The 72,089-nt window shown below is 38.9% G+C and overlaps 1 protein-coding gene across 1 annotated transcript; it reads right to left on the bottom strand.

Annotated features, from left to right (window-relative positions):
- Positions 1–32,403: 32,403 nt before the first annotated feature.
- Positions 32,404–62,019, bottom strand: LPL (lipoprotein lipase). The gene is made up of 10 exons (XM_030832551.2): positions 61,711–62,019; positions 55,350–55,519; positions 51,284–51,463; positions 49,868–49,979; positions 48,863–49,096; positions 47,421–47,663; positions 45,342–45,462; positions 44,435–44,617; positions 36,500–36,604; positions 32,404–34,378 (listed from the first exon to the last, which is right to left on the bottom strand). Coding segments are annotated over exons 1-10 (1,437 nt in total). The 5' UTR covers positions 61,799–62,019; the 3' UTR covers positions 32,404–34,377.
- Between the last annotated feature and the right edge of the window lie 10,070 nt (positions 62,020–72,089).

Genomic DNA, 72,089 nt, shown 5'->3' with positions numbered 1-72,089 from the left:
TACTTTCTTTCCCTTAACAAAATGTATTTCCATTCCTTATACATTTCTTCATACAAAAATGTTTTTCTTATTAATTTTAGTAGTTTTAATTACTTATGTTAATTAAATTCTTAACTTTTAAAACCTTAATTTCTAGTGAAAACTAAGAAGTAAGCAATTATGAACTTTTACATTAGCATTCTATAGACTGGCAATATTGTAGCCACTATTTATAATTTCTAAAACACATGCTTTTTTACAGAAAATTTTTCCTTATAAATTTTCAAACATTTTTATTAATAGACCTAAATATTTTTAGTTTCTCTGTTTACTAAAAGGAAGCCTATGTTTAGTAGTTTCAGTACCTTATTTTATTTGGGAATGACCTAGATATTTAATGTTTCCATCATTCAACTTAATTTAGCAAGTCTCTAAAGTTTCAAGTTACCAAAAATTTGGAGAAACTATTTTTAAGTAGACATACCATAAAACATAATTCTTTCTTTCTTTCTTTCTTTTTTTTTTTTTGCGGTACGCGGGCCTCTCACTGTTGTGGCCTCTCCCGTTGCAGAGCACAGGCTCCGGACGCACAGGCTCAGCGGCTGTGGCTCACGGGCCCAGCCGCTCCGCGGCATGTGGGATCTTCCCAGACCGGGGCACGAACCTGCGTCCTCTACATCGGCAGGCGGACTCTCAACCACTGCGCCACCAGGGAAGCCCAAACATAATTATTTCTAAAGAATTCACTTAAAAGCTTTTACCCCATTTATATCTATTGAATTCATCTGTTCCCAATAATTATGTTTAGATTAGCTATGAAAACTTTATGAGACATTAGACCAACACAGCCATCATCCCAAGCTATTTTTCTTGCTGATAAATTTTATAACAGAGATAATAGGACCTTATTTGACTTTTAGTAAACCTAGGTGCAATAAATGTAAGGCATGCCTGTATTAATTAAACCAAAAACTTAAATTTTAATACTGAATATTAATTTAATATTAAATATTTTCCAGATAGCATGAACTTGAAAGTAATTTGGGCTAGTTTCTATTACATTTAGAAATATTTAATTTGTTAAGGCTTACTTTCAAGTCAATTAAATAGAGCTCTTTTATAAATTAATTTTGAAAATACTATCTGGAGGTAGAGACATATCATATGTATAATGTACACACAGACATATAAACAGACATAACTAGAGATCTCATAGCTTCATTTTAAAACTTAGTCATAAATCAGGTATTACAATGTATTTTAAACTAACTAGTTTATAAATAACAGTTGGAATAAGTTAAATCATTTGCTCAGATGACTAAGGCTTTTTAATATTTGCAGAAAAGACTTGTAAGATTTGTATTTGTCCTTGATAAATTCTTAAGGAGGCTATGAATTAGATTTTGGGTGAGGGGCCTTTCCAGCAGTTTAAGCTTTAAAAGTCCTCTTTTTCCCTTTTTTTTTTTTCTTTTGGTTTCAGTTTTTACCTGATTGAGCTAATTAGGCTGAGTCTCAGGTTACTGTATTTACATTTCTGATTTGCATAGATTTGCAAGACAAAGACAGTTGGTTTTAATTCCCTGAAGAGCTGGTCTGTTGCCTAAATGATATCAAAAGATTGATTTGCCCAACTACATTTTCTTTAATTTGCTTTTTTTAAAAAATTAATATACCAGCAAGAAGATTGCCAACTAAACTGGAACTTGAGTTCTATGTTCTAGAACTTTAGGGTTTAATTTATCATGCCTTCAAAAGTTTGCACAAGGCTTTCAACAAAGGCCCTGTTTCTGAGTGTACAAGTTAAATCCAGAGCAATTTACCCTAGGGGCAAAAAAAAAAATCTCAATTTTTGCTTTTATTAACCCCTGAATATTAGCTCCTAATTTTTATTTCATACTGTGTGGGCTCAGGTAACCCTATTGGTTTCCCGAAGTATTTTTAATTAATATTGCCTGAGGGGCAGATTTATATATACTGTCTTATAACACCAGGCAGGGGAAGCATTCCCCAGTGAGATATAATGTCTATCCCACAATATAATTAGGCAAAAGAGATATAACCAACTTATATAAAGCCCATTTAAATATATCTATTTTTATAAACTTTCATTTCAATTCTATCAACTCTTATACCTAACTTTAGCCTCCATTAAGACTCCATCAACAAGTCTTGGTCATACAAGGAGTCCCAGAAACTTTCCTTTTTGTCCCCTGGCCATTTTATCTATTTTTGTATAAAAGGCTTTGGAGCTCCCAATGAGGAGTTGAGACAAGGCACTCAGGTCCTTTTATCCATCAATCTTTTAATTGATTAATTGGCCTAACTGTTGCTCCAAGCAATTGTTCAGGTATCTCAGTGTAATTTTCTTCCAGCCTTAATTTTTTTTAAACTGTGGCAAATAGAGCAGACTTGTTTGGGGCCCTTTAATGCTGGGCGGGGGCACCAATAGGAGATCCCTTTGGCTCATTCAACCTTAGGTAGTGTTGTGTCAAAACCTTTGTTTTAATCTCACAAATGTATGCTTTATTTATCCTCATTTCTTAATTACACTCTAAAGATTTCCATCCTGTTGGGACAAGTCTCTTTAACATTTTCACCTTATTAGGAAGACGTCTCTAGACTTTCACCTCAGCTTCTTCTTATTCCCCTGTGAAGCTAATTAATATTAATTAATCTAATGTTTTTGTCAGCATCTATAAGACCCATTGAGGGGAAGCCAAAACCACAAATAAGGCTTCCCAAGCCATTGTTTTTGTTTGTTTTAAACTAAGAGAGTTCTTAAGGTTAGTCATTATATTTTTTGTACCCACCTTCTAATTTGATCTTTTCATAGGTACCGATAAAACAGTTTATAATGAGAGCTCTCTAAAAATTTACCAGTTTAGAAGTTTCTCCAACTTAAAGGATCCATCATCTGGCCATTGACCAGTAGTATCTTAATAGTGATTCAAACCAATAAAATGCAAGAAGCATACCCACAAGAAAGTGCAAAGAATGTTACCTTCACAAGATCTAGCAAGTTTAGTCCCAAAAATAGTTTAAGAAAGTAAAGACTTTCATTGTACAGGGGCACACAACTAAGGTTAAGATAACAAATGCTCCTTAAGGGCTGGGACCACTTATGACAAATTTCCCTGAGAGCTGGCATAGTCAGACAAAAGGACTGCTTGGAATCCCATTCTATTTGAGTGCCTGCCAAATGTACACCATGTTCGTACTTTCAGGATGGCAGAGATCAAGCTCTCAAAACACAGAACAAAATGCCTAAGAAGATCAGATAGAAAATTTACATCTCAAAGACGCAGGGAGAGAAATACAAGTTCCTCTTAGAAGGGCTTTTGTTTCTTTAGGTTTAAGGTCAGAATTCTGAAAAGATGTTTTATCAAGCCAGGTTTTCTGTTTGTTGGTTTGTTTGTTTGTTTTTTAGCTGTGCACACAATTAAGTTAAAAAGTAATTTTGGAATGCCAAAAAAACAACAACAGCAACAATTTGACAAGTTTTAGGGCAAGATTTCCTTTAATTTCCAATTAAGTAAGTACTTGTAAGTATAAACACTGTACATACATAGTAAAATCTTCCCAGTGTCTCTCAACTGGGATAACGTACTCAAGTGTCTTTAAACTGAGGAAAATCTTCCCAGCATTTTTCAACTGGACTCCCCTAGTACCTTTCAACTGGGGGGTGGGATTCTTCAGTATATTCCAACTGGGGGGCCACGTACCTTTTATACACCACCAAATAAAACTCAGGATCATCAACCAATAATCAGGATATCTGAGAACCAGGAGAGATTTACCCAAATTTGTCTGCCTTCACCAAGGAGGTGAATGGACACAAGAGACCCTTGCTGGTACCAAGGTTCTGGATCCTCATAGAGTTCAGATGAAGGAAAGAAGTCTGCTCTGGATCCCTTCATGGTTGTCAAAACTGTCAACTGAAGAAAAATGCACAACCTAAAATTTGTGAGTTAAGTTTTCTTCAGGAATCTTACTGACTATAACCTGGGAGACAACCTCTCAGATACCTCTGAGAAAGTGCTCCAGACAGGTAAAGGGGGAGCCAGGATATACCGGAGTTTTTGCTGGGAAAAAAAATTAGCAGAGCATCAAAAGATTACTGCTAATCACAAAGAACAAGCATCTCAAGTTAATGATTTTAGTGCTTTCCTAAAGCACTAAATCAGTTTGGTCTCATTGAAATTATTCCTTAGATGTGCATCTTAACTATCTAAGGACCAGTATTCAAAACACAAAATGCTTCCTGTTTTAATCCATCATGAATTTCTCTCAGTGCACCATCAAGGGGTAGCTACAGACTGATGGCTTGATCTTTTTGTAGAACTGGAATTGAGGGCAACATTCTTTGTTTACTGGAAAGGCAGGGAACATTCCCTGTCCACAAGACAAAAGAAGAAGTTGGGGTGGGGAGTGGGGTGAGGGAAGTAGCTAGTTATGGGAGGTTATCAGACAAAGCATAGTAAAGGAGAGTATGGTTGCAATGCAGATTTAAGTTGGTGCTTAAATGGTCCTCTTCATTGATAAGAGTTTCTAGAAATTTTGTCATCCTTCTCTTCAGGGTACAGAGAGGGAAACACCCTTACAAATATATTTCCCTTATAAATGTAAATTTCCTTTACAAAAGGGTAATTTCTACTCAGTTTTCAGAGCTTTTCCTGTGTCTGCTGTTCCTTAAAATTAACCAGCTCAAAATAATCCATATGCCAAATAGGCATATTTTGGGATGGCATATAATATAAGCTTATATTTCTTATAATAATTCATGTATTTCTTATAACAATTCTACATGTGTGATTTCATTTGAAGAAAGAGTCCTGCTAAAGCTAAAATTTTCAAAAATGCTGTGATATTGTGACTTATACTAGGAAATATATATTTGATCTTTGATCCTGTTCCTGGCACAGAGCTCCTAAAACCCTTGGAATTTCTTAAGTGAAGGTAGGGGAGATGTTTTTGTTATGTTAATCAGGTGACTGTTGGAAAGCCCCAGAGGATGAGGGCTGGTTTCCAGTGAAGCTAACCAGGTGGCTTGAGTGTTGAAATGTTGAATCCTCCCCCAAAGCCCCCCAACCTCTTGAGGGGAGAGAGGGACTAGAGATTGAATTCAATTGCCAATGGCCAATAATTTAATCAATCATATCTAAGTAATGAAGCTTCCATACAATCCCAAAAGGACGAGGTTCAAGAACTTTTGGGATCGTGAACAGGTAGAGATTTGGGGAGAGTGGTGTGCTCAGAGAAGGCATGGAAGCTCCAAGCCCTTTCCCCACACTTTGCCCTATGCATTTCTTCCATCTACCTATTCCTGAGTTATATCCTTTTATAGTAAACCAGTAATCTAGTCAGTAAAATGTCTCTCTGAGTTCTGTGAGCACTCTAGCAAGTTAGTTGAACACAAGGAGGATGTCATGGAAACTTCCTATCCGTAACCAGTCAGTCAGAAACACAGGTAACAACCTGGCCTTGTGATTGGCATCTGAAGCTGAGGGCAGTCTTATAGGACTGAACGCTTAACTCGTGGGATCTGACTCTGTTGCCAGGTAGATAGTGTCAGGATTGAGCTGAATTGTAGGACACCCAGCTGGTGCTGGAGAATTGCTTGGATGTGGGGAAACAATGCCCTCCCCACCACCACAGTGGAATTGAGGCAAGAGATAGATGGGCCCCAGGCTGAGCAGCTGGAGTTTGTCCCCTGTGGGGGAACAGGAGAGAGGAGGAGCTGAGCCCCATCCAGATAAAAGATAAAGAGACGACATATTTCTCATTCTTGAGGTCAAGGAGACCTTACTGACTACACATGAAGAGAAGGGCTCCTCGGGGGTCAAAAGGAGATGGGGTGCCACCCTATAGTAGGTGATATCAACCTACACATGGGCCTCTTCACTAGAATCCATCTTGCCTAAGAGATGCGTGCGCACACAGGGGAGGACCCTAAGATAAACCAGGCAAAGCAAGATGATTGGACAGAGGAAACCCAGAAGAAATGCCGCATATAAGAGATTCAAGCTACCATGAGGGCACGACTCTCTCTGAGCTCACCTGTGTGAGTCTATTCACACGTACTCTTTTTCCTCCTAATAAACACCTTAGTTGTTTCACTACTTTCCCTCTCTTTGTGGAAATTCATTTCTACAAAGTCAACAGGCCAAGTTCTTGTCACTGGCCACTGGTCCCTGGTGGTCTAGTGGCTAGGATTCAGTGCTCTTACTGCCACGGCCTGACTTCAGTCTCTGGCCGGGGAACCGAAATCCTGCTTCAAGCCGTTGCAGGCCAAGGTCACCCAAGGTCAGACCCAGCCAGCTTAAGTGACTTGCTCAAGGTCACACAGTCAGTGAAGTAAATAGATGAGAACCTAGATCTCCTGAGGCTGGATATCTAATGTGTGTCCTCCCTATTTGATCCCCATAACCTAAGAAGTAGGTCCCATATCTGCTTAGATGTGAAAATGGGATTCAGAGAAGTTAAATGATTAGGCCTAAGGCATAAAGGGTAGAGTTGGATTTTAGAATACAGGTTGTTTAAAATACTTTTCCTGCCAGTGTGGTGCACCATATGTTACACCACTGATTTGCTCATTTTTTGGTTTATTATATTCTTTCAGAATCTGATGAATGCTATGGACCACCTCCCAGAAAAGTATACTATGTGCTTGCTGAGTGTTAAATATAATGGGCATTCTGAAATTCATCCATGGGCAAAGGTCTAGGAAGAGGTTGTAGAGCCTAGGTTAGAAATAGTATCATGCTTGTAAATACTTAGCAATCTACTCTCCTCATGTACTTCTGCCATAAATATTTGTTGATATTTTCATTTATTCTAACGAGTAAGATGAAAGTGAAATAATAATGTATTGTTTTTCTAATGACATAAGGACCTTTTTGCCAAATCAGATAACAGTTTTCAAATACTGGAAAAATATTTCTCAATTCTTTATGCTATTCACAATATAATGGCAACACTCACAACTTACTTTTAAGTTTAATCTGCATTATTAACGCTTCTCCTTCACTGTCTTGAGTCCAGACAATCAACAAAACAATAAATAAAGACCTGATTTGTAGCATTTGCCAATTTCTGTGGTACAAATACTCCCACCAGGGCAGATTTCAAGCTACCAATGTATTGAATACGGAGTTGGGATGATATGTGTAGCAGCACGTTATTATATAGAATTTATATACAATATATTATATAGTATTATATACAAGAGACATAAATTCAAGAACAGATATTGTTAAAAAATAGTAATTAGAAATTGAGAGGTTTTTGTGTTTATTACCTTTGCTTTAAAATATAATTTATTTAATAAGTTAATATAACTTTTAATTATGGCTACATTTGACAACTTGCTTATAAAATTCCTGACAATATAACAATGGGCTCTTTCATGCCAGGTGTGAGCTTGCACACAACTGGTGAGAACCCACGGTACTGTACTATTTTGCCTCCTATCTACTCTGCTTATCGTGACTTGCTTAGCTTCCTTAGCACTTGGAAGCCTCCTCCTGCAATTTTCAAGCCTACATTTTTCTTTTTTTGCTATCAAAATTACCAAACTAAAAAGAAAGGCAATATTGTTGAGCCACTTCTCTCCACCTATGATGTCCTTGGGAGGGTTAAATTCTCCATGTTCTTCAGTCTTTTTCCCCCACTTTCTGCTAATCACTTTATAATTAAATTTCACTGGGTTTCTGGCAAGTATAATTTATGCTTTTCCCATTGACCTGCTACCTAAGGCCAGATTGAGAATACTCTGTGTGGGCCTATATAGACCTGAACTTTATATAATTTGGGGGAATATTTTAAGAAAATAGAACACAAAATACAAATTCAAATAATGTACAGGTCTTTGGAAATTCCTCTGCCTAAATTCACTTGGTTTCATAATAAATTCTCCTCTCTAGCTCCTAAATTCTGTCTTGAAAATGCATGGGTAGTTGGAGGGTTGTGTGTGTGTGTGTGTGTGTGTGTGTGTGTGTGCGCGCGCACATGTACATTCATATCAACACGATGAGGAACATCCAGAGGAGAATATGAGCTCGAGGGTGTGTTTTGGCAGGGTTGGGTCCAAGGTAACTTCACTTTCATCTGGAATCTCCCTGTTAATTTACTGGGTGATCCTCAGCAAGTTATTTGACTCCTGGAAGTCTCAGCTTTCTCAATTGTAAAATGAAGGGATTGTACTGAGTCCCTGTCAGTTTTTAATGGCACTTTAAATGTATTTTAAATTGTTAAGATATACGTGTTGGGGGGACAAGTATCTCAAAATAAGTATTTGTAGAATAAAAGTAGGATCTGTTCATGCTTATCACAATGAAGAGTGGTACACCGGTGAGCAAACCATTATTTCCCATTTTAATTATTGTTGGAAAGAGTGACCTCTTGGAAGAGGGAGAACTGAATAAGAGATTGAGACTTATTTGTGTAATTTGTGTTTAAGTTCAGGCAATAGTCTCCTTTTAAACCTTTACTGCAGCTCTCCAGCTGTTTAACCCTTTATGACAGCTACCCAGCATCAGTAGCATTGTTACACTAAATTATTTCTCCAGAAAAGGGGGTATGTCCTTCTCAGAAGAAATTTTCCAGTGGTAATCCCCTGAATTAAGTTCTGCCTCCCTCTGCTGGGCCTTTGTGTTCAACCCCAAGACTATTTTTTTCTTGCTCCCTTTGATACGCTAAGTAAGGGTTTCATAGACTTCCCTACCTTACCCTCATTGGCTATTTCTCATTCCACCTTCTTACTTTTTGCCACAATTCTCTAAGTTCCTTCAGCTGCTGACACCTTTCCCAGCCCATCTCTCTCTTCCATGTTAGAGTCCACCCACACCTTCAGTAATGACCCTATTGCCTCCATCCATGGGCTTCACCTGTGTGGAGGGCACAAGAGTGAGCTTGGGATTGTGAAGGAAGATCAAAGTGGAGCGGGTATTGCTAAGAGAGCTCTCTAAAATGGAGCTGAGAGGCCAATGAGGAAGTGCAGTTTATGCATGTCTCAGCCCAGATGGAATCTGAACTTTCACCACTTACTCTCTCAACATAGGCATCCAGAGCATCTGCCCAATGTTCCAGGAACTCATTGGACCCTTACCCTAAATAACTTGTGACAGCCTACCCCTTAAAGATAAAATGTGTCCTTTTTGTATCAGTCATAATTCTTGTAACTTTAACAGCTGTATAGCTTTTGCCTTTATAAGCCCCTGACTCTATTTCTTCCCTGAATACTCTTTTGGTTTTACCCAAATCTGTGTCTCCCAAATTACAATTCCTAATACCCCACATAAAACTCTTTGTTCTTTGTAGCTTTGATATTGCTTATTGTTTTACAGAATCCCAACTCACAATTTACCAAACATGTCACCTCAGCCTAATTATTTAATTTCTCTTTGTCTTGATTTCCTCATTCATCAAATACAGAGAGTAAGGGTACTTAATCCATATGTTTCTTGTAAAGATTAAATCAGTAGTCAATGTGCATTAAAGACTTAGCAGAGCACTTGCAGACAGTAAAGACTAAGTAGATGTGAGATGTTATATGTTTATACTATTATATGTCATATTATGTTATATATTTCTGTGCATACTCCAAAGGCAGTGTTTGTAGGCAATACAAACACTCTTATTCCAACAGCCCGGCTGACAAACTTTACTGAAAAGTTGAAATTTTTGGTAAAGTCAATTATTTTGCATCGTGTAAAAACCCCTCTCCTATCTATCTCCCTTCAAAAATCAGTTTTCTGAATTTATACCTATATTTCTATAACACTTTATAATTGAACTTATTCTTGGTTATTACTAAACATTGTCAGTTTTACCTCTTCCTTTCCTATCTGGATGCCTTTTATTTTCTTTTTTCTTGCCTTATTGCACGGAATGGGACCTTCAGTACAATGTTGAGTAGGAGTGATGAGGTGACCATTCTTGCTTTGTTCCTGATCTTAGGGAAAAACTTTAATATTTCATCCAATCTATTGAGTGTGTGAATTGAACAAAAAGGCGGCCTGCTTACTTGACCTGAGACATGCATCTTCTGCCCTCATATATTGTCACTCCTGGTTTGTGGGCTTTTGGATTCAGACCAGAACTTATTTACACCATTGGCTCCCAATTTTCAGGACTTTGAACTTGGAAAGAATTACACCATTTTCTGGGTTCATAAGCTTGCAGACAGCAGATTGTGGAACTTCTTAGCCTCCATAATTTTTTGAGCCAATTCCTATGAATAAATCTCTTCTTATATCTATCTATATCTATATCTAATCTATCTATCTATATACTATTGGTTCTTTTTTTCTCAGAGAACTCTAAGCCAATGCCCTTCATCAAATTGAGGATGTACCCTTATACTCCTAATTTTCTGAGAGTTGTTTTTGTCATGAATGGATTTCAAATTTTGACAAATGTTTTTTCATCCTCAGTTTTTTATAGTTACAAAATAATCCTAATTAATGGACATATACGTTGTTCACAAATTTGCTGTTACAAAAAAAATTGTGGTAAGCAGCACCATATCAATATCTTTAAGATAAATTTCCAGGAGCAGGAATATGGAAAGGGTGTTTATTTATAATTTTGATAAGTATAAACAATTGCCCTACATAGGGATTGTACAAATGTACATTCCCTCCACCAATGTAAAAGAGTTCTCATTTCCTTTCAGGGTTGCTAACAGAGGATAATTTTATTTTATTTATTTATTTATTTATTTATTTTGCAGTATGCGGGCCTCTCACCGCTGTGGCCTCTCCCGCTGCGGAGCACAGGCTCCGGATGCGCAGGCTCAGTGGCCATGGCCCACGGGCCCAGCCGCTCCGCGACACGTGGGATCCTCCTGGACCGGGGCACGAACCCGCGTCCCCTGCATCGGCAGGCGGACTCTCAATCACTGCGCCACCAGAGAAGCCCCTATTTTTATTTATTTTATTATATTTCATTTTTGGCCTCACTGGGTCTTTTTTGCTGCTTGCGGGCTTTCTCTAGTTGCCGCAAGTGGGGGCTACTCTCCGTTGTGGTGTGCAGGCTTCTCATTGCGGTGGCTTTAATAGAGGGTAATTTTATTTTTAATTAATTTATTTTTTAAGATTTATTTATTCAATTTATTTTTGGCTGCGTCAGGTCTTAGTTGCGGCACGCGGGATCTTCATTGAGGCATGCGGGAACTTTCGTTGTGGTGTGCGGGCTCTTCATTGTGGTGTGCGGGCTCTTCATTGTGGTGTGCGGCTTCTCTCCAGTTGTGGTGTGTGGGTTTTCTCTTCTCTAGTTGTGTTGCACAGGCTCAAGGACACATGGGCACTGTAGTTGTGGCACGCGGGTTTCAGAGCGCGTGGGCTCTGTAGTTTGCGGCACACGGGCTCTAGTTGAGGCTCAGTAGTTGTGGCACACAGGCTTAGTTGCCCTGCGGCATGTGGGATCTCAGTTACCTGGCCAGGGATTGAATCCACATCCCCTGCATTGTAAGGCAGATTCTTTACCACTGGCACCAGGGAAGTCCCAACAGAGGGTAATTTTAAACTTTAGGATTTTCCCAATCTAAATTGGTAAAAAGTGGCTTTTCAGTAAATTTATAAATTGCATCTCTTCTTATGAGTGACAGTAACTATCTTCTATTTAAGGGCCTTTTTATATTTACTCTTCCCACCTTTTGCCCTTTTCTTTTTTTACTGTGTGTGTGTGTGTGTGTGTGTGTATTTATGATTTTCTTATTGATTTTTAGGAAATTGTTTATTATGTATCAATGTTTTTTAGCCAATTTATTCTCTTTTGACTTTGCTTTTGGTATGTGTGTAAAGGCTATATTTTAGCTTAAGTGAGTCACATTATTTCCATTATTTTTTTCTGATGAGCCTTTAGAAATGGGCCTTATGAGAAAATCTGGGAAACACTGTAATTTTATCAATTCTTTTGACAAATCATCTTGTGGAAAGATGTCCACAGTAGTAAATCTTACAATAATAGTGTGCTGATTCCTGCTAATTTTTTTTTCACAGAAAGTACTCAATATAACTTGTTTCTTCTTTCATTGGTGTGGATAGAAGGTACAATCCTCACTCACTCACAGCATACCTTTAGTATTAGAGGAGCAGTAAAGGTGAAGAAACAGAGTCACACTATTTGATGCATATGGAGTTATGATGTCCCCTTGGACTCATGGTCACCTTGAAATGATTAGTGGCTTGGTTTCAAATAGAATGTTCCATACTTCTGAGGGTATACTTGTCATTGGTATCTTAGCCCAAATCACATGTGGTAGAAGGAGAGTCCCAGGGCCTCATTTTACAACCCAGACTCTCCAACTTGGGGATTTCTGAGAGCCTAATATTTTAGCCCTTACTTGGATATCAAAGTGCTGAGTTCACAGTGATAAACTCAACCAACTCTTTATTTAACTTTTATTGTCATTGCCTTCAACATATGACACTATCTCATATGATGCTGGCACATACAATGGAAACAAAAGTTATTTTTTCTTTTAAAATTAATAGTAAAAATATAGTGTTATGACATTAATATCTTCCTTCCTTCTCTCTAACTTCCGTTTTCTATAGCTTTTTTTAACCTCAACTCAACTGACCCACTTTTTCCTTAGTTTTTTTTGGATCAGTGTCTCAGTTCCTTTTTTCTTCTTCTTAGGACATACAGGAAAATCTCTTCCTAGAGCTAATTATGTTCATGTTTGTTACACTATTGAGAAATTTATTTTAATACATCAAAAAATATATTTTTAGAACATCCCAGGAAGAATGAGTATACTGGTCAATTTCAATTACACCCGCTGCTTGAGGAAATCTACAGAGGTGGAGATACGGAGAGTAAAGTGAAGAATTTTATTCATTTATGTTTTTTGTCAAAGTTTTAAAAGTACTTAATCATAATAGTCATGATTCATTTATTGATGTTTCTATTTAACAAAGAATTCTTAAAATAAATGCATGCAAAATTATTTTCATACTCCTAGTTTTTAAAAAAGTAGATGGTTGATATAATCATTATCATCAAAGACAACTGGTGTACATCTAAGAAGGCAAGACAAACAATAATGTAAATCAATTTCTGGAAAAATAGAATGGTGGAGGCAATACAGAGCCAAAGCACAATATACCATAGCAGTATTTTTCCAGCCCCCTACTTCATATTTAGGTGCTTACAGCATCTTTAAACCTTTTCTAACTAATTTTAGTGAGGAGCAGGGCAATAAGTAAAGTCAGTGTTTGCATGTATAGTGTCTTTGCATGAATTACCCAAAGATGCCCACTTTGGTAAATAAATTACAAAAAGGCATTCACTTCTGAGTACGTAAAACATATAAAGATCCATGTCACGCAGAGATTTTCCTATCTACTGCCATATGCCTGCTCAAACAGGCCGTAAGTACCTTGACCCTAGCATATTACAAAATGCCTGCATGTAGTAGATGCCTAATAAAACTTGTTGATTTGAATTGACCCTATACTTTTCTTCCTCTGTCCCTCCAGCTGTTAATAATATTACTTGTCACAACCTACTGCCAATGCATTAAGTGCCAGAGATGTCAAGGTTTTCTGACTGAGTCCCCAGTGAAGCCAGAGCAGCTTACAAAAACCACAAGAGACCCAATGCATTAATACATTGCTGGGAAAATGATGGATCAAAGCTGCCACCAGGATCAAAGCTGCCACCAGACCCCAGGCCATGGATGTTAAATCTAGCCATCCACAGATTGGTCCCTTCTCCCTAAGTCTCAGGCATTTCTCCATAGAAGCTGTGACAATAAGAGAAACAGGCACAGGGGAGAACTCAAAGTTTTCTCTCTTCTCCATCCTGGCCCCTTGTGCGCGGATTGTTCTTTTGTACTTAGAAGAAGATTTAGAAGAATATTTTCCTGCCAACAAATTTCTGGTGAGCCATCTACAAGTGCTCCTGATATGTACAGGCTTAAAACTTAGAGGAAAAATGACTTTGAAGTTAGATATGGGTTTGAATGCCCACTCTTCTACTTACTAGCTATGAGTCTTTAATTTCCAAGCTACTTAATTTCTCTGCACCTCAATTCATTCATCAATAAAGAGAAGATAAAAATACCATTCCTAGTGGGCTGTGGGGAGAATATAGCAAATGTAAATATAAACAAATGCCTAACACAGTGCCTGGCACAGAGTTGATGCAGAGAAAATGACAGCTATTATTTATTAAAGCAACATCTGAGCAAATACATGCTACTACTGTGCTGACATATCCTACTGGTCATACAGCAGTGAAAGAAGAGGGGTGGAGGAAGGGAGTTCAGAACAGTGAATATAGTCATTAAAGGTATAGAGAAGATAGGGTGGTTATTCTAGGCAGGGAAGACCACATGAGCAAAAATGTAGAGGTCAGCGTAAAAATCTTTATTTGGGGAAAGAGTAGAGGCCATGCTGTCTGAGGCAGAGCTTCCATTTTAGATGAATGAAGAATAAATTGGTTGAATTGGAGAAGTATAGGGAGTATGATGATTTATTGTTGCTCTACTTATCCCACTCCCATTGACTTGCAATTTAGATCACTAGATCACCATCAATGGGCTTAAAGGACTCTCAGTTTTAATTTAGCTCAGTCTGACTCAGGAGATGGTCTTGGGATTGCATCTCAAGGCAGTCACATTCTGGTGATATAAGCCTGGACTTTGCACATAACTTTTGTTCATCTATAATGAAACAATGATGCCAAACCCATAGAATTATTACAAGGATTAGAAAAGAAGATGCATGTGAGGGCCTGGAACCACAGCCTCGATCTCAGGTGTCAACCCTCAGTGACTCATCCATGACATAATCTCTGCTGCTATGGTCGTCCCTTCTGGGAACACAAAGACTTTAAGGAAAGTTTCACCATCTTTGGCTTATATGGCCAAATTTTGCAGATCTTATTATTGATCTTTCCCCTTTAGAAATTTCTTCTGTTGTGTCCTAAGAGTGAGTTTCATTTGGATTGTGAAATCTTTGTGTTTCACCTTTGGATAAAGAGGAATTGTCTCAGGTTAGCAACTGAGAGATTTCTAAGACTGAAAAACACTCTAGACGTGTTGGGACCCTGTCAGAGGAATGAGGGAGTCAGAGCAGTAACTTAGTCTAAGTATTTCTTTAATCTCGTTTCTCATGTAGATTTCCATTTTAGGTCTGGAAGCCTGGATGAGAAGGTAAAGGATGTGAGCCAGGATAAAATAGGAAGCTCCCCTTACTAGAACTTTAGAGCAGGCTTTCTGAGTTGTCTGTTCAGAGACCAAATTTGCTAAAAAGTCAATCATTATGAGTAACTGATCTATGAGGATCAGAGAATAGAGTTGCCAATGTGATTCAATGGAAAAACGATAGTTTTTTTGTTTGTTTGTTTGTTTGTTTGTTTTGTGGCTGTGCTGTGGGTCATTGCGGGATAGATCCCTGACCAGGGACCCGTGCCCACTGCAGTGGAAGCGCAGAGTCTTAACCAATGGACCACCAGGGAAGTCCCAGAAAAGGGATAGTCTTTTTAACAAATAGTGCTGAAACAATTTGACTATGGTAAAAAGAAGCAAACAATTGTTATCACAACTACGACCACCACCATATCAACAAAAGAAAAAACAGCTCTATCCCTAGCTTGCACTATATATAAAAATTAACTAGAAATGGACTAAATGCAAGACAGAGTGGACAACACCAATGTGCATACACATTCATATACACCCCTGCATCCATATACTCACACACACACAAGCTTACATATGAAAGTAGTAACTTACAGTTTTGTTGTTAGCCAGAGAGATTAAGTTTTGAGTAGAGGAATGGGATGTTATGTTGTATCTTAGAAATTTTACCTGGCTGTTATATTATTAGTAGACTAATGGGTAAAAAGGGAAATAGAGAGAGGAAGGGAAGATTATTGTAATAATCCATGTAAGACTTGATGATGGTAGCATCAAAGAGAGTAAAAAAATGGTCGGATTCTGCATATATTTTGAAGCAGAGCTTTTAGGATTTCTTGATTGATTGACTATGCCTGGTGGAAGAAAGGAAGGATTGAAAGATAAATTCCAGAGAAAATGGAAAAAGTTGACATCAACTGGGTGGAGAAAATTGGGGAAATACTAGGTTTTAAGATCAATAGTTGTTTTTTTGTTTATTTATTTATTTATTTATTTTTCGGTACGCGGGCCTCTCACTGCTGTAGCCTCTCCCGTTGTGGAGCACAGGCTCCCAATAGTTGTTTTTCACATGTTAGATTCTAAATGCCTATTAGAAAGCCAAGTGGAGATATTTACTTATTTTTTAACTTTATTGAGAAATAATTGACAAATTGTATGTATTTAAAGTGTACAATATGATGATTTGATATACATATACATTGTAGAATGATTACCAAGATCAAGATAATTAACACATCCATCACCACACACAGGCAACATAGTTAACTAGTGTGTGTGTGTGCGCATGTGTGTGCATGTTTTGAGACTGCCTAAGATCTACTCTCAGCAACTTTCAATTATAAAATACCATGTTATTAACTATGGTCAACATGCTGTATATTAGATCTTTCGAATGTTTTTTTTTTGCGGGAGGGCACACCAGGCTGCTTGCGGGATCTAGTTCCCTGATAAGGGATTGAACACGAGCCCAAGAGGTGAAAGAGCTGAGTCCTAACAACTGGACCACCAGGGAATTCCCTAGAACTTCTTTTTTTAAAACATTTTTATTGGAGTATAATTGCTTAGCAATGGTGTGTTAGTTTCTGCTTCATAACAAATTGAATCAGCTATACATATACATATATCCCCATATCTCTTCCCTCTTGAGTCTCCCTCCCTCCCACCCTCCTTATCCCACCCCTCTAGGTAGTCACAAAGCACCGAGCTGATCTCCCTGTGCTATGTGGCTGCTTCCCACTAGCTATCTATTTTACACTTGGTAGTGTATATATGTCTATGCCACTCTCTCACTTCATCCAATCTTACCCTTCCCACTCCCCGTGTCCTCAAGTCCATTCTCTAGGTCTGCGTCTTTATTCCTGTCCTGCCCCTAGGTTGTTCAGAACCATTTTTCTCTTGTTTTTAGATTCCATATATATGTGTTAGCATACAGTATTTGTTTTTCTCTTTCTGACTTACTTCACTCTATATGACAGACTCTAGGTCCATCCACCTCACTACAAATAACTCAATTTCGTTTCCTTTTATGGCTGAGTCATATTCCATTGTATATATGTGCCACATGTTCTTTATCCATTCATCTGTCGATGGACACTTAGGTTGCTTCCATATCCTGGCTATCGTAAACAGAGCTGCAATGAACATTGTGGTACATGACTGTTTTTGAGTTACGGTTTTCTCAGGGTATATGCCAAGAAGTGGGATTGCTGGGTCCTATGGTAGTTCTATTTTTAGTTTTTTGAGGAACCTCTATACTGTTCTCCATAGTGGCTGTATCAATTTACATTCCCACCAACAGTAGAAGAGGGTTCCCGTTTCTCCACACCCTCTCCAGCATTTATTGTTTGTAGATTTTTTGATGATGACTATTCTGACTGGTGTGAGGTGATACCTCATTGCAGTTTTGGTTTGCATTATTCTAATGATTAGTGATGTTGAACGTCCTTTCATGTGTTTGTTGGCAATATTTTCTTTGGAGAAATGTCTATTTCGGTCTTCTGACCATTTTTGGATTGGGTTGTGTTTTTTTGATATTGAGCTTCATGAGCTGCTTGTATATTTTGGAGATTAATCCTTTGTCAGTTGCTTCATTTGCAAATATTTTCTCCCATTCTGAGGGGTGTCTTTTTGTCTTGTTTATGGTTTCCATTGCTGTGCAAAAGCTTTTAAGTTTCATTAGATCCCATTTGTTAATTTTTGTTTTTGTTTCCATTTCTTTAGGAGATGGGTCAAAAAGGATCGTGATGTGATTCATGTCATACAGTGCTCTGCCTATGTTTTCCTCTAAGAGTTTTATAGTGTCTGGACTTACATTTAGGTTTTTAATCCATTTTGAGTTTATTTTTGTATATGGTATTAGGGAGTGTTCTAATTTCATCTTTTACATGTAGCTGTCCAGTTTTCTCAGCACCACTTATTTAAGAGGCTGTCTTTCCTCCATTGTATACTCTTGCCTCCTTTATCAAAGATAAAGTGACTATTTGTGTGTGGGTTTATCGCTGGGCTTCCTATCCTGTTCCATTGATCTATATTTCTGTTTTTGTACCAGTACCATACTGCCTTGATTACTGTAGATTTGTAGTATAGTCTGAAGTCTTGGAGCCTGATTCCTCCAGCTCCGTTTTTCTCTCTCAGGATTGCTTTGGCTATTCAGGGTCTTTTGTGTTTCCATACAAATTGTGAAATTTTTTGCTCTAGTTCTGTGAAAAATGCCATTGGTACTTTGATAGGCATTACATTGAATCTATAGATTGCTTTGGGTAGTAGAGTCATTTTCACAATGTTGATTCTTCCAATCCAAGAACATGGTATATCTCTCCATCTGTTTGTATCATGTTTAATTTCTTTCATCAGTGTCTTATAGTTTTCTGCAGACAGGTCTTTTGTCTCCATTGGTAGGTATACTCCTAGGTATTTTGTTCTATTTGTTGCATTGGTAAATGGGACTGTTTCCTTAATTTCTCTTTCAGATTTTTCATCATTAGTGTATAGGAATGCAAGAGATTTCTGTGCATTAATTCTCTATCCTGCTACTTTACCAAATTCATTGATTAGCTCTAGTAGTTTTCTGGTAGCATCTTTAGGATTCTCTATGTATACTATCATGTCATGTGCAAACAGTTACAGTTTTACTTCTTCTTTTCTGATTTGGATTCCTTTTATTTCTTTTTCTTCTCTGATTCCTGTGGCTAATACTTCCAAAACTAGGTTGAATAATAGTGGTGAAAGTGGGCAACCTTGTCTTGTTCCTGATCTTAGAGGAAATGGTTTCAGTTGTTCACCATTGAGAATGATGTTGGTTATGGGTTTGTCATACATGACATTTATTATGTTGAGGTAAGTTCTCTCTATGCCTACTTTCTGGAGGATTTTCATCATAAATCGGTGTTGAATTTTGTTGAAAGCTTTTTCTGCATCTGTTGACATGGTCATATGGTTTTTCACCTTCAATTTTTTAATATTGTGTATCACATTGATTGGTTTGTATGTATTGAAGAATCCTTGCATTCCTGGGATAAACCCTACTTGATCATGGTGTATGATCTTTTCAATGTGCTGTTGGATTCTGTTTGCTAGTATTTTGTTGAGGATTTTTGCATCAATGTTGATCAGCGATATTAGACTGTAGTTTTCTTTTGTTGTCACATCTTTGTCTGGTTTTGGTATCAGGGTGATGGTGGCCTCGTAGAATATGTTTGGGAATGTTCCTCCCTCTGCTATACTTTGTAAGAGTTTGAGAAGGATAGGTGTTAGCTCTTCTCTAAATGTTTGATAGAATTCACCTGTGAAGCCATCTGGTCCTAGGATTTTCTTTGTTGGCAGATTTTTAATCACAGTTTCAATTTCAGTGCTTGTGATTGTTCTGTTTATGTTTTCTATTTCTTCCAGGTTCAGTCTTGGAATATTGTGCTTTTCTAAGACTTTGTCCATTTATTCCAGGTTGTCCATTTTATTGGCATATAGTTGCTTGTAGTAATTTCTCATGAGCCTTTGTATTTCTGCAGTTTCTGTTGTTACTTCTCCCTTTTCATTTCTACTTCTATGGATTTGAGTCTTCTCCCTTTTTTTCTTGAGAAGTCTGGCTAATGGTTCATCAATTTTGTTTATCTTCTCAAAGAACCAGCTTTTAGTTTTATTGATCTTTGCTATCGTTTCCTTCATTTCTTTTTCATTTATTTCTGATCTGATTTTTATGATTTCTTTCCTTCTGCTAACTTTGGGTTTTTTTTGTTCTTCTTTCTTTAATTGCTTTAGGTGCAAGGTTAGGTTGTTTATTCGAGATGTTTCCTGTTTCTTAAAGTAGGATTGTATTGCTATAAACTTCCCTCTTAGAACTGCTTTTGCTGCATCCCATAGGTTTTGGGTCGTCGTGTCTCCATTATCATTTGTTTCTAGGTATTTTTTGATTTCCTCCTTGATTTCCTCAGTAACCTCTTGGCTATTAAGTTGTGTATTGTTTAGCCTCCATGTATTTGTATTTTTTACAGATATTTTCCTGTAATTGATATCTAGTCTCATAGCATTGTGGTCAGAAAAGATACTTGATATGATTTCAATTTTCTTAAATTTACCAAGGCTTGATTTGTGAGCCAAGATATGATCTATCCTGGAGAATGTTTCATGAGCACTTGAGAAGAATGTGTATTGTGTTGTTTTTGGATGGAATGTCCTATAAATATCAATTAAGTCCATCTTATTTAATGTATCATTTAAAGTTTATGTTTCCTTATTTATTTTCATTTTGGATGATCTGTCCATTGGTAAAAGTGGGGTGTTAAAGTGCCCTATTGTGATTATGTTACTGTTGATTTCCCCTTTAATGGCTGTTAGCATTTGCCTTATATATTGAGGTGCTCCTATGTTGGGTGCATAAATATTTTCAATTGTTGTATCTTCTCCTTGGATTGATCCCTTGATCATTATGTAGTATCCTTCTTTGTCTCTTGTAGTAGTCTTTATTTTATAAAGTCTATTTTGTCTGATATGAGAATTGCTACTCCAGCTTTCTTTTGATTTACATTTGCATGGAATATCTTTTTCCATCCTCTCACTTTCAGTCTGTATGTGTCCCTAGGTCTGAAGTGGGTGTCTTGTAGACAGCATATAGATGGGTCTTGTTTTTGCATGCATTCAGCAGTCTAGGTCCTTTGGTTGGAGCATTTAATCCATTTACATTTAAGGTAGTTATTGATATGTATGTTCCTATTACCATTTTCTTAATTGTTTTGAGTTTGTTATTGTAGGTCTTTTCCTTCTCTTGTGTTTCCTGCCTAGAGGAGTTCCTTTAGCATTTGTGGTAAAGCTGGTTTGGTGGTGCTGAATTCTCTTAGCTTTTGCTTGTCTGTAAAGCTTTTAATTTCTCCATCAAATCTGAATGAGATCCTTGCTGCATAGAGTAATCTTGGTTGTAGAATTTTCCTGTTCATCTCTTTAAATATGTCCTGCCACTCCCTTCTGGCTTGCGGAGTTTCTGCTGAAAGATCAGATGTTAACCTTATGGGTATTCCCTTGTATGTTATTTGTTGTTTTTCCCTTGCTGCTTTTGATATTTTTTCCTTGTATTTAATTTTTGATAGTTTGATTAGTTTGTGTCTTGGCATGTTTCTCCTTGCTTTTATCCTGTATGGGACTTTCTGTGCTTCCTGGACTTGATTGACTCTCTCCTTTCCCATATTAGGGAAGTTTTCAACTATAATCTCTTCAGATATTTTCTCAGTCCCTTTCTTTTTCTCTTCTTCTCTGGGACTCCTATAATTCAAGTGTTGGTGTGTTTAATGTTGTCCCAGAGGTCTCTGAGACTGTCCTCAATTCTTTTCATTCTTTTGTCTTTATTCTGCTCTGCAGTAGTTATTTCCACTACTTTATCTTCCAGCTCACTTATCCCTTCTGCTGCCTTTATTCAGCTATTGATTCCTTCTAGGGAATTTTTAATTTCATTTATTCTGTTGTTCATCACTGTTTGTTTGCTCTTTAGTTCTTCTAGGTCCTTGTTAAATGTTTCTTGTATTTTCTCCATCTATTTCCAAAATTTTGGATCATCCTTATTATCATCACTGAATTCTTTTTCAGGGTGACTGCCTATTTCCTCTTCATCTCTTTGTTCTGGTGGGTTTTTACCTTGCTCCTTCATCTGCTGTGTTTCTCTGTCTTTTCATTTTGCTTAACTTACTGTGTTTGGGGTCTCCTTTTCACAGGCTGCAGGTTCGTAGTTCCCATTGTTTTTGTTGTCTGCCCACAGTGGCTAAGGTTGGTTCAATGGGTTGTGTAGGCTTCCTGGTGGAGGGGACTAGTGCCTGTGTTCTGGTGGATGAGGCTGGATCTTGTCTTTCTGGTGGGCAGGACCATGTCTGGTGGTGTGTTTTGGGCTGTCTGTTACATTATGATTTTAGGCAGCCTCTCTGCTAATGGGTGGGGTTGTGTTCCTGTCTTGCTAGTTGTTTGGCATAGGGTTTCCAGCACTGTAGCTTGCTGGTCGTTGAGTGGAGCTGGGTCTTAGGGTTGACATGGAGATCTCTAGGAGAGCTTTTGCTGTTTGATATTACGTGGAACCTGGAGGACTCTGGTGTCCAATGTCCTGAACTCAGCTCCCCCGCTTCAGAGGCAAAGGCTTGACACCCGGCTGCAGCACGAAGACCCTGTCCACCACACAGCTCAGAAGAAAAGGGAGAAAGAAAGAAAGAAAGAAAGAAAGAAAGAAAGAAAGAAAGAAAGAAAGAAAGAAAGAAAGAAAGAAAGAAAGAAGAAGGAAGAAAGGAAGGGAGGAAGGAAGAAAAGTTATTAAAATAAAAATTAAAAGAGTTATTAAAAAATAAAAAAGTAATTAAGAAAAACTAAAGAAGGAGAGAAGAAAGCAGCCAAACCAAAAACTAAATCCACCAATGATAACAAGCACTAAAAACTATACTTAAAAAAAAAAAAACACAGGGCTTCCCTGGTGGCACAGTGGTTGAGAGTCCTCCTGCCGATGCAGGGGACACGGGTTCATGCCCTGGTCTGGGAAGGTCCTACATGCCGCGAAGCACTAGGCCCGTGATCCATGGCCATTGAGTCTGCGCTTCCGGAACCTGTGCTCTGCAACGGGAGAGGCCACAACAGTGAGAGGCCCGTGCACCGCAAAAAAAAAAAAAACAAAAAACAAACAAACAAAGAAAAAATGGACAGACATAACCCTAGGACAAATGGTAAAAGCAAAGATATACAGACAAAATCACACAAAGAAGCATACACATACAAACTCACAAAAAGAGATAAACAAAAAAATATATGTATATCTATATAAAGGAAGAGAGCCACCAAATCAATAAACAAATCTACCAATGATTATAAACTCTAAATCCTAAACTAAGATAAACATAAAACCAGAAACAAATTAGATGCAGAAAGCAAACCCCAAGTGTACAGTTGCTCCCCATCTGGGGATGATTCATTGTCTATTCATGTATTCCAGAGAGCCAGGGTACATCAAGTTGATTGTGGGGATTTAATCCGCTGCTTCTGAGGCTGCTGGAAGAAATTTCCCTTTCTCTTTGTTTGCACAGCTCCTGGGGTTCAGCTTTGGATTCAGCCCGCCTCTGGGTGTAGGTCGCCTGAGGGCGTCTTTTCTTCGGACAGGATGGGGTTAAAGTAACAGCTAATTAGGGAGCTCTGGCTCACTCAGGCCAGGGGGAGGGAGGGGTACAGGATGCGGGACTGATCCTGCAGCGGCAGAGGCCGGTGTGACGTTGCAACAGCCTGAGGCGTGAAGAGTGTCCTCCTGGGGAAGTTGTCCCTGGATCCCGGGACCCTGGCAGTGGCGAGCTGCACAGGTTCCCGGGAGGGGAGGTGTGGAGAGTCACCTGTGCTCGCACACAGGCTTCTTGGCGGCAGCAGCAGCCTTGGCGTCTCATGCCCGTCTCTGGGGTCCGCGCTGATAGCCGCGGCTCATGGACGTCTCTGGACCTTGTTTAGGCGGTGCTCTGAATCTCCTCTCCTCACGCGCCCTGAAACAATGGTCTCTTGCCTCTTAGGCAGTTGCAGACTTTTTCCCGGACTCTCTCCTTGCTAGCTATGGCGTACTAGGCCCCTTCAGGCTGTGTTCACGTAGCCAACCCCAGTCCTTTCACTGGGATCTGACCTCCAAAGCCCGAGCCTCAGCTCCCAACCCCCGCCTGCCCCGGCGGGTGAGCAGACAAGCCTCTCAGGCTGGTGAGAGCTGGTCGTCACCGATCCACTGTGCGGGAATCTCTCCGCTTTTCCCTCTGCACCCCTATTGCTGTGCTCTCCTCTGTGGCTCCGAAGCTCCCACCCCCCCGTCCCCACCAGTGAAGGGGCTTCCTAGTGTGTGGAAACTTTTCCTCCTTCACAGCTCCCTCCCAGAGGTTCAGGTCCTGTCCCTATTCTTTTGTCTCTGTGTTTTCTTTTTTCTTTTGTGCTACCCAGGTACATGGGGAGTTTCTTGCCTTTTAGGAAGTCTGAGGTCTTCTGTCAGTGTTCAGTAGGTGTTCTGTAGGAGTTGTTCCCCATGTAGATGTATTTCTGATGTATTTGTGGGGAGGAAGGTGATCTCCATGTCTTACTCCTCTGCCATCTTGAAGATCTCTAGAACTTATTTTTATAACTCAGAATTTCTGCATGAAGTTATTTAATAGGCAATTAGATATATAAAAGTCTGGAATTTAGAAGAGAGGTTCAGACTGAAGATGTAAATTTTTGATTCAGGTAAATGGTGTTTAAAGCCATGGAACTAAATAGAATCATCTTGAAGACAGGGTCAAAGACTAAGCACTGGGGCAATTAAACTTTTACAGGTCAAGAAGATGAATAGGAACTAACAAAGGAAATTGAGAAGGAATAGCTAATCAGAGGGAAGGATAGCAAATGGTGGAGTTTTGGAGATCAATGGGAGTGTTATGAAGAAAGAGCAACCAGCTGGATCAAATTATGCCAGGAAGTCAAGTAAGAGGAGAAAGGAGAATTGACTATTGGGTTTAGCATCATGGTCGTTGCCAATAACCTTAACAAAAGTAAGTTTGGTAGAGTGAAAGTGACAGCTTCATTAGACTTTGAGATTGGAGAGGGAAAGTAGAAACAGTGAGTAGAGACACATCAGGCAATTTTGCTGTAAAGAACATATAAATGGAATGGTAGTTGGAAATGAATGTGGGATCAAGAGGCTTTTGCTTTGTTTTTAAGTAGAAACTATTACAGCATGCTTGCAGGCTGATAGAGTGATTCATTAAGAAAGTGTTGGGGAGTGGGAAATTTCCCCCTCTACCTCTCCTGAATTCTTGTGGCAGGACTAATAATAAAACTGACACAAGACAGATTAACAGGAGAAAAAGAACCAAATGTTAATTCATGCAAATGGAAGTCTCATAGAAATAGGACCTAAGAAGTGGCCACAGCTTTTATACCTTTTAGACAAAGAAACAATAAACTGGTGAAAAATTGACAGGACAAAGAAACTTAGGTTTGGAGTACTCAGTTAGTGAAGAATCTAAACAGAATTTAGGCTTAGGCTAGTAAATTTAAGAAGTAAAAGGTTTATACTGGCTTCTTGGCCTGAATTTCCTATCTCTGGTGAGAAGGGTATCCTAATACCTCCAGATGCAGGGAGAGTGCCTTTTGCATGAGTGACTTATTTCCTGCTTTTGAGGATACAGAAAAGAGTGTCAGAGTGTCACTCTTCCATTGGCCATTTCTTAAGTAACTTAATTCAAAATAAGCAATATGCTACTGAGGCACATTTTAGGGTGGTCTACCCTGGGCCCCAAAAGAAGTAAAAATTGAGAGGCAGGATTGAACAGGGACAACTTTAGAACAATGTCTGAGTAGGAAAGAAGGAATTTCTTTTCCTGTACAATCAATCTGTACAGGAATTGGCCTTAGATAGGAACAGGGAAAACATTTTTTTATCTGAAGGGAAAGCATAGTATATGGAGCAGGGAAGTTGGTACCTTTAGGAGTGGAGCACATAGACATTCTCTTTATGATTGCCTCTACATTCTCAGTAAAATCAGAAGCTAAGCCATCCTCTGAGACTAAGGAGTGATAAGGAGTTATCGGAAGTTGGAGGTGAAATAATCATCTGGGAGAGTAAAAGAATGTTTATAAATGTAGGAGGATTGCTGGGCAGTTCTAAGGTACCATCTGAACGAGGTGCTGACAGATTTAAAGTGAGAGAGTCAGCAGGATGTGTGTGTGTGCATGTGTACGCATTGGTGTGTTTCCAGTCACATTCTGTTGTTCAGATGCAGTCATTGAGAAAGTGATGATTTGGATTTGTTCAAGGTTTGTGTTTTGCCCTGGAAAGTTCAATTCAGGGAGAGAGGAGCAAGGACCTTGGGAGTTTTGGCAGTGGAGTAATAATGACCTTGGGCTTTGAAATCTAAGCTGAGTAAGGATCAAAGTGAGGATATGTAAGGAAGCAAGAGATGGATAAATCAATGAATTGGAGGTTCTAGGCCATTTGAGGAATTGTTGGATTAAATTAATTAACCAGTAGTAGTGGCAGTAGTAGTGGTCAAAGAGGAGAGAAACTGAAATGGAGTTCATGAGTTATTAGTAATGACATAATGTAGTATATAACTCAGGAAGTCTATGTAAAAGTAGATTGAGAGACAAGATTATAGGAGGAGAGGACGTAAAGAAATTATGAGCCCATAATATTGGAAACATCATCTGTATATGTCCCAGCTATCTATTTTTGTATAACACATCTCCTCAAAACTTAGATAAAACAATGTATTATTATTTTTTATTTTGGCTGTGTTGGGTCTTCATTGCTGAGCATGGGCTTTCTCTAGTTGCAGCGAGCAGGGGCTACTCTTTGCTGTGGTGTGCGGGCTTCTCATCTGTGGTGGCTTTTATTGTGGAGCAGGGGCTCTAGGCACACCAGCTTCAGTAGTTGTGGCACACGGGCTCAGTAGTTGTGGCACACGGGCTTAGTTGCTCCACAGCATGTGGGATCTTCCTGGACCAGGGCTCGAACCTGTGGTGGATTCTTAACCACTGTGCCAGCAGGGAAGTCACAACAAAGTATTATCTCTCACAGTACTGTGGTTAGTTCCAGGTAATAGCTGGGATTACAGTCTTCTAAACACTCAACTGTGTGGAAATCCAAGATGGCTCATTCACATGGCTGACAGTTGACGCTGGCTGCTTGCCAGGAGCTCAGCTAGGCTGTTGACCAGAGTGCCAACATATGGTCTCTCCATGTAACTTGGACTTCTTACATCACATGTGTTGTGTTCCAAAGGCGAGTGTCCCAAGAGTGAGTGTTCCAGGAGGCAGGAAGCAGAAACTACAAAGCCAGTGAAGGGTTACACCCAAACTGGCACAGTGTTATTTCTACCATATTGTGTTAGTAGAAGCAATCTCAGGGCCCACACAGATTCAAGGGGGTGTGGGGAATAGATTCTAACTCTTGAAAGTGGTGGCAAGGTAACATTGCAGAAGAACATGTCGAATGGAAGATATTGTTGTAGCCATCTTTGGAAAATAAAATTTGCCATAGCGTGGATACTGAAATCAATAAGAATAATAATAGGACTAGTGTTGGAGGGAGAGAGAGTGAGCCAGGTGTTAAAATGCTGATTAGGAAGAACAAAGAGCTATTTTGTTGTAGATATCTGCAACAAAGAGAAATAGAAGATAATGAGTTTGTTGGTATGAGCTTTAGCAAACTTGGGGTTTGAGGAAAAAGGAAGGGATAATGGTATAAAATTGGCAAGGAGGAACAAGTAGGATATCTACCTCACTCTCAGGTCAAGTGATAAAAGAGGAAAGAACTATCTACCCTTAAAGAAGGCTACAGGAAAGAGGTATTCTCAAGGGACAGCCAATCTCAGAGAAAGAAGGTAAAGATTATGTTCAGACAAGAACGTGTATACAATGGATTTTGCTAGTGATGAATGAAGAATTCCAGAAGATGGGGAATTCCCTGGAGGCCCAGTGGTTAGGATTCCACACTTCCACTGCACGGGTTCAATCCTTGGTCAGGGAACTGGAAATTGTGGAAGGGTGTGTGGGGTTGGAGAAGGGTGGGAGACAGAGTTAGGTTAGGGTGTATACAGAGTCACGAGGGAATGAGAGTCAGGAGATGATAAATAACCTAAGAATCTTGAGATTCATTGGTGAGCAAGGAAAACAAAATTACTGAGCATGATGGAATTAAGGCATGATGGTCTCTCTAAGGCAAGTTGTTACATTAAAGTTGCAAGAATTGGGGACAGTATCCTTGGAGCAAAGAGAGCATTGTAAGACTTCTTCAGTTAAAGACCACTTTGGCCCCAGGAGTATGGGGATCTCTATAAGAAATAAAATGACTTTTAATATGTCCATGGGTAAATATTATATAGCTTCTTTTCTCTTTTGTTTTTGACAAGAGTATTGAAGTATAAATGACGTTAATAAACTACAGTTCTAAAGTGTACAATTTAATAAGGGTTGTGATAGTGTGACCATCACCAAAGTCAAGATAATGAACATATCCACAACCCCAGATATTTACTCAGGTCCCTTTATAATCTCTCTCTCTAGTCCTCCCTCCCTTCATTCTTCAGGCGGTCACTAATCTGCTTTCTGTCATTCCAGATTAATTTTAAATTACAAGAATTTTATGTAAATGAAGTAATACACTATGCACTCTTATTTTGTGTGTCCTTTCACACAGCATAATTATTTTGAGATTCATCCATGTTGTTAGGTGTATCAGTAGTCCACACTACATTTATATATTCACACGTTGATAGTTATGTGGGTGGTTTCCAGATTATAGTGATTACAAATATATCTGTTATGAACATTCATGTACAAGTCTGTATGGACATATGCTCTCATTTATTTTTGGTCAATACCCAGGAATGTATAGGCTGAATCATATGGTAGATGTTTGTTTAACATTTTAAGAATCTGCCAAACTGTTTTCCAAAGTGAGTATACTATTTACATTCCCACTAGTAAAGTATGAGTGTTCTAGATGCTCAGTATTGTTATTATTCTCTCTGATGATGTCTGCTTTTTATTGGGGGGTGTGATTATGACATTTACAGTTAATGTTTTTCTTGACGTAGTTAAAATGTATTCTCTTGCTAATTGTTTTCTCTTTGTCCCATATGTTATTTGTATCCCTTTTCTTCATTTTCTCTCTTCTTTTGGATTAAGTTTATTACAACATTTTATCTCCCTTTTCTGGTTTATTAGCTGTTTTGTAACTTTATTCCTTGCTTTACTATTCATGGTGTAAACCTTTAACTTATGACAGTTTTTGTTCTAATGATGTTATATGATACAACTTTACTTATAGCATTATAGCCTTACAATTGAATATTTTCATTTCTCCCCTCCCAGCCTCTGGACTATTGTCAACTATTTATTTCTACATATGTGATAAACCCACAATTCTTTATTGTTACTTTGGATTTAACCAGATGATTGTTTAAATACATTTAAATAACAGGAAAAAAATCTTATTTATTTACCCAAACAGTTACAATTTCTAGTGGTCTTTATTATGTTGTGTAGATCCTTATTTCCATTTGGTACTATTTTCTTTCCACCTAAGGAATATTTAACATTTCTTTAACATTTCTTGTAGTGTGCATCTGCTGTTAATGAATTATTTTAACTTTTGTATGTCTGAAAAACTCTTTTTTCTCCACTTTTGTTTTTGAAAGGCATTTTTACTGGGTATAGAATTCTAAGCAACAGGTTTTTTTCTTTGAGTACTTAAAGACGTTGTTCACTTGTATTCTCATGCATTTTTTCCAACAAGAAATATTCTTCCATCTTTATATTTCTCCCTCTGTGCATATATAATCTTTTTGCTCTAGCTGCTTTTACATTTTTCTGGGTTCTAGGTTCCATTAAATTTCTTGGATCTATGGATCTATAGTTTTCATCAGATTTGAAAATGTTCTACCATTTTTTCATTTTATATTTTTTTCTGTTCCTTAAGAACCCCTGCTTTCATTCAAAGTCACCAATTACACATATAATAGGACACTTCTGCTTTAATTTTTCGTACTTTTTACTCTCTTTTTCATTTTGTACAGTATGTCTTCCCATCCCTTAATCTTCTCTTCTGCAATGCTTAGGCTGTCATTAATTCCATCCAGTTTATTTTTCATCTCAAACATTATAGTTTTCATCCCTAGACATTTGATTATTTAAAAGAAGCTTCCATGTTTCTATACTTAACATACTCAATCTTACCTGTAGCTCTTTGAACACATAAAATGTCATTATAACTGTTTTTTTGTTTGTTTTGTTGTTTTTTATTTTTTTGCGGTATGCATGCCTCTCACTGTTGTGGCCTTTCCCGTTGCGGAGCACAGGCTCTGGACGTGCAGGCTCAGCGGCCATGGCTCACGGGCCCAGCCGCTCCGCGGCACGTGGGATCTTCCTAGACCGGGGCACGAACCCGTGTCCCCTGCATCGGCAGGTGGACTCTCAACCACTGTGCCACCAGGGAAGCCCTATAACTGTTTTAATGTCCTAAACTATAGATTCTATCATCTGGGCTGGTTTCGATTAATTTTTTTTTTCTTTTTAGTTACGGGTCATGTTTTTCTGCCTTTTGCATTCTTGATAATTTTGATCAGGTACATTTGTGAATTTTGCCTTGGTGGATGCTTAAAATTCTTATAAATATTCTTTAGCCTTGTTCTGGGATGCAGGTTCTTAGAAACAATTTTAGCCTTTGGGTCTTGCTTTTAAGCTGTGTTGACAGGACCAGTGAAGTGTTTATTTTAGAGCTATTTTTGTTGAACTACCAAGGCAAAGTCCTTTTGTGTATTCTACTTGATACCTCACTAATTATGAGGTTTTTCTAGTCTATAAATTGGAGACAGGCACTATTTTATTTCTGTGTGAACTATATAGGTACTATTTTCTCTACTCCTTTTGGATGGTTCTTTCCTGAACCTTTGGTAGTTCATTATCTCCACTCCCACACACACATATATACACAATGACCAATACTCAGCCAAAGACTCAAGGGGAACCCTCAGCTGAACTCCAGAGTTCATTATGAAATGATAACTGTGATAAGTCTAGTAATCATCTGTTCTCATACAAAGTTACTACAATATTATTGATTGTATTCCTTAATCATTTGACACTTAAAGAGTGGAAATGAGAACAATCAGGTACAGATACTGCATTTCTGAAGTTAAGTGGGCACAGTTTGAATGCTAATAAGGTAGGTTAGAAGCTTGGGTTATCCCAGAAGTAGCTGATAAGCATACCTTATTGGATGGTGTCATTCAGATATAATAATTCTGTGTTCCAAAAGACTTTCCCTAATGAACAAAAAAGAGGCTGTGTCTAGAACATTAGTAACTAACTGTCTAAATTTCTTAAGAGATCATTACAGATTTTATAAAACCATACTTATTTTAGTTTAAGTTAACTAGAAAAACAAAATGTATAATCCATAACACTTTTTTTTTTCTTTGCGGTACGCGAACCTCTCACTGTTGTGGCCTTTCCCATTGCAGAGCACAGGCTCTGGACGCACAGGCTCAACGGCCATGGCTCACGGGCCCAGCCGCTCCGCGGCATGTGGGATCCTCCCAGACCGGGGCACGAACCTGTGTCCCCTGCATCGGCAGGTGGACTCTCAATCACTGCGCCACCAGGGAAGCCCAATCCATAACTCTTTAAATGAAGAACGTGTGGGCCAGGAAGTCAAACTAATTGCAAGCTATTCTGAGTCCCAGAAGGGCAATCCCTGCTCTAGAAATTGATGCAGGAGTACTAAGAAGTACTGATTGTTCTAAGAACCAATCCTTACTTAGTTACATGGATGGGCTATACGTTGTTCTTTTTCTTTTTAATTAATTAATTAATTTATTTATTTTTGGCTGTGTTGGGTCTTCATTGCCACACACGGGCTTTCTCTAGTTGCAGCAAGCGGGGGCTACTCTTTTTTGCAGTGTGCGGGCTTCGTACTGCGGTGGCTTCTCTTGTTGAGGAGGAAGGGCTCTAGGTACACGGGCTCAGTAGTTGTGGCTCGTGGGCGCTACAGTGCAGGCTCAGTAGTTGTGGTGCATGGGCTTAGTTGCTCCACGGCATGTGGGATTTTCCCAGACCAGGGTTCGAACCAATGTCCCCTGCGTTGGCAGGCAGATTCTTAAGCACTGAGCCACCAGGGAAGTCCCCTTCTTTTTTAAGTCTTTACTGAATTTTGTTACAATATTGCTTCTGTTTTATGTTTTGGTTTTTTGGCTGTGAGGCATGTGGGATCTTAGCTCCCTGACCAGGGATCAAATCCACATTCCCTGCATTGGAAGGTGAAGTCTTAACCACTGGACTACCAGGGAAGACCCTGTATGTTGTTCTTTCTCATTATCAAGACAATTCAAAGAAAAGGTCTAAAAATGCACCCTCTCATCCCAAATAATTCATTTTATTGCACAAATGCCACTGACTTTGTAGCTAATGGTCAGACCTCAGAAATAGAAACACTATTCCAGAAAATGGTGAAAGATATTTTTATATTAATCTAACATTTTACTTGTGAAAAAGTATCTGGCAGGCAAGGAAAGTTCTGTGTATTTTTTTAGGAAAAATTCTGTATCATTTTTCTCTATAATTTAAAGGATCTCTAAGACTTTGTACACATGTAAATATAAAAAAATAAAATATAATATGCACTGTAATTTTTAGAAGCTATATTTTTTACTAAACATAGGATTACTCAGTAAAAATTTGCTTAATGAATCTGCCCTAAGAATAAATTTCTTTTTGGAGGGGTTTAAATGATACAAAGTAATGACTTAGTATTGTAATAAAATTTAATAAATTTATTAAAAGCAGATTCCATTTCTTCACATAGTTAAGTAAGTTTTGTGTTTTGTTAAGCCCATTTTATTGTATTACTTCATAAGAGTAAGTTTGCTCAGTGAGACTGTCACTGATAAAGACATGTACAAAGTTAGCACCAAACAGCTATAAATGCAGATAGCCACAACGACCTTTCCAATATGTACAAACTCCCTTTACACATACACACATATATTTACAGCTAATAAATAACATTTAAAGCGAAAGCATTGCTGATATATATAGTGAAGTCTGTAGAAGCCAGAGTTCCCAGGGGCATACACTGATTTGATTCATATTTTCTAAAGTTGATGCACCCTTGCTCAAAACCCAAATCCAGAGAATTAATGAATTAACAATAAAGGGTGATGCCAACAACATGTCGCACAACATTTTATTTTTAGAGAGAATTCATTCCAAGCTGGCTGATGTCAATCACAACATTCATCCTATTTTGTACAGGCAAAACCATATTTCTCAGATGAAGGGCTTAAGTTTTGGCACCACTGGAACAATTTCTACTCCAATATGTTCCAATACATCTCTTGATCATTTACCTTCCAAGCCACGCTGAGGAATAATCATACATGTGGGGCTTCATATGTGAATATGTGTTCAGACACCCACACACATTCACAGTTTGGATTCCCAGCAATAGCCTCTGAGATATTTGACTTCTTTATCATTTTATAATAATATATAGAAAAGCATTCTGAAAATATGAGATCTAGTTTATAAATAATTGTTCACTCACTCTTGACTAGTTGTTAAAAACAACAACAACTCTCATGATATTCCATGTGATTATAACAATGGAGGATCCTTTTAACTGCCCACGATGGTTTTAAGCACTGCCTATGAATATATCCTGTAACTCTTCTATTTCTTTACTTAGTAAAAACAATCCTTGTCTAAAATTTGTAAGAGTTTGCATGATGCAAAATTTGACCTTGAACACATATTTTCTTATCAAAATTAGGGAAGAAAGAGACATGCTCAAAGTCTGACTGAAGCATGGCTGAAATAAGCCTAAAATTAAATAGTAACCATCATATATTACAGGACTTCAAATCAATGAATATAATTTTGAAAATCTGATAATAAAATTATTGTTTCATTTTCTTTCTCTGTAGTTAAAATTATGTGTAAGCTGATGATAACAGGCTCATTTTAAACGCCTATCCAGGGAAATTTGTTAAAATATAATCTTGAGACAAAGCAAGAAAAGGAAGGGGAAAGACTAAGCCATAAACAGTAAAGCCTATTAAGATTTAATTGATCTCAATATTATATGTCCTTTAATTTGTAACTTTTTTATGATGCAACCAACCGCAGGGAGTATTTAAAGCTTTAGTGCTTTATCAACTCTATTCTTCTTTCCTCTCTCCAAGTCACTAGTTCCTGGTTAACTCCTGGGCTACACCCCAATGGCAAGAGGATCATTCCAAGAAAGTAGGTATTTTGACTGAGAAGTAAATGGGTCCGACTCATGCCACAAAAAATCACTTTCTATATTTAGACTTGGAGAAAACTTTGAAAAGGTTATCAGTCTAGAAAATGCAGAATTCCAATTAAAATGCGAGGTTCTAATCAATTTTAGGCTATGGCTAAACTTACTATATGAAGAGGTCTGATTATTTTACCATGAGTCCAAACAATTCTTATTTCTTTCTCAAAGGACAGAAGGCAGTGCTTTTCATATCTGCTATTTTTTAATGTTGAAAGATGTGCTATTTGGCCACTCTACTTCTCAAATTGAATTAGCCAGTTTTCAGTATTTGAGACTGTCTCCTAAAATAACTAACAAGGCTATAGAGCTGGGATTAATACTCAGGAAAGTCCACCTTTAACCACCCAAAGCACTGGGCATCTTTTGTAAAAGTTACTTCATTCTTCATAGAATTCATAGGCTGTTCTTTCTTCTGTAGATTTCCCCAGTTTCTGAGAGAAAACAGAGGAAGAACGGCAATTTATTACCTGCTTAGTGTTTTATAACCCTTCCCCCCTCCCCCCACTACCTTCATGGTGAAAAAGTAGTCACCTGGAAGTTCAGAACAAAGGTTGTGAGAATAAACTGAATCAGAGGAAGTGGCAGGCTCATAGCAATAAAAGACACTCTAATATATACTTAGCCATGTCCTGATAAGCAGTATCATTTTCAGAAGACTGAACCAAATGATTTCAAAATTTAGGAAGATTGCTTACTTCTAAAACTTGTTAAATAAAATACCTATTTTTTCTTTTCTTGAGCATTCTAATGAGTTATATCAGAAAGTGAGAGAAAGAGAAGCTTTTATTTGATTGATTAGTCACAGAGGCGACAAACTGCAGAGGGTTATTAGTCTGATTCATAATTACCTCCTAGATAAAGATCAGATGTAAAACAAAAAAAAGCTCTCTAAATATATGTTGTTCCAGTAGTCTTATAATCAGATGAGGAATGTATCATAACTATCTCAGATAAAGTCTTATAACTTATATAAATAATATGACCAATATGACCAGAAATACTTTATAAACAGCTGGAGTTATTTCCTAATTTTTCGAGTTTTGTTTTTAAATTCACATTATATGTTTAGAGTTGTGGATGATTTGGAGAGAATGTATGCAGAGGTGTGTTTGTGTATGTTTATAGGTAACGTAAAAGCAATGTATAAAACTTCATATAGGAGTTCCTTTCAAAGAGTTAAAGCAAGTGTGAAATTGCCTCAGATTTCTGATGAGGAAAAACAAAGCAATGAAGCTCTTAGTAGAAGTCTCCACTTCGATAAATATTCAGTTATTCTCCCTGGCTCAATACCAGTAGCTACTCTCTATTTCAAGTTTATCTTGAGTGCTCTTACATTAATGTTTTCAATCCAGATGGCTTCATCTTGTCACTCAAAGTACGTATGTCATAATGCCATTATGTAAAAAAATATAAATATTACATGTGCATAGAGAAAGTCTGAAAGGATATAAATTAAAATGCTAGTTGGGGGTTGTCCCTGGGTGATAGTTACAATGATTTTATTATCTTTTTGCCTGTTTTCTCTAATCTATTCAAAATCCATAATTATCCATGGATAAACTATCTTATAAAATGGAAATTAAAAATAATAGAGATATTCCACATTAGGGTCTTTAATATACTTTTTTTGATTAGAAAATTCTTATTCTGTACTTTCGTCTATAAATGTAACTGGGAGAAGACAAACCGAAAGCAATTGGCTTTTCTATTTCCAGATGATGTTGTGACCAACTTTTCCCATTGTTTCTTATGTCACTGGCTTCTATGATATGATATGATATGATCTAAGCTTTCCCCCTTTATACCTATAAGCCATCAGCACTTGGCTTCTGGCAGTGGAATGAGTGGAGGAATGAAAGTGGCACACTTTGGGAATTCAGGAGGGGATGGGGAAGGTCACATGTTCAGTCTCTACTTAGTACTGACACTCTGGAATGATTCAGCTGACAGCTGCCATGTGGATTAGCCTTAAAGGTCAAGTAGAAAAGAGCCAGGCAGTTGTTTTGAGATGGAAAAGAGAACCATCTCCTAAACTCTAAGTCCACTAGCTTTCCGTCTTTGGGGGTTTTGAGATGGCTCTCTGTCCTGGAATCTGCTGGCACTTGGAGAATCAAGGAGGACTCGGGCTGCAGCTAATGTTCTGCTCCCCTGGGTACATCCTGGGAGGAGCTGCACCCACAGCCGCAATCACGGCTACTAACTTGTGTTGTATCCACTGCACATAGGGTCTGTAAATGGGGCAGTACAGGAAAAAGCAGAAGTGGAGATTTTGTGGTAGTTCAAGATGTAAAATAAAATCTAAAAAGTGCACCTGGGGTGAAGGTCAGAGCTGGCAGAAAGAACAGAAAGAAAAAGAAAATAGAGGAAGTACTGCCAAAAGCAAATGCACTGGTCTAATGTGTATGCAGGAGGCCTGAGAAAGGCCACCCGAAGGCTCTGATCACAAGACTCAGTCCAAGCCTTTAGTGCAGGGCTGAAGGGTAATGCATGAAGCAGCATCCCTCAGAGAGCAAGTTCAAGATACCCAGACAGCCTTAGCCCACGATGCTCACCAGCCAGACTTTCTATTCAGAGACTTGTCATGGCATTTCACAAATATCACAGGTGACTTTCCTTTCTGCAGATGAGACATCTTCTCCCTGGAACAGAAGATCACCCTGTGGAAGAAAATGGACGTGAGCACACCATATTGGAACAATAAAAATGTTCAAAAATAAATGGTTCAGTCAGGGCTGTTTCAATCCTACATAATCGTTCTGATTGTTTTGATATTTCCAATAATTACCTGTTTATACTCAGGCCATTCAGGTCAGCAACACATCTGAATCAGAGGGTTATCTGAGGGATTAACCCACTGTCCAGCAGTAAAGCTAGGTCATCAGTACAGACAGGCACACAGACAGCACAGACAGCCTGGAACAGGCTTAAAATCACAATATTTTCACCAAAAAATGATACAAGATCAATTTTACCACTTCTTAGTGTCTGCATTAGGGAATTCACAAACTAGCCTTCAACTGGCCCTGCTGGAAAAACAAATACTCTGTATAGCCTCTCCATTCACAACCTCTTTTCCCCCCTTTTGGTTATAAGAGAAAATGACAAAAGAGAAATACATTATCAACACTTATTTATTTATTCATTGGTCATGCCTCGTGGCTTAGGGGATCTTAGTTCCCCAGCCAGGGATTGAACCCAGGCCCTCCACAGTGAAAGCACTGAGTCCTAACCACTGGACCACCAGAGAATTCCTTATCAATCCTAATTTAAAGAGTCATTTTATTTACAATAATAGTATACTAGTTTGCAAAATCCCTGTACATGTAGTATAAAATTTTAAATCTTATGGGGCTCTCTATGCAATTCATTTTATCTATGTGAAGTGGGGTTGGGAAGAGAGGATGAGATTATCTTGGAATCTTGTCCTTCTTGAAGAGGTTAGTTTTAATCTTTGAATGTCCAAGTGGCATCTCTGAGGTTCTCTGCATAACTAACTGTTTTGTGCTTGCAAGAATCAGTGCTAAATGAGAAGCTGAGATTCTTGACTTCTAATCTCAACTCTCACTCAATGACTGTGGCAATTCAGAGTTTAGGTTTTCTTTCCATAAAATGCAGAGATACCATTACTTCCCTAGTATGACAATAAAATAACACACCTAAAAAATGATAGGTGTAATTATCTAGGTAATGTAGTTTTAAAGACAAAGCTTACTAAAGTTTCACCTGAACACTGGAGGCTCCATAAATACTATTTCTAGGTAATAACATTAGAGTGAATGAAAATGAATGGAGACGGGCGGAGTCGAGAAGGTCGGAGTCAAGATGGCGTACTAGGAGGACGCGGAATTCGCGTCTCCTCACAACTAGGGCACCTACCAGGCACCGGTGGGGGACCACGGACACGTAAGGGGACTGGAGGAGCCCCCAGTGACCAGGTAGAAGCACAGAGAATGGGGGGAGTGAAGGGGGATGAGAAGTGGAGGCGGGATGGGACTGGCACCCCTGAGGGGCGGCTGGGAGAGGGGAAGGGATCCCACGCTGGAAGGGGTAAATTGGGGAACCACTGGGGGGCAGAGGATCAAAAGGAAGCGTGGCCAGGTTTCCTCTGCCCACTTGGACCCCGAGGAACCTGCTGAGATCCTGGGCCTGATCCTCTACCCACCGAGGCCCCCTCCAGCCATGCTGGCCCTGAGGGAGTGGGAGGGTGAGAAGGGGGAGCAAAAACAAAGGCCAGACTTCCGGCACCCCTGAGGGGCGGCTGGCGGAGGGGAGAAGTTCCTACACCATAGGACCCACCCACGGTTGGGGGTCCAGTGGGGTGGGGGAGACCCTGGGGGAGACGGTGGTCGTGGGACATGAAGGAATGGAAGGGAACGCAGCCAGTGCTTTCCCTGTCCACTTAGAAAATGGGAAGCCTGTTGGGCTTGCGGGCCTAATCCTCTGCCCTTGGAGCCTCCCTCCTGCCGCGCAGAACCTGAGCCCCACCCCTACACCCCCAACCAGGGCCCCACCTCTACACTCTGAGGGCCCCTCCAATGTGCTCAGCCTAAACCCCACTCACACACGCTCACTCAGGGCCTTACCTCCAAACTCGAGAACCCCACACTCCAGAGGCCCTCCTTCCAACGTGCTGCCTCTCCCCTTCTGTGCACTTCCTAGGCAGAGGCCCCGCCCCACGCTTGAACGTCACCCCGCCTAGGTCCCTCCCCACGCTCAAGCGTCAGTCCCCCACCAGCCTAGGTATGGCCCTACCCAAAACCCCGCCCCTGCCTAAGTTCCACCCCCTGCCTAAATTCCACCCCCATAGCCAAGGATTTTTTTTTTTCTGTGTGGTTTTATTTTACCTTGTTGCAGTTGTTTCAATTATAGTTTTATTTTTTCCTAATATGTTTTTTATCTTTCTAATTTTATTTTTTTTATCCTTTGATATGGTACTGCTCCTTCCTTTCTTTCTGATTTCTTTTTTTGTTTTTAACCATGCCACAAAGCTTGTGAGATCTTGATTCCCAGGCTGGAGGTCAGGCCCGAGCTCCTATGGTGGGAGCTCCGAGTCCAAACCGCTGGACTAACAAAGAACCCCAGACCCCAGGAAATATTGATTGGAATGAGGCCTCCCAGATGTCCTCATCTCAGCAACAAGACCTGGCTCTATCCAACTGCCTGCAAACTCAAGTGCTGGATGTCTCAGGCCAAACAACCAGTAAGACAGGAATACAGCACCACCCATCAAAAAGAGAAAAAAAAAAAAAAGAAATGACAAAAAAATATGTTACAGACAAAGGAGCAAGGTAAAAACCTATAAGACCAAATAAATGAAGATGAAATAGGCAATCTACCTGAAAAAGAATTCAGAGTAATGATAGTAAAGATGATCCAAAATCTTGGAAACAGAATGGAAAAAATACAAGAAACATTTAACAAGGATCTAGAAGAACTAAAGAGCAAAGAGTGATGAACCACACAATTACTGAAACTAAAAATACTCTAGAAGGAATCAATAGCAGAATAACTAAGGCAGAAGAACGGATAAGTGAGCTGGAAGATAAAATGGTGGAAATAACTGCCACAGAGCAGAATAAAGAAAAAACAATGAAAAGAATTGAGGACAGTCTCAGAGACCTCTGGGGCAACATTAAATGCACCAACATTTGAATTATAGAGGTCCCAGAAGAAGAAGAGAAAAAGAAAGGGGTTGAGAAAATATTTGAAGAGATTATACTTGAAAACTTCCTTAACATGGGAAAGGAAATAGTCAATCAAGTCCAGGAAGCACAGAGAGTACCATACAGAATAAACCCAAAGAGAAACACACTGAGACACATATTAATGAAACCATCAAAAATTAAATACAAAGAAAAAATATTAAAAGCAGCAAGGGTTTGTGTTAACATACAAGGCAATCCATATAAGGATAACAACTGATTTTTCAGCAGAAACTCTGCAAGCCAGAAGGGAGTGGCAGGACATATATAAAGTGATGAAAGGGAAAAACCTACAACCAAGATTACTCTATCCAGCAAATATATCATTCAGATTTGACGGAGAAATTAAAACTTTTACAGACAAGCACAAGTTAAGAGAATTCAGCACCACCAAACTAGCTATACGACAAATGCTAAAGGAACTTCTCTAGGCAGGAAACAGAAGAGAAGGAAAAGACCTACAAAAACAAACCCAAAACAATTAAGAAAATGGTAATAGGAACATACATATCGATAATTACCTTACATGTAAATGGATTAAATGTTACAACTAAAAGGCAAAGATTGGCTGACTGGATACAAAAACAAACCCGTATACATGCTGTTTACAAGACACCCACTTCAGACCTAGGGACACATACAGACTGAAAGTGAAAGGATGGAAAAAGATATTCCATGCAAATGGAGATCAAAAGAAAGCTGGAGTAGCAATTCTCATATCAGACAAAATAGACTTTATAACAAACACTATTACAAGAGACAAAGAAGTACACTACATAATGATCAAGGGATTAATCCAAGAAGAAGATATAACAATTATAAACATTTATGCACCCAACATAGGAGCACCTTAATACATAAAGCAAATGCTAAAAACCATGAAAGGAGAAATCGACAGTAACACGATAATAGTAGGAGATTTTAACACCCCACTTTCACCAATGGGCAGATCATCCAAAATTAAAATAAATAAGGAAACACAAGATTTAAATGACACATTAAGCAAGATATTCTTAATTGATATATATAGGACATTCCATCCAAAAACAACAGAATACACTTTCTTCTCAAGTGCTTATGGAACATTCTGCAAGATAGACCACATTTTGGGTCAAAAATCAAGCTTTGGTAAATTTAAGAAAATTGAAACCATATCAGGTATCTTTTCTGACCACAACGCTATGAGACTAGATATCAATTACAGGAAAAAAACTAAAAATTACAAACACGTGGAGGCTAAACAATATGCTACTAAATAACCAAGAGATCACTGAAGAAATCAAAGAGGAAATCAAAAAATACCTAGAAACAAATGACAATGAAAACAAGACGACCCAAAACCAATGGGATGCAGCAAAAGCAGTTCTAAGAGGGAAGTTTATAGCAATACAATCCTACCTCAAGAGACAAGAAACATCTCAAATAAGCAACCTAACCTTACACCTAAAGCAATTAGAGAAAGAAAAACAAAAAAAAACCCCAACGTTAGCAGAAGGAAAGATATCATAAAGATCAGATCAGAAATACATGAAAAAGAAATGAAGGAAACACTAGCAAAGATCAATAAAATTAAAAGCCAGTTCTTTGAGAAGATAAACAAAATTGTTAAACCATTAGCCAGACCTATGAAGAAAAAAAGGGAGAAGACTCAAACCAACAGAATTAGAAATGAAAAGGGAGAAGTAACAACTGACACCGCAGAAATACAAAGGATCATGAGAGATTACTACAAGCAATGATATGCCAATAAAATGGACAACCAGAAAGAAATTGAAAATTTCTTAGAAAAGCACAACCTACCGAGATTGAACCAGGAAGAAATAGAAAATATAAACAGACCAATCACAAGCACTGAAATTGAAACTGTGATTAAAAATCTACCAACAATCAAAACCCCAGGACCAGATGGCTTCACAGGTGAATTCTATCAAACATTTAGAGAAGACCTAACACCTATCCTTCTCAAATTCTTCCAAAATATAGCTGAGGGAGGAAGACTCCCAAACTCATCCTATGAGGCCACCATCGCGCTGATACCAAAACCACACAAAGATGTCACAAAAAAAGAAAACTACAGGCCTATATCTCTGATCAACATAGATGCAAAAATCCTCAACAAAATACTAACAAACAAAATCCAATAGCACATTAAAAGGATCAAACACCATGACCAGCTGGGATTTTTCCCAGGAATGCAAGGATTCTTCAATACATGCATATCAATCAATGTGATACACCATATTAACAAACTGAAGAATAAAAACCATATGATCAACTCAATAGATGCAGAAAAAGCTTCTGACAAAATTCAACACTTATTTATGATAAAAACCCTCCAGAAAGTAGGCTTAGAGGGAACTTATCTCAACATAGTAAAGGCCATATATGACAAACCACAGCCAACATCGTTCTCAATGGTGAAAAAATGAAACCATCTCCTCTAAGATCAGGAACAAGACAAAGTTGCCCACTCTCACCACTATTATTCAACCTAGTTTTGGAAGTTTTAGCCACAGCAATCAGAGAAGAAAAAGAAATAAAAGGAATCTAAATCAGAAAAGAAGACGTGAAACTGTCACTGTTTGCAGATGACATGATACTATACATAGAGAATTCTAAAGATGCTACCAGAGTACTACTAGAGCTAATCAATGAATTTGGTAGAGTAGCAGTATACAAAATTAATGCACAGAAATCTCTTGCATTCCTATACACTAATGATGAAAAATCTGAAAGAGAAATTAAGGAAACACTCCCATTTACCATTGCAACAAAAAGAATAAAATACCTAGGAATAAACCTGCCTAAGGAGACAAAAGACCTGTCTGCAGAAAACTATAAGACACTGATGAAAGAAATTAAAGATGATACAAACAGATGGAGAGATATACCATGTTCTCGGATTGGAAGAATCAACATTATGAAAATGACTATACTACCCAAAGCAATCTACAGATTCAATGCAATGCCTATCAAATTGCCAATGGCATTTTTCACAGAACTAGAACAAGAAATTTTACAATTTGTATGGAAACACAAAAGACCCTGGATAGCCAAAGCTATCTTGAGAAAGAAAAATGGAGCTGGAGGAATCAGGCTCCCTGACTTCAGACAATGCTACAAAGCTATAGTAATCAAGACAGTATGATACTGGCACAAAAACAGAAATATAGATCAATGGAACAGGATAGAAAGCCCAGAGATAAACCTGTGCACAAATGGTCACCTTATCTTTGATAAAGGAGGCAAGAGTATACAATGGAGGAAAGACTACCTCTTCAATAAGTGGTGCTGGGAAAACTGGACAGCTACATGGAAAAGAATGAAATTAGAACATTCCCTAACACCATACACAAAAATAAACTCAAAATGGATTAGAGACCTACATGTAAGGCTACACACTATAGAACTCTTAGAGGAAAACATAGGCAGAACACTCCATGACATAAATCACAGAAAGATCCTTTTTGACCCACCTCCTAGAGAAATGGAAATAAAAACAAAAATAAACAATTGGGACCTAATGAAACTTAAAAGCTTTTGCACAGCAAAGGAAACCATAAACAAGACCAAAAGACAACCCTCAGAACGGGAGATATTTGCAAACAAAGCAACTGACAAAGGATTAATCTCCAAAATGTATAAGGAGCTCATGCAGCTCAATATCAAAAAAACACACAACCCAAGCCAAAAGTGGGCAGGGGACCTAAATAGACATTTCTCCAAAGAAGTTATACAGATTGCCAACAAACACATGAAAAGATGCTCAACATCACTAATCATTAGAGAAATGCAAATCAAAACTACAGTGAGGTTCACCTCACACCAGTCAGAATGGCCATCATCAAAAAGTCTATAAACAGTAAATGCTGGAGAGGGTGTGGAGAAAAGGGAACCCTCTTGAACAGTTGGTGAGAATGTAAGTTGATACAGCCATTATGGAGAGCAGTACGGAGTTTCCTTAAAAAACTAAAACTAGAAGTATTATATGACCCAGCAGTCCCACTACTGGGCATATACCCTGAGAAAACCATAATTCAAAAAGAGTCATGTACCACAATGTTCATTGCTGCACTATTTACAATAGCCAGGGCATGAAAGCAATCTAAGTGTCCATTGACAGATGAATGGATAAAGAAGATGTGGTAAATATGTATATTGGAATATTACTCAGCCATAAACGGAAACGAAATTGAGTTATTTGTAGTGAAGTGAATGGACCTAGAGTCTGTCATACAGAGTGAAGTATGTCAGAAAGAGAAAAACAAATACCATATGCTAGCACATATATATGGAATCTAAAAAAAAAGAAAAAAAATTGTTCTGAAGAACCTAGGGGCAGGATAGGAATAAATACACAGACGTAGAGAATGGACTTGAGGACATGCTCAGGGGGAACGGTAAGTTGGGAGAAAGTGAGAGAATAACATTAACATATATACACTACCAAATGTAAAATAGCTAGTGGGAAGCAGCCGCATAGCACAGGGAGATCAGCATAGCACAGGGAGATCAGCTTGGTGCTTTGCGACCACCTAGAGGGGTAGGATAAGGAAGGTGGGAGGGAGACACAAGAGGGAGGGGATATGGGGATATAGTATGCATATAGCTGATTCCCTTAGTTATACAGAAGAAACTAACACAACACTGTAAAGCAATTATACTCCAATAAAGATATTAAAGGAAAAAAGAAGAAAAAAACATGTGAGCTACCTTTGTAGGCTAGAGATTAAGGCAAAATAACCATTTAAAAAAAAATGAATGGAGAAAAATAAATTTAATTACTTTTTTTGAGTCTCTCCTGCCTTTACTCTGATCTTCTCAATAGCAAAGCCGGGGCTGCTCCACCAGTTGGACCAGCTGAAGTATGAATCGCTGATCCATTTGAGTTTCAACATTAGCAATTCTCCAATATCCACCTCAGTGTAAATTAGAAAGGAGTATGTTTTATTTGTGGAAACTTCAGGCCTGAATAAAAAATCAACATATTTGGTTAGTTCTGGAAAGCAGGTTTTTTTTTTCCTTTTACTTCCTCCTAAGATATAAATAGCTTTACTGTTCGGGGAATATTTTTCAAATGCAAAAAATGTCCAACAAAATATGCAAGATGCATGTCAATGGCATTTAGTGTATTTTAAATGATATCTACACTAATGTGTACCTTTAATGTATTCCAACTTTTATCCTAACAATATGAACTATGTAATATAATTCTTAAGAGAAAAAAGTTCATAAGTCCACCATTTAGAGATATTATTTTCATTTTCATATATTCCCTTTCAATTTGTATTGATATGTGAACGTGTCCTTTGTTACAGTCATAGTGTACATAATACAATTCTCTTTTCTTTCTTTGTTCACTTCATATTTTATCTTTCACTTTTTGCCATGTTTTACCTAGTTTTCTATAATCACAGTTTATAGAGGCTAGATTGATTTTCTTGATTTGTTAAACCACAATTCACTTAGCCATTGCCTCAGTTTTGGACACTTGCTTTGCTTCTAATTTATGCTACTATATGTACCACTGCAATGAACATCTTTTGCCATATAGCTTTTAAAAAATTTTTCTGTTAAATATGTGTTTTTCTAGGTGTCCTATGCCTCTTCTGTTCCTCAGACCAATGATTAGAACAGGAAGCAGTACCATGATAAACCCACATGCTGGAGGTCATGTTCCGTGGCTACTCACAGGGTGAAAGGGATGTTCTCACTCTCGGCCACAGTGCCATACAGAGAGATCTCGAAGGCCTGGTTGTTGTGTGTATCACTCTCAGTCCCAGAAAAATGTATCTTTACTTGGTAATGGAAGACTGTAGAGAGAAAAGCAGAACAACCTCTGATCAGTCTTTATGGAACACTACAGCCCAAATAAGCAGGCAATTCTGAACGACAGACAGTATCTTACTAATGATCAACAGGAAGTGCTCATACATGACTATAATTATGTGTGGCTTGGAAATATTTCTTCATGTCTGTACAGTGCTCACTACTAGAAAATTCAGAATTTGAATTCTACTCCCTTGCATTAAAGTGTGATTGTAGTGGATAGGAAGAATCCAGGTGTATCTGAATTGCTAAAGCCAACCCAGAAAGTAGTCAACTTTGATGGGGTACTAGGAAGATCAAACCAAGAGGCCAAAATTCCCATGAAGCTTTCACTACGAACTCCACCTTTCCTTGGCTGTTTTGTCCCTTAGCATCTGGAACAAGCATATTTGGTATTTTTTACTGTCACTGTATGTGACCATGTTTCTTCATGTTTCTTGGGTATGTCTGACCTCCCTACGCTGTATGTAGGCTCCTTCAGTTCAGAGGGTCACACGTACCTTCTATTCTCCACTGTCTAGCACACAGTCAGTAAATAATAGGCCCACAATAACATTATTTCATTAAGTCACCAGTGAGGCTGTAAAGACAGCCAGTTCCTAAAGTGTTCTGTATTAGAGAGAGCCTCCAGAAGCAGGTACTTAAACTTCCACACCTCCTCCTGCTCTCCCCATCTCAACTAAAAACCCTGAGTAGATGGGATGCGGGAGACGTTAAGGGATAGGAAAGGCAGCAGGCTTGCAACACAGCTGTAAAGGATGAAGAGAAAGAGTTTGGGTTAAATGGAGCCCTTGCAGGCATCCCCACAGACCAGAGCAAGGGAAGTCTGACTGCCGAAGTGTCCCCGGAGAACACTGAGGCAGGATGCTGGGGATGAGTGAGCCCTGCCCAATTCTTCAGAAGATTATGGTCTCCTCTATACCTGACACACACGTCCCTACTCTGAAAAGTCAAGGAAACTAAGGATTCCCTCATTGCTTAAAATGTTTCCTTGAATTATAGATGCTCCAAACCTCTGGACCACCAAATGCACCTCTAGATTCTAACAAACCACCTTAAAAATGGGTGCCTCTATCAGATATATTTTACCCTGGGAAACTGTTCTTCAACGCCATCTCTTCCCTCATACTTCCTCCTGGACTCCACATAAACTAGCCTTTCTGATATTAGTCCCTCTCTCTAGATTTATCTGATTATCTCCTCTTCCTGTCTCCCTTCAATTCCTGCAGGTCTTGCTCTGAACAAGCTGCCAAGTTTGAAATTCAACTGTGAACAAATTCATGACAAAATGGGAATATCTTAGAAAGTTTGGTATAGACTTCCCTCCCAGGAATAGTTATATTTTCAAATACAGGTGGTTCTTGCCTTCACTGAAAGCAGACTTCAGGAGTTTGCAAACTTTTTCTACAAAGGGCCAGATAGTAAATAATTTAGGCTTTGTGGGACCAAATAGTCTCTGTCCCAACTACTCAGCTCTGCTGTGGAGGCATGAAAGCAGCCTTAGTCAGTACAGAAATGAATTAGTGTGGCTATATTCTAATAAAACTTTATTTACAAAAGCAGGTGGTGGGTTGGATTTGGCCCATGGGCCATAGTTTGCTGACCCTGGATGAATGGTTTCAGATTAACTTGGAGCCTGGTGCTAATGCAGTGGTCCATGCTAATGGTCACAAGTACAAAGGACGGTGGCAAGCAGGGCTGCTGCATAGAGCAGTGCAGTTGTGCCCTGGGTCTTACTGGCAATGGGAATTAGGAGCTTCAGTAAAATGGATTAGTACAACTCCTTCTCTACCAACAGAAACACAAGTGAGGGATCGGGGTTTAGCAACATCGTTTTATCATCTCTGTTGCAATGGACAGAATCAGTACATGTGATGCAACAAGCATGATAAGAAAAATAGGATCAAATCAATTTTCCTATTTACAACAGTCTCCAGCCTACCTTTGTAGGGCATCTGAGAACGAGTCTTCAGGTACATTTTGCTGCTTCTTTTGGCTCTGACTTTATTGACCTCATAGCCCAAGTTGTTGCAACGGTTCTTTCTGCAACTCAGGCAGAGCCCTTTTTCAAAGGCTTCCCTGGAATTGCACCGGTAGGCCTTACTTGGATTTTCTTCATTCAACAGAGAGTCAATGAAGAGATGAATGGAACGCTCGTGGGAGCACTTCACTAGCTGGTCCACATCTGGGACAAAAGAGACACAAAGAACATTTCAACTCTGTGACAGTCCACAATGAGTGTTTCGTCTTGCATGTCTAAAATAGTTGAGGTGTGGTGTTAGAATAAAATGACCCCCTTGATTGTAGGTCCTATTTAAGGAGGTACTCTTGGCGGCAGCTTCTCACCTACCCCCAAGAGTGCCAAAGTTGCAAATTTATAGGGAACTTTTGATGTTTTTGCTGTCTCCATTTGTGAGTATGTTTATGAAGCTATAATAAGAGACATCCAAGATAGAAGTTGATTTCCCCCAGTTTATCACAACTTTCTCTTATATTGAAAGCATATAATACTTCTAAATGCTTCTAGAAACATAACTCTAGAAACCACATCATAAAGGGCAGGCATAATTGTTAAATTAATAGTATTTTATCATAGATATTGATACTATGTATAATTGAGGGGTGTGTCACTGCTAATGATTTTTACATTAAATGAATTATAGAAATAATCAGCAATGTCATAAACGTGCAGCTATTACCATAAGCTTTATAACAATTGGAGTTAGTAACATTATGCTGTAAATTCTATAATATATGCCCCAAACACCTGAGCATATTGACTACAGGTAGGTCCCATTGTCCACAAGGTATGCAAAGGTCCCTTAAAACAAATCATAAAATTAACACAGCTAACATGATTATTAAAGTAAATATTAAAAACTAATATTAAATTGTATTTTCTTCTTAAAAATTTGGAATATTTATTCTTAGGGAATGGCGATTTTTTTCTGATTTGTACATCTCTTTAAAAGGCTGACAAAAGAAATTGGACTAATTAACATGTCCTTTACTTTTAGTAAAATTCAAAATAACTCTACTTGTTTTGCAGCTGTATTCAAAGTTTAGCATGTGGCCAGATAACACTTTCAAAGGCAGTGCAGTTCTCTTGCCTAAATCTCACCATTTTTTTTTTCCTGTTATTACTGCAAGTGCAGTAGTTTACAATATAAGTGTAGTTTACAATATAAGATGAAATGTCTCTCTGACCACAGGAAGTACTGAGCCTCTGAGGTGGTCATGCTAAATGTGACAGACTTCTTCAAAAACATATCTTTGCTAAATGTGTGTATTCAAACTATGTACTTGTGGAGAATGGGTAGGACACTTGGTCAGTAAGAGTTAAGGTGAAAACTTACATTTAATTAACTTCTAAATTATATTTACCTCCAAGGCCTCTCTCTGCAATCACACGGATAGCTTCTGCAATGTTACATCCTGGTTGGAAAGTGCCTCCGTTAGGATAAATGTCAACATGCCCTACTGGTTTCTGAATTCCAATACTTCGGCCAGGTGACCCTCTGGTGAAGGTGTGTAAGACATCTACAAAATCCGCATCATCTGGAGAAAGGCGACCTGGGGCTTCTGCATACTCAAAGTTGGGTCCAGCTGGATCTAGGCCTTAGTGGGAAAACAAAAAGTCCTCAGAGCTTTTTTAATTCCCATTAGTTTTAGTCTCCTCCAGTATCACCTTATCATTCCATTGTTCATCATTTGAATGTAAATGGCAGCCACATAGATTCTTATTAGCACCTCCTATTCTATAGTGACTGGATTTTTAAATTACTGAGATTCATAAAAGCAGCTTAACTCCTTCTCAAATAAAATTTGAGTTTCTCAAACTAGCCATTAAATAACAATTTTCACTCAGTATGACTTGATTCCCTTTTGTATCAATAAATTATTTCTGAGCCTGGTTAGAAGGCGTTTATATAGTTCTGGGCTCTTTCTTCCTCTCTACATAGGCCAAACAACCAATTGCTATTGGCCCAGATGACAAGACTCCTTTTTCCAAATGGCCTCTGGTGTTGGTCCTTTTTCATTTTTCCCAGTATTGATGTAAGAGGTGACATATGTGTGTGCAATAAACTATCAAAGCACAGAGCAGAGGGAGGAGGGAAATGGGTTTCTCAGAGACACCACTGGGCTCTCTGTGCTTAACTCTGCACCATTTCTCTTCTACTGCCATTAGATGGTAAGCTCATGAGAGCAAGCGTCTGTATTTTATCTTACTCCAGAAAAAGAGCCCTCCCATGAGATAACCAAATGGCCAGGTGTACCCAGAAGACTACCACTCACATATGGTTGTTTGACAAACAGTCTGATTCTCTTTCAGAAAATGACAGGCATCTCAAGTCTTTTGTTATAAGAAAACTGGCATTGCTTTCTTACCGGTAATTCTGTTGACCTTCTTATTGGTCAGACTTCCTGCAATGCCAGCAACATGGGCTCCAAGGCTATATCCCAAGAGATGCACATTGTCCAGAGGATAATTAAATTCATCCTTTGGAAGAAGACAAGAAAAAGGTATTTGCTATTTTACAGTTCTTTGCAAAATATCACTGCTAAAAGAAATAAAAGTTTAATAGTATTCCCACCAAATAAATAAATAAATAAAATACATTGTTTTGAAAATATAGGCAATACTGAAAATTAATTCTACTTATTTTAATTTCTTGTTACAGATGAGAGGAACATATGCTATAGTATTGAGATTTTCTCTTTCCTTAATAACATATTTAAATTAGAAAGTTTTCCCATACATCTGAAATAGAAATGTATGGAAACATGAATTTCCATACATCTGAAAATATATGTATATGTGTATATTTATATTTAGATATTTGTATATATATTGAATAGATACATACATATACAAATATATATTTAACTCATTATTCTCTACTCTAAATACCCTGCACCACTTTATTCTTTAAGGTTAGCCAAGCAATGACTTAAAATCAGAAAATATTACAGGGGAAAGGACCACAGACACATTGAGTCCAGTCTCCTCATTCAACAGATGAGAAGTCTGAGGTCCAGGAAGGTGATCTGATTTGTCCAAATTCACTCTCCTGGTTAGCAAAAGAGTCAAGAAAAGAACTTTTATCTTTTAATGAGCAGCCAATAAACAGCTTATTTTTTACCTCCAAGCATCTGACTTAAATAATTTGGTCCTGTGAGAGTATTAGCTTCCTTTCAACCCCGAGATACTTTCCAAAGGTAATTTTCAGAGAATGGCCTCAGAGAGCCAGAGGGAGTAAAACTCCTGACTCTCAGCACCTCATATCCTACAGACTTTTCCTGCCATTTTTCCCTAGTTCATCTCCATCACTCCCTTAACCCTCAACAAAAATCTGGATCCTTAATCCACACTAAGGAATAAGTACTATTAATATTTTTGTCAAAGAGATTGATATTCTAACAGGTCAAACCCTGGATAAAATTTCCATGTGCCAGCCAACTGGGAGGGAAGGATTTGGGTGAACATGACATCTCCCCTCTGCCCTGAAATAACAAGCTTTTGTCCCTCCTGCCCACTTAGTTCTTGGTTTCAGCAAATCCATTCACCATGAAAATATCAAAGGACAGGGCAGGGCAGGACTACGCCTTATGGGCTTTATAGCTTTATCATTCTTATCATAATGACGCTTTTAGTCAGAAAATAATGTCCAGGCTTATTCTAAAGATATGAGTTGACCCAGAAAATATCTATATCTAAGTGAAAAAGAGCAACAACCAGTCATTAATTCAGCTGTAGCCAAGAGATCTGTTTTGGACATACAAGGCTCCTTCCCCCAGTCTTACCGCCATCCAGTTGATAAACTTGGCCACATCCTGTCCCACCAGTTTGGTGTACCCCGCAGACACAGGATAATGCTGCTGGGCCCGTGACAGCCAGTCCACCACGATAACGTTGGAGTCCGGTTCCCTCTTGTACAGGGCAGCCACGAGTTTTGGCACCCAACTCTCATACATTCCTGTCACCTGAAGAGGATGATACCAGCATCCTTAAAATATCCACCTACAACTTGTTATAGATATGTCAGCCCAATACACCTACATTAAATGGAAAAAAGAAACAAACCCACGGGAAGTCCATTGGCTCAGACACAAAACTCAAACCACAAGAGTATTCAGAGTCTTCTGCCTGACCCTTCTGAGGCAAATTTGTGTACCCCAAAGAAGGACTGTGTTGAGCTCAGGAATGGCAGACTGAGGTTTCAATTTTAAAAGCATATTTTATAAATTCAGTAAAACTTCAATAATTTATAGTATTAAAAGGAAAAATCAATCTGAATAAGTTAAAAATTTGCAGCAGAATTACAGACAATTTTAAAAGAAATTTAGTTAAAAAAAAAAGAAATTTAGTTTAAATAATTTCAATTAGGCTAATAAGTTAATTGGGAAATGTGAATGCCCTTTATTCTTATAAAGGGTCATTTACATACAACATTTGATGTGATAATGAAAAAAATAGTTTTAAACATACTAATCTATTCCAACAGAAGATAACTTTGTTTAGCAATCTCTTCATACATAAGAAAATTATTAGTTTCAGTTCAGACTTTTTCACAATTCTCTCAAATTCTTATCACAGTGCAAATTAATGAGGCTTAATAATTGCATTTCCCAAATTATTAGATTGGTCCTGTTTTGGAGATAAGCAGATTGCCAACTGTAATTCTTTGCTTCTTGTGGATAAAAGCCCCCAAATTCAAAGTCAAAAGACTTATGCTATCAAAGAAGAGACATTGGACATCTTTGCAAAGATGCTTACTTTAAAATAATCGAAACACATTGAAAAACTGCAGATGATAAAATTCCATGCCTTCCTGCCAGGAGCCTGTACACAGCAACAACCTACTTTAAATCCACAAATCTATCCACTCCTAATATTACCTGAGAGCAGATCATACTGTAGCCACAGTAAAGGTTACTCAACTATGTACTCGACAGGAAAAGATTCTGAAATCCATGTTTAAGGCAGCTTTTAAGGGGAAGCTCGTAAAACCTATATTCTTCTTAGAGTAATGCCAATAGACAAAAATAAGACTCTTGAATTCCCAAACCAAGGGACTTCATTTAAAACTTTGATCTTAGATGGTGGGTTCTTTTAAATCTATGCTTCCATTTTGTTTAGTCTATTTTCTAGGCTAAAACATTAAAACATGAGCTCTCTCTTCACTCCTGACACTAACTGCACAATTTTTAACCAAATTGTTGTGCTCTGTGGAAGGAAAAAGCAAGCCTGGGACTCAGGAGATCTTGGTTCCAATCCCAGCTCTTCCACTGATTACTTCTATGAACACAGGCACTGTGTTAACCTTACGAGGCTACCTATAAAACAAAGCGGTCAGAATCAGATGACCCGGAAGTTACTCTCCACCTCCAAAATTTCTTCTTGTGACCATTTTGGTTCCCAATCTACCTGCAGTGATCAAATGCCAGCTCTATAATCTATTTCCAGTATGAGGAGAAAACAAAAAAGAAAAAGCACATAGGTGATGTGAGCCCATTAGGAACATGTTTAAGTCTTCTTTGAACATGTCTCAGTGAGGCTGCTTCAAGCCTGAGTACAGCCTGGGTCTTTGGAGGAACCAGCTGGAATGCCCACCCAGCAAAAAACCCTAAGGAATCGGTCCTGTCTCCCTTTCTCCTCTCTTAGAGGTTGAAGGCTGGCCACCCTTTGCAGCTGCCTTTTGAGAGAGGATGATGTCATTTCTTCAGAATGCAATGTTAATCACTCCTCTCAGCCAGGGGTGAGGATATCCAACACCACAATGAGAACCCTGGACTTAAACACAAGCAGGTGGCCAAGCTCCAGGACAGCTGTGTCTGACTGCCTTCTGGCAGGTGTCCTGTGCACACTGCATGCTAAGCATTCTTTCAGGTTCGTCAGAGCTGCAGAACAAAGCTGCAGAACCTCCTCACTTCCCCTAGTCCTACGCCCTTGAGTCGCTGAGCAGCTTACCTCAGACACGGCAGGAAAATCTCATTTGCTCTCAGCCCCTGTTTTAAGTTTTTCTGTACTATCAGTGTTTCTAAATTAGGTAATCTGTCAAAGGGCAAGGAACCCAACATACTCCTACAGTGAATGATACTTTTAGTAACTGCCTAACAACCAATCTAATTCTTTCTTTTTTTAATTTAACATAAGACACTGCTATAAGTAACCCCAACAAAGGGGTGGAAAACAAGGACCCAACTTCTTCAATTCTGAAAAGGTATTATTTCCTAATTTTTTCTTCTGTGCTTCCTTAAATCAGTACCAATTTTTAAAGGCTTTGATTCTTAGGCATACAGCTGAACTTGAAGCTCTCCTTGCCACCTGCCCCAGGTGGTCCCACTGAACCAGCCAGGGAGTTGACTGAAATGTCTGAGATCGGTTATCCAGCACGGCTGGATGAGTTATAGCACATACCGACCAGCTCTGTACGATGAAACTCAGTCCCACAGCCAGTGGCCCAGACTCTGAGCCCAGGCACTCAAAAAAGTCAGGACATATGATGTGAAGAATATAAGTGGGCTTATTGGGCAGTAGGGCTAATGATAGAAATTGGTGCTATCTACTGATACTAGGTGAGTTGTGTCATCTTAATTTGAGAAGGAAATGTTTTTCAAATATTCTTAAATTATAAAATTCTCTCAGGGATAAGATTGAGATGCCTGAGATATTCAATTTATTTCTGTCATATAAATGTTTATTAAGCTTAAACTTTTTTGAAAAGTATTAACAGCCAAGACTACATACAACTAAAATGTCTCTAAAATCACCAAAGATTATGTTTTCCTATTTAAACCTCTTAAAATATAAAAAGATCTACGTTAGGAATTTGAATATGTAATTTTATCATAAGATATGTAATTTACTGTGTTACCTCTAGTAAATAGATGTATTTTATTAAAATAAACATCCCTGTGAATTCTGTTACTAGTTGCCTTCATCTCTATAAAAGTTATAGCAATTGTCCTACACTGTCAATAACAAAGGCACTTATGTAGGAAAAGAAATCAGGACTGGAAGTATCAATCATTAGCTAATTCATCTCATTAGAATTTAGTGTCTATTACCTTATTCACAAGCTCTGACACAATGGAAAGATATTATCTCTTTAACCATCAATTTTATATAAGTCCTTTTTAATAAACAGTAAAATATGCTCACTAAGGAATGAAAATATTGAAAACAAGCTAAAGTAGTTAAGTAAGAACTATACCATATAAAGTGACTAATTAGCACATCTATTCACATTCTTATCATGTCGCTGACAGTTCCCTGGCTAGCCCTCTTTAACCTCAAGTAAAGCTCCCAAAAGTTTACAACTGGAGAATGTTGAAAGTGGAGGGACGTCTAGTCTAATCTCATTGTTTTACAGATTAGTAAACTGAGGCCCAGGGATAAGAGGTATCTGGATCCACATCACAGAGCCGGAGAATGGCAAAGCAGAACCAGAACCAGCACCTCCTCCCTCCACTCCAGCTCTCTCCTCCCCCTTACAGGTTATCTTCCTTAGGAAAGGACTTTGGCGAAGTGTTGGACGAATCAGTATCATGCCAGTTTTCCATTGTCTCCTCTAAATGGTAACCTATATTCTTCTCTACACTTGAGCAAAGGCCCAGGGGAATGGCTGGTCCAAGGTCACAGCTAGGTACCGTGGTACAATGAAGGCTGGCACTGTCCAGAGGAAGTACCCATGAACTTTTGGCTTTAGATTCCTCAGTCCCCACCCCGAGCCAGAATTGTCTTTACTCAAGTTTTAAAGCAAAGCCATCACTGGGTTCCCATCACTGGGCTCCCAACAACTGGGGGCAAGACAATCAGAATGCTTGGTTCATGCCACTCAGCTCCTTCCTAAGGAGCCTTTCTTACCGTCCAGCCGTGGAGCACCATAAAGGTTTTGCTGCTGTGGTTAAATTGACAGTTAGCCACAGATTCTGTCACTCCAGGAATGAGGTGGCAAGTGTCCTCAGCTGTGTCTTCGGGGGTCCTGAGAGCAAATTTACTTTCGATGTCTATAAAATCTTTTCCTCCTGTAATTCCTGAAAAGGAAAAATTGGATAAGAGCTTAATTGGACGGTTGTTTTACTTGCTGGACTGATATGGTTTAGATTCACAAGCAAAACACCACCAATGCTATTTTTGTTTCTAAAGTTAAAGAAAAAAAAAAACTGAATGTGGATTGAAAGAGAATGACTGATCCTCCAGCGGTGCTCAAAGTTGACAGAGACAGCCTTAAAATAACTGAGTTAAGTAATATTGACCTCTCCTGTGTCTTCCATCCTTTTCTTCAGCTCTTTTTCAGTCAAGGGGTGTGTGTGTGTGGTGTATACAGTTTCAAGTAAGACAACTTCTATTTGGGAATTCCTTAATTAATCTTCTCTCAAAATATGAATTTAAGTGAGTTAGCTGAGGTTATGCTGCCAATAGTGGGAGAGAGAGTAGGGACCAGAACCCAGGTCTCTTGGTTGTAGTTCTTCTAGAGAACACTGGCTCAGGGTGCTTCTGTTGTGTAGTTCCACTTACTTCATATATGATTTCACCCTCTTTAAATCTCTGATTACATCAAAAGATTGTCTTCCTGCAAAATATGATACAATAAGGTTTGTTTGAAGGAAGGTTGTTTCCTTTTCACTAGCATTATTTTTTTTAATTTTAGAAAGAAGAAAAGTTGGAAACATGGGGAAGTTTTTGTATGGAATCATTCCCACCAGCATGGCAAGATGCATCACTTTAAAATGTTTTTAAAAATCCTTTAGCGGGTTGTTCAGAAATATCTGTGCTATGTGTGAGTTATGGTTAATTCTTCCCCCCAGTATTTCTTTTCTCAATTTTGTCTCTACAGTCTTCCACACAAAGTCCTTGCCTAAAGTACTGTAGCAAAGGTGGTTTTGGAAAGAATCCACTTTGGTTCTTCATGGTTAATCCCAAAGTGAGTCAGTCAGGAGAGAAAGAGAACTTTGGCCTATTTTTTGACTCTCTGGACAATACTTCTGAATGTTGATAAATGTTCACAGGGTATTTGTAGGTAGTACATATAATATCACAGTGAACACTTTAAGTAAATTGTATTGCAAATAAAATCAAACTCTTTTATAAAGCAAGCACACCAAAGGGAAGTTATATTAAGAAGTTATCTAATTTCTGGTCAAGTAAAAAAGAAGTCAAAAAACCTATCCATTCACTACCAGAAGGTAGTAACTTATACATTTTAGATTTGGCTATTTAAAAGTTTCAAAAGGTAAATAACTAAGGTTGCTTAGAAATACTTCTAATTTCTTAATCTAAACCTTCTTCCTTTTCACAAAAGTTGAAAGTCCATAATTTCAAATAACCTTGCAAAAGTCAGACCAAAAATTTAAATAAGAATGATATAGTACAGTGAAAGTACAGGCATTTGAATCAAACTTATCATATAACTTTCTGAGGACTGACCAGCATTCTCCTTTTTAATTATTTCCCCAAATTCCTTAAACAATAGTGCGGTTGTTTGCAAGTGATTCATTATATGTAACAAGTTGATCTCTGTCTCTCTCTCTCTCTCTCTCTCTCTCTCTCTCACACACACACACACACACACACACACACACACACACACCTCTAGCACCTAAACATACTAAGAAGATTTATTCAAATAAAAGACTGTGATAGACTATTGATATTTAAAGCTTTTTTTTCATTTCCATATGGTAAAATTTCACTTGAAATCCATTCATTAATCAAGAATATTCTCTGCCTCTCAACTCATTTGAAGATGTGGGTTTTCCTTTTCCTTCCTAACCAGAAAGCACTCTGGTGGCCTAATAATTTATCTGATGGTCGAAAACAATTATAGATTTTTAATCTGATTCTACTTTCAGATTCTGCCCAAGAAGTTCTTTTACTGTTAGAAAGTGCTTTAGAAAATTGAAAACTAAATTAACTTTACCCTCTATATATTTGCTCTATATCAAATAACTCATGTTTCCTCTCATAACAGTCTTATTTTAACACGTTCGATCAGCAAGCTTTTTAAAGCAGAAATACTCTGAACAATCTGGCAGACAGATCTTGCCCACTACTTATTTGCCAAACTGATATTTAAGATTATTGCCTTGCATAACTCCAGAGGATACCAGTCACTTTTATTCTATTTTTTCCTAGAATTGTGCAACACTGTGGCTCTGGTATTGCTGGTGGTTTTGAAATCACTAAGAATATTCTTTGAAATTATTAAGGCAGGATTCCAGTTTCCCACAACCAACCTTTTCTGTTGGGTACGTCACTTGTAAAGAAAAATGATAGGAAATTCATACATTCTCAAGCAAATTTGTATTTGGAAACTTTTGTTTCACTTTTCATGGAATTTTTTTTTTTCATTTTAAGTTACAGAAAACATAATGAAGCCTTTGACAAGAAAATAATACCACTCTATATGCCACGTGATGTTTTCAATTCTATGTTTGTTCTTTATATGAAATCATAAATGTTACTGGTGTTTAGTCAGTCTTTCCCTCTCTTTGGCGTTCTGACAGGTATTTCCACGCTACTGGTGTTTCCAACCCCTCAAGGATGTCTTGGCATTCTAAAGATGAGTGTGCTTTCCAAACATCCACCAGCCCTCACACAACTGACTTAGGCCAGGAAGAGTTAGGGAGAAGGATGGACCCTGATTTATGGGTCATGAATTCATTATGGGTCATTATGAGTATGTTTAGTTGACCTAATATATACACTGGGATTGCTCCTGGCTGGCAGATGAACTGATTTGACTCAACTGTTGCTAAAAAAATTATTGTTTTTCATACATGGAAATGATATTAGTGACTCTGCCCTTAGCTCTTTAAGGGGAGAAGGACCTTTCACCAGATCCCCTTAGAAATTAAAGCCACCTTAGAATAGTGTGTGTCAGGGGAGAGGTGCATAGGTTTAATCGTTTATAAGGGCCCCTATTCTGAATTTGGCTTCTCATATCAGTAACATCACACCATCAGACCTGTTCTTATCAAACACTAAGGGGAGAGATTTTGGGGCACCAGGAAAGTTACAAGTTAATGCATTTCTTGATATTATCTTTATCCCTAAATTCCTAAATAGATAGCTAAAAATCTATGTGTATAAACAAAGACAAGGAGTTATCTTAATATGGATAATAACTCACAGGAACGAAATTAGGCTGAGAAGTCAAAGCACTTTAAAGGTACATTTATAGAGGGTACATTATAGGAGGAACACTGAGCATCCCAGGAAAGAGACTCTAAAGGCAGTTCACAGTTATCAGATAAATAAGATTAACATTTATGTGAAGACATGAGATACAAGAGCTCAATTATAATGCAATTCTCTTAGAAGTTTCTACTTCCTTTCTCTCTTTTTCTTTCCTCTCTCTCTCTCACACAAAAACACACACTCCTAAAGAACTTCATCAGTAATTCACCTCCTCTCTGAGGCTGATGGTCACAGTCATTGACAGCTTCTGTAGAATGCCAAAAAACAAGTGAAAAAAAACCAATGGGGGTGGGGTGGGGGGGTAATCAGTGCTGTTATCTGACTGAATTAATTGAGGTTTTCAGATATTCCAATGTAAACAATGTGCCTGACTTACCTAACAAGCTGATTTACTTTTCATTTTTATAGAAAAAAAGTGTTTGCTAAAATAGTGGCCGTAAAATGTGCAGCCCAATTTCTCTTCCCAGAATAAAGCAAAAAAGGAGGGCTGAGCTAAAAATACACTGCCTGAAAGAAAGTGAAAATTTCCCATTGTCAGTCTTCCCCAGTGCCTGACTCCCACCTTTCCATACAGCTATTCATCAATCACTCTCTTGCTGAGCTCTGCTCCCCTTGCAGGTGGTACCTGCTACTTTGCTGTCATCACCCAACATGTTTAACTCAGATGTTAGCCTAGAAATTCACTATGGCCAGTCAAATAGAACTGCAGCTACTGAGCTCTTCAAATTTCCTAATGGGGCCACGCAGAGGCTGTAGTGCCTCCAAGAGCAAAGAGCTGAGGGCAGTGCCTGTGTCCTCATATTTTTCCTAGAAATTGAGAATGAATAAGTAAAGTCAGAGCCCAGAGGCAGTGCTGCTTGCCATTCCCTCACACTTGTACCTTTCTACTCTGAATTTCTTACATTCCTACCTAAATTCATTTAGAGGATAAAGGGGGCAGAAATTTGCTGTGTTAGGAGAGGCACAATATAAAGGGGAGGGGGGGAGGGGGGCAGTAGAGTGAGAGTGGGAGGGAAGGATGAGAAGGATTAATTTCAAGTCCACTTCAAAATGATTCCTCCCTTACAAAGCATTTACAGCCACGAAAAGCATGTGTTGATGAAAATCCAATCTAATTCATTAATCACTTGTATCCATTTACATCAAAGAGTAAAGAATTAGAGGGGTCTAAGAGAACGCTTTTTAGAATTTTTTATTTGAGTATAATTGCTTTACACTGTTGTGTTAGTTTCTGCTGTACAGCAAAGTCAATCAGTTATACGTATACATACACCCCCTTTTTTAGATTTCTCTTCCATCTAGGTCGCCACAGAGCATTGAGCAGACTTCCTTGTGCTATACAGTAGGTTCTCATCGGTTATCTATTTTATACATAGTATTGTATATATGTCAATCCCAATCTCCCAATTCATCCCATCCCCACTTCCCCCCTTGGTATCTATAAGTTTGTTCTCTACATCTGGAGGGGTCTAAGAGAATTTTGAGTCTGGTCCAAACTCCTCATTTTAGAGTTGAGGAAGCAAAACCCAGAGAGGTGACCACTGACTAGCCCAGGAATTTAGGGTCCTGAATCTCTCAGGGAGTCTAGAAAAAACTCAATCTGTGGATGACACTTATTTGTGTGTGTTTTTTAGTCTAAGTAACATTACTCTGTAGTGTACTTTCTGAAATAAGAATTTGGAGTTTGTTCCAACCTTTTTCTTGGACCGTGTAAAACACTATCCAGCGGCACATGCTACTTCATGAGATGTTTAAGACTTTCTAATTGAACAACTTAGTGCTGAAATAAAACAAGCGTTTGGCAGCAACCAAAGTCAGAGACAAACTCGACTATAACGTGAACCACTGCAGACCGCGCCGCCTGAAAGCACAACCGAAGGACACCGCCCTAACTGCAAGTCCACCAAGGAAGAGAAAAGAAAACGTTGCCTCCTTGCATGACTTGCTTCAGTTGCCTTTTCAGTTGCTGCTGTGTGTTAACTGAACCAAGGTTCAAGTTACACAGGCTGCCTCTACTGTGGCAGGTCTCGGGCTGGGCGCTCACCTTCCCTGCAATAAAGAAATGCACATCCGGCCTCGAAGCCTCAACCCTGGTGAGAGGTAACTGGGGTTCAGCCAGTGGCCTCCCGGCGGCGCCCAAGAAACCCCAAGTGCTCGCGACCGCACCGCGGGGCAGGGCGCCCGGAGCCGAGCTCAGCTCGCAGGACGGTAAGGGTAGCCAAGTGCAAACCTGGCAACCCCCAAGTCAGCGGCCACAGACTGCTGGTCGTTCTGCCACGTTTTTCAGGAGGGTCAACCCTTCGCTAGGTTTGCTGGCCGCTAAGAAAAGCCGAGCGTACAAGAGTCGAAGTTAAACAGCTTCCCCGGCGCCCCAACTCTTGCAGGACGCTGCGTCCCCAGGACTCCGCGTCCCGCGCCCTCTCCTCCCACCTCCACGTGCAGAGCAAGAATGTCCTGTACTCCTAAGTGGCGGCCAACACCTCCCCCCGCGACCCGCGGCCACGGGCCAGCTTCTCCAGGAGAAGGGGCCACTTTCTAACCGCGCTCTCAATGACGGGGACTGAGCCGCGGCCAAGGCCAAGCCAGGGTCATCTTGGCTCCCTTGCCTTTCATTCCAGGCCCCCCCCCAACCCCGAGCGAAAAGGTTGCTGCAGGTCACCGCCATCTGAGCCCTTCCTCCCGCACCCCTGGTCCCGCCCCTCACACTCTCCCCCAGCTCGCTTTCCTGCTGAGCCCAGGCGGCCGGGAACTCAGCCTCAGCCAGAGTGGAGGGGACAGCGCGGGAACGCGGGAAAGAGAGAAAGGAGAAGTGGGAGCCGCCCCAGAGAGATCGGAGGAAAAATTCCCTCCGTGGCCCTCCCAGATCCCACCCCGGTGACCCTTTCTGGGGCAAGCGCTCGGGCTAGGAGAGTCCCCGGCGCGCATCGCAACCCCTTCCTACTTCCTCCTTCCCATCTTCACAACGTGTGCAAGTGGCCGCTGAGCAGATTCTGCAAGTGGAGGGGAGTCTGCGCGCAAAACTTACTGTCAGCGGTGGCCACCCCTCCGCGGGAGACGGTCAGACTCTGAAGCCACACGCTCAGAGCCACCAGAAGCAGGGCTTTGCTCTCCATCTCGGGGCGCGTCCCTCTGTGGGAGTTACAGGGCACCCGGCTGGAGCGGGGACAGACGGATGGACCGGCTGAGTCTGAGGCGGGAGCAGGCTGGAGCAGCAGTCTGGCGCAGGGCAAGTCACCCTTTAAAGAGGAGGCAGGACAGCTAGAAGTGGCAGGTTTCCTCGGAGAAGGAGGAGGAAGAGGAGGAGGAGAAATTGAGTCTGACACTGTTTCCACTCCACGGCTGCTTATGTGATTGGAAATATGCAAATAAACCTCATCACCTATTGGCTATAAAATCATAAGCTGGGGGGAGGGTCCTAAATTCACTTCCAAATAGTTGAGCAAATTGTAATGAGGATCAACCCTGCCAGCAAGAAGAGGGGGAAAGGGCAGAAAGGAAATTTTACTTTCTCTATGAGGCCTATTTGCTTTTCCTAAGGGGTCTGGCTCTCCTGGGTGCCTGGCACAAGCACCAAACACAGGTTTATGTGAAATAATCTGGAATCACCAGTTTTCCAAGGAAAGGAAGTTAAGTTGTTAAACTACCTTTGGTCAACACTGAAACCCACTCCTCTTTTGATGGATCCTGTTTGTAACTTGCAGTGTTTTTTGTTTGTTTGTTTGTTTTGTTTTTGGTTTATCCCCCCGCCCCCCAAATTCTCCTGGACAATGTCAATCTAAGGACCCATGAACACACGTTGTTCTGCAGCTTGAACTTGCTCAATCTGGTATTTTAACATTGGCAAAATGGCAAGTGGCTGTGGAAAGTCCTCTTGCTCTAACTAGTTTCTAATTTCTGCCTCACGAAAATTATACCCAGTCCTCAAAATCATCAAGGAATGCAACGATTACATTTTATCCTCAGAGGCAGAATATTGAGGCCACATAGTCTAAAACTATATTGTTATGCTAAATGAAAGAAGCCAGTCACAAAAGACACATATCCTATGATTCCATTGATATAAAATATCCACCAGTAGGCAAATCTTAGAGAGTAGATTAGTGGTTGCCTAGTGCAGGGGAATAGGGGAGGGAGGAGAATGGAGATGTTTTCGGGGAGATGGTGATGAAAATGTCTAAAATTACATTATGGTGATGGTTATACAACTGGGTAGATAAATGAAGAAAATTGACTTGTACACTTTATTTATTTATTTTTTGCGGTGTGCGGGCCTCTCACTGCTGTGGCCTCTCCCATTGCGGAGCACAGGCTCCGGACGCGCAGGCTCAGCGGCCACGGCTCACGGGCCCAGCTGCTCCGCGGCATGTGGGATCTTTCCGGGGCACGAACCCATATCCCCTGCATCAGCAGGCGGACTCCCAACCACTGCGCCACCAGGGAAGCCCGACTTGAACATTTTAAATGGGCAAACTTTATGGTATGTAAATTATATCTTAATAAAGCTATTAAAAAGATGTATTGAGGTATGCAAGTAAAATACTAAGAATAATAAAATCACTTTGGATATTGCATTTTTTTGCCAAAATGCTGAGAATACTTTCAAATATCTTTTTAAATGTAAAGAATTAGAATTAGCCAGGAGGGATAATTAACTCTATACTCTCCACTTTACATCTGAGTAATGGGCTCATAAACCAAAACCTCCAATTCACTGTCTATATTGGATTATTTCTCTGAATACCTTTAATGCTTCCTTCTACTCATCCCTCCTTCCTTCCCTCTCTCTCTGCCTCTCCTCCCTCACAGACACACACACAATCTACATTTGTTTGTTAGAAAGATGAAAGGCCATACAATTTAAACTAGGCTCGTATTTTCAGTTTTTCTCAAAAACAAAATACCTGATAATGCCCAAATAATTCAGTTTGCTATTCTACAGAATAGAGTTCTATCTTTAAGCTACTGTGTTAAACGTCACAGCACAATTTGTCTTGTATTGCAAATATTAAACAATACAGCGCGCACATGCAGTCTATACTACAGTACATGTAAAGGAATGTTGAAATGTGCCAAGAATTAAACCCTCAGAAGGTTTCAGAAGTAGCAGAACAGACCAAGCAGCAGATGAATAATTATGATGTGGCAGTCCTCCAAAAATTCTATAGTAAATTCTAATTTTAAAAAATGACACAAGATGAGTACATTTGCATTGCCTGTGCTCAAGGTGTAAATAACATATAAACAAAAGTGCAAAAATGTCTACTATCTTATATAGAATACACTAGCAGTCTATTTTCACACATAAATATCATTTGTTAAGAGAACCAAACCAATCTGCACAGCTGTGCCTTTCAGTGAACTGCAAGAAGATTTTACGTAATTGCTAAAGGGAAGTGTGATGCTTATATGTTTAAAATGATTTTCCGGGTTAACAGACACAAAATCAGAGCAGTCAAGAGTTAGAGTAATTTTTATTTTAAATATGAAACAGGTTTTGCAGTGGTCTGTACTGTTACACTGCATGTCCATCAGAGTTGTAGAGATTTCCAGGAAGAATTCACTTATAGCAGCTCAGCGTGGTAGAAAAGCAGACAGATTGGCTCCAATCCCGGGGACAAGCAGTGGGCAGGTGGGTGTGGCGGCAAGGCACTCTCTTGATTGGCTGCTCTCAGAGCATCAGATGCCTGTGTTCTCTTGCAGAGGCTCACATGATCTCCAAGTACAGACTTGGATGTGCGTTAGAGAAGTGCCTCGCCCAAACTTCAGCAAGGTTATTTGATCACGGATAGTGTGAGCCTTGACTTTTTCCATGATTGACACCTCCCTTGTAACAGACTTAAAAAGCTTCAGGTTAAAAGATACTAAGCTTTGTATAAACGTTTAACAAACAAGTACTCTTATGGTAGGACATTTGCTCCTGTTATAAGCTTAAAACTGTAAGTAAAAAGTTAAATGGGCATACCTGAAGAAACGACCAGAAACTCCAGAATTCCTCATGTAAGGAAGTTTCTTCCTTCCTTCCTTCCTTCCTTTCTTTCTTTCTTGTCTATCTTTTGTCATCTGCTATTTGCACAGGCTGGGCGCTTTCCATCCCTTTTTGCATTTAATCATTTCAAAACTTAATGATATTCCCACTGTACAGATGAGGGACTATGAAACTCAAGGAAGATTAAACAAAGGTAACCACAAATCATATGTTTTTTTTTTTTTTTTTGGAGATCCAAAGGAAGAACAAAAAATGTATTTTATGTGTGATATTTTAATGTTGTTGTAATTGCAAACCAGAAAAGGCTGGGAAGCAGATATTTTTTCTACATGCATAGTTTAGTGCAGATTTTATTTTGTGGCTGTTTTGCTAAATTAGTATGATGAAATGTCTAAGTGGGCTCTAAAAGAGCATCTGTACTGAAGTGAATATGGTCTCTATCGAAAAAATTATATTTAATGTAGAAAAAAGCATGGCTAATACAAATAAAATTTATAAATACAAAATCATAATTATAAAAAATTTAAATCTATTGACCTTAATAAAAGCAAAAACCAAGATGTTTACTAAATATTGCCACAGAAGTCTTTTCTGCTGCTACCCACCTATATCCCAGCATTAAAACGAGGGAGGAGCCCAATCTGAATCTGAACAGAGATGATATGACAGTGAGGGTGAGGATGAGGTTGAGGTTGTAGCTCTGGAATCTGGGGACTGAGGCAGTTGATAAGTGGAGATGTTGGTCTTGCAGACCTCTTCTTTTACTCATTACCCAGCAAAGCTATGTTGAAGAAATTCCAAGTAGCAGTTCAAGGGGAGATTAAACTCAGACAGAATATAGTTCTTCACTGGTAAAGTTAGGTGTTACGTTCTAAAAAAGTTAAAGTACAAATAAATTTTATATTTTGCCAATTTGCTACTGTCTCCTTCCTCCACCAGGTTTAAATAAAGGGAGCAGGTTACTTTCTTTGCTTTGGCGGCAAAGAAATTGTGGGGTGGGGGGAGAACTGCTTCAGATGACAAAAGTATGGTGTTAAATAAGCCAGATACATTTTAAGGATTTTAGTTTTCTTGAGTTGGAGGTATTCATCTCCTCCCCTCTTCCAAACACACAAGAAAACAAACCAAAAAAATGAAGAGAAATAAAAAAATCATGTGATAATATCAACATTAATAGATTTGTCTAGGGACTTCCCTTGTGGCTCAGTGGTTAAGAATCGGCCTGCCAATGCAGCGGACACGGGTTCGAGCCCTGGTCCAGGAAGATTCCACATGCTACAGAGCAACTAAGCCTGTGCCCCACAACTACTGAGCCTGTGCTCTAGATCCCACAAGCCACAACTAGTGAGCCCGTGTGCTACAACTACTGAAGCCTGATCGCCTAGAGCCCATGCTCCACAACAAGAGAAGCCACTGCAATGAGAAGCCTACGCACCGCGATGCAGAGTAGCCCCTGCTCGCTGCAACTAGAGAAAGCCCACGCGTAGCAATGAAGACCCAATGCAGCCAAAAATAAATAAATAAATATAAATTTATTTTTAAAATAAATAAATAAAAAAAAATTTATTTTAAAAATAAATAAATAAAATAAGTTGTCTAAATAAAGTTAATAAGAGAAATAAAAGATACGTAAGATAAATAAAAGATTGAATAAGAAAGAAAATAAAGATTACGTAAATTGTACATAAGGTGAAGGAAGGTATTGCTCTTTTCACCTCTGTGGTCCTTCCCACAGCATCAATTTTTTTAAAAAGAGAGACAAAATGAAAAAGAAAAAGACAATACATTGCAATGACATATCCTAGAATAAGGCTTTACAGTGAGGGGGGCACATCAGAACATGACAGAGAGACAAATTCTGTCACAGAGGAACTACAACAGGTCAGGGGAGTGCAGAGAAGGATATAGGCCTTTCCTAGAAGACAGCTCATGAAAACTAAAAAGAATGTCACATACATAACCCACAGATTTATAATCCATATTTGTTTATAAGTAGTTTTTTTTCCCCTTCTCTGAAAAAAAAAAAAATCTTAAAAACTTAAGTCCATGTAGGAAATCAAAGGAGACTTTCTATGAGACTTGAATATGGAAGACCACAAATGTTTTATGCAGAGGGCTTCACATTTACCTTCAGACAAAGCATCAAAGCCCTAGATGGAAATGAGCTGAGCTTGACTTAGCGTAGACATGTTTGAAGTGCCCCCTGCTGACTTCCTGGTGATACTGTAACGTGTCAGAAAAGCCATTTTAAGAGGTTTGACTTGGAATTGACTTGAGTTAACTTTAAGCTCTTATATTGTTATTTGGGGTTTTCTTGTTTCTTTTGTTAAATTATATGTAAGGTGCAGGAAGTTATTGCTCTTTTCACCTCTGTGGTACTTCCCACAGCGTCAAACTGTGCAGTGAAGTTAGGAAGCTCTTAGTCAATAGTTGTTGGGTGAATTAATAACACTGAGTAAAAGATTATCTAGTGCTAAATAGGGGAGAAAGCAGGATATTTTTTTATTTCGAATTTTCACTAGATTTAGTAATTAGGAAACTTGACTGTGCACGTGCACACACACACACACGCGCACACACACACACACACACACATCCTCCTTGCTATAATCTAGTTAGGCCAAATCTATCTGGGTTAGAGAAATGGAGGATAACTTCATTTGACTGGAACTTTTTGCTGGCCTCATATATTTCTCTTCTTCCTTTTAATTAACTCTTTAGTTAAAAATGTAATATACTCTTGATCAAAGTAAAACCACAAAAGACAAAATTTCAAGCACTACGAAAGTGTGTGCAGTCAAACAAAAGTCTTTCTCTGACCTCAGACTTCCAAGCCTCTACTCTCTCTCCAGGAGCAACTAGTTTCCTTTTATGTGTAACTTTCTAGAAAAGACTATGTATTTGCCTGCATAAATGTGTTTGTAAACGTGTGTACATGTATGTGTATATTCATCCACACATGCACAACTTGCTTTTTTGCAGTAATGTCAACACACTGTAAGCATTATTCTACAATTTATTCTTTCACCTAATAATGTGACTTAGAGATAAAGGCCCCCCTTTTTCTTTTTCTTTTTATGGCTGTGTAAGTTGTACAGCATTTATTAAACCAGACATCTATTAATAGTTATTTACGTCTTTTGGTAATATAAACCAGGTTGTAATGAACAAAGACAAATTCTTTGAAAATATTGAGTCAAAAAGTATGGCTATTTATTATTTTAATAAGTAAAGATACTTGTTCTCTAATGAAATTGCACAAATTTACATTCCTACCTACAGTGTAGGAGAGTTGGGTGATTGGGGACATTCTGGTCATTGCTGTGCATTATTGAGCTATTTAATCTCTACCAACCACAAAGTGGAAAATGGTGTCTTGTTTTAATTGTCATTTAAAATAATAATCGGGAATTCCCTGGCAGTCCAGTGATTAAGATTGCACTTCCACTGCAGGGGGCATGGGTTCCATCCCAGATCCCACAAGCCATGCTGCACGCCCAAAAATAAAAAATAAAATAAAAAAATAATAATATCAGCTAACTCTCATATAGCACTTGCTGTGTATAATAGTTAATATCATATATTACAAATATATTACAGTAGCTTTTTTAAGATATGTCACATATATAATACATCCATTTAAGCTGTACAATTATATTGTGTTTAGTATGTTCAGAGTTGTGTAAACATAATCAATTTTAGAACATTTTAATCATGCTCAAAGAAGCTCTGTGCCCATTAGGTGTCACTCCCCTCCCCACCCTCACCCAGAGCCAGCCCTAGATTACTTTCTGTCTCCATACATTTACCTATTCTAAACATCTCATGTATATGGAATCATATAATATGTGGTTTTTGTGACCAGCTTTCTTCACTTAACATAATATTTTCAAGGTAAAGCCATGTTGAAGTATGAGTCAATACGTCATTCCTTTTTATTGCCAAATAATATTCCATTATATGAATGTAACCCAGTTTATCCATATATCAGTTGATGTATATTTGGGTTTTTCTCACTTTTTGTTTCTATGAATAAAGCTGCTATGAACATTTGTGTACAAGTTTTTGTGTGAACAATATGTTTTTAATTCTCTTAGATATACCTGGAAGTGTAGGATTGCTGGGTCATATGGTAACTAACTCTGTGTTTCAGTCTCTGAGGAACTGCCAGACTATTAAGTATCTCTTTCTTCATAGAGTTTCCAGATTTCTCTCTGAGGGTTTGTTGCCACTTCCTTGTGTTGCAAAATAGTGCTCATTTCTTGATTATTACATATTGTATATATTTATATATATATAATAGGATATTATTTACAGTCTGTCTATTGCATGAGATTGTGGTCTTGCATAGTTGGGGATGAAATCTTATTCATACCCTCTGTCTCCTTAATACCAAGCATAGAACTGGGTACCAGAGTAGGTACGCAAACATTCATGTAAACAAATGATTGAATAGAAGAAGAAAGGAAAAGTTTAAAAGGTGAAAATTGGCATATACTACAATGTGTTTACATTTATCTCAAAACGTATTTTCTATTTTCCTTGGCAAAACAGTTAAATAAAAAAGCCAGCATTAAAGGGATCAGTTGAAACCTTAAGTCTTAAAGAAGTTTATGTATGAATTGAATATGGTGGTGTGGGATATTCACAAATAAAAGGTAAAGGTAAATACAGGAAATCAGAATGAAATCAAGAGGATCCAGATCTCAGCTTGCGTTGTCATAACCATTTGTGGTTACACGGTCATGGTTTCTTACTATTATTATATGACTTAGATATGTCATAGAAACATATAATTTTTTTGCAGTACACAGACCTCTCACTGTTGGCCCCTCCTGTTGCGGAGCACAGGCTCCGGATGCACAGGCCCAGCGGCCTTGGCTCACGGGCCCAGCCGCTCCGCGGCATGTGGGATCTTCCCGGACCGGGGCACGAACCCGAGTCCCCTGCATTGGCAGGCAGACTCTCAACCACTGCGCCACCAGGGAAGCCCCAGAAACATATAATTTTATAGGTGATTTTTTTCTCCTACTTGAATGGATATTTTAGTGTAAAACTAATGGCCATTTTCATGAATATTTTGTCATCAATGATAAAGTTAGAGTACTATTTTATCAAAAAATATTTGTATGCTGTCCAATACCTTTCATTCAAGGTATTTAGATAGGCTAATAATAGTATAAAGTGTCACATATGAACAGTCTTCACAGTTGTAAAGGCTGAGGCATTATACTCAGAATTGAGAATTTGCCTGGATCTAGCCTGATTCTCAAAGAACCACCTGGGAAAACCAGCACACAAACTGATCTTCAGGATTATTTCTAAAAATACTCTGCTCTCTGCCTTCACACATCAATTACTATATTTCCTATCACTACAGAGAAATTTGATTGAGCCTTGTGTAAATTTCTACACAGCCACCTCAAGCCTACTGCACATACCCTACCCTAGAGGCTTTCTTTGGACCATTTCAGGCTATAGAAAGTCAGCCCAGTTGACTTATTACCTAATAGCAATGCAATAAATCTGCCAAGACCTTGAGTCTACATTATTAACAGCTTTCTCTAGAGGTCTTGAAACAAATGTCTGCTTGACTGGTCAGGAAAAAATAAGCAGTCTCATCCGTTCAGTCTTGCCTGAATAAGGAAGGCTTTTCTACCTCAAACTTCAGCTCCGGCAGCCTCTCCAGGGAAAGTGAACCTCATTAGAATTTGATCCTAATCAAGATTAGAAGATTGAGAATAGGTGGCAAGATCCACACGGAAAGGGGAAGCGACCACAAAAGTTGGAGTTCTGGGCCTATTCCTGGTTGCTAGGACCCTGGCCCCAGGGATCTCATTGACATCATCCGTCTCATAGAGATGGAATACTCTGTTCACTTAAGCACTATAGATCCTTATCCGTAAAGTGCTAAAGCTGGCTTCTATCAGCTCACTAAAGCTGATGATCTTTAGAAATTTTGCAAGCAGATTGATGACATGTATAGCTTGAAATAAGCCACTGAGGTAGTATTTACACAATGAAAATTGGCGAACAGTACAAACTAAGGCTTTTCCCTCAAGAGAGTTGGCTGTTAAATAGTTACCAGTATACCATTTATCCCTACCCTATAACAAACTACATATAAATCAGTGGTTCTCACCCAGGAGTGATTTTTGCCCACAGGTGACGTTTGGCAATGTCTGGAGACATTTTTGATTGTCGTAAGTGGGAGGAGGGGAGAGTTGCTACTGTCACCTAGTGGGTAGAAGCCAGCGATGCTGCTAAACATCTTAATAGAACCCTACATAACAGAGAATTTTCCAGCCCCAAATGTCAATAGTTTTGAGGTTGAGAAACCTTGGTGTAAACCTTGAGGAAGTAAACCTTCCTGATAGCCAATATTCATTAAGACTAAAATGGATTTCTAGTAGCAGAACTGACCAGAATATCCCTATAAGTACTCTCTTTCCCCATTAAAATGCTCACGTGATCACCTTACAACCATTGCTAATGCTCACGTATTAACAATTAATGTTACAAGCACTTGACACCTGAACTGTTGTTGCCTCTATCTACTCATATTGGAGTCCTACCCACCTTCCAATGATTGCTTTTTCTACCTATTCCAGTGACATTCTGCTACATTCAACCAACCCCTACCCACCTATCCAACTACCTTCTTTTAAAAAAACTGCTTTATTGAGATATTATTCACATGTCATACAATTCACCCATTTAAAGTGTACAATTGGCTTTTAGTATACGCACAGGGTTCTGCAACCATCACCGCAATCAGTTCTAGAACATTTTCATTACCTCAAAAACAAACCCTAAACCTATAACCAGTCAACCCCAATTTCCCCTAAGCTTCCCAGCCCTAGGCAGCCACTAATTTACTTTCTGTTTGTATAGATTTGCTGTTCTGAATATTTAATAAAAATAGAATTATATAATATCCGTGGTCTTTTGTAATCATGGTGAATCATATGTCAGTATTTCATTCCTTTTAATGACAAATAATATTCCAATGTGTGGATGTGCCACATTTTATTTATCTATTTATCAGTCGATGGACATTTGGGTTGTTCTCACTTTTGGGCTATTTTGGATAATTCTGCTATGAACATTCGTGGATACAGATTTTTGTGTGGATATGTTTTTACCTAGGAGTAGAATAACTGAGTCCTATGGTCACCCTATGTTTAATCATTTGAGGAACTTCCAGGCTGTTTTCCAAGCTAGCTGCACAATTTTATATTCCAATCAATAATGTATGAGGATTCCAATTTCTCCACATACTCACAAACACTTTTTTTTTTTTTTTTTTTTGCGGTACGCGGGCCTCTCACTGTTGTGGCCTCTCCCGTTGCGGAGCACAGGCTCCGGACGCGCAGGCTCAGCGGCCATGGCTCACGGGCCCAGCTGCTCCGCGGCAC

This window comes from Globicephala melas, chromosome 6 (genome assembly GCF_963455315.2).
Source record: "Globicephala melas chromosome 6, mGloMel1.2, whole genome shotgun sequence".
Taxonomy (NCBI): Eukaryota; Metazoa; Chordata; class Mammalia; order Artiodactyla; family Delphinidae; genus Globicephala; species Globicephala melas.
The sequence above is the reverse complement of the archived record's forward strand: the minus strand, read 5'-3'. Positions and strand labels throughout refer to the sequence as shown.

What these genes read in the sequence shown, in the direction of transcription:
- LPL (XM_030832551.2), bottom strand. Translation starts at nt 61,798, where the DNA reads ATGGAGAGCAAAGCCCTGCTTCTGGTGGCTCTGAGCGTGTGGCTTCAG. An exon ending in AGTTTATCAACTGGATGGCG is followed by an intron (nt 49,980 to 51,283) that starts GTAAGACTGGGG and finishes CTTCTTCCAAAG; the next exon opens with GATGAATTTAATTATCCTCT. An exon ending in GAAGGTCAACAGAATTACCG is followed by an intron (nt 49,097 to 49,867) that starts GTAAGAAAGCAA and finishes TTTCCCACTAAG; the next exon opens with GCCTAGATCCAGCTGGACCC.